General features: G+C 37.2%; 2 protein-coding genes across 3 annotated transcripts in view; both read left to right on the top strand.

Annotated features, from left to right (window-relative positions):
• The window catches only part of LOC117400551 (lysophosphatidylcholine acyltransferase 1-like), a 98711-nt gene extending 83782 nt beyond the window's left edge, over positions 1 to 14929 (top strand). For both annotated transcript variants that reach the window (XM_034000688.3, XM_059022948.1), the window contains exons 12-14: positions 4476 to 4574; positions 8312 to 8453; positions 9143 to 14929. In XM_034000688.3, coding sequence (XP_033856579.1) covers positions 4476 to 4574; positions 8312 to 8453; positions 9143 to 9330 — 429 coding nt within the window. In that variant the 3' untranslated portion in view covers positions 9331 to 14929. The remainder of the gene's footprint in view (positions 1 to 4475; positions 4575 to 8311; positions 8454 to 9142) is intronic.
• A 12207-nt stretch (positions 14930 to 27136) lies between these two features.
• Positions 27137 to 57500, top strand: LOC117400504 (sodium-dependent dopamine transporter-like). Its single transcript, XM_034000573.3, has 14 exons — positions 27137 to 27779; positions 36945 to 37076; positions 41063 to 41285; positions 41933 to 42071; positions 42479 to 42613; positions 45166 to 45269; positions 46071 to 46195; positions 46916 to 47028; positions 48303 to 48431; positions 51630 to 51729; positions 53090 to 53190; positions 53440 to 53607; positions 54391 to 54462; positions 54578 to 57500. Exons 1-14 carry the CDS (start codon positions 27494 to 27496, stop codon positions 54599 to 54601), a joined length of 1851 nt encoding a protein of 616 aa, XP_033856464.1. The 5' UTR covers positions 27137 to 27493; the 3' UTR covers positions 54602 to 57500.
• The last annotated feature ends 14589 nt before the right edge of the window (positions 57501 to 72089 follow it).

Raw genomic sequence — 72089 nt, 5'->3', positions numbered from 1 at the left:
ATAAGGGATCGCAGTCAATGGTTGCTGTGAATCAGTGTTATTGACTCAGTAAATTGCACGCCTGCCATAGGCCAGAAGGTCATACATTTGAATCCTGTTTAATAACATGGCCACTCGGCGTGAAAACAGGAAGTGAGCAATATACATACTTTGAATTGGTGGCAGTGCAAAGTTAAAGCAATTAGCAATCTTCAAATCAAGGTAAATACTTACACAGAACTACAAGAAAGTGGTCAAATGTAAGTTCTAAGCAACTAGCGGAACAATATGCCAAACAATTTCATGACAGTGGAGGTAGCACTGTTAAAGGAGAAACAAACTTTTCAAGTTAACCAAAGCCTTTTGTGTAGAAAATATATCTCTGCATACCCTTGATGATGCAAAACCTAAAGGCAGGGCGTTTTACAGTTTTGAAGAAGCATGAAACCACGATTTGCAGCTCTTGCAGTAGCTGCCCTGCTGTGCTCAACAGTACCTGACAACAGTGTAGCTGCTGAACGATCCTTCAAATCTTTTAACAATGTGCTCAGGGATGACAGACGTTGCATCAAAGTGAACATTTAATGTACATCTTGTAATAACAAAACCACAGCTGTGTTTAAATAGGCATTAACGGAAAGGATAGTGTTGTAAAATTCTCAATTTACAACCAGAACATTTATTTTACAAATTACATTTCAGATTTCAGATTACTTTTTTACATCGATGAGGAATATATGTTAAAATGAAAAGATGAGCTTATTCCTGTACTGTTGTTTGAAAAGGTACTGTTAAAAAAATAAAACAAAAAAAGAGCATGTGTTAAAAGAAAACACATTAAATACATGTTTCTGCTTCTCTCCCTTTGGGAAAAATATTCACACTTCTAGTATATATCATACTTTCACATGTTTTCTGCACCTTTAGCCCTCAGTTCTGGTTACTATCCAAAACAGCCTTGTGCACCGCTGGAAGCTGGTGAGATTCCCCGCTCCTTCCCCGGGATACAGTTCCCCCCTCTGGGCTAACTTCGCACTGTTCCACTCCTTTAGGCGCTCCTTTGGGACCCTTTTCTTTCTATTTCAGAGGTGGCCAAACCGCTGCTCTTTTTGCAGTTCAAGTGCGGCTCCCGGTGAAATGCTGGGTGACAAATGCTTTGAGGCTGAAATGAAATGAAGAAAGAATAATAAACAAATGAAAAGAGAGAAAGTAAAACACAGCGTTTATTATTTGTGTTCTCTGTATTCATTCGTGTTCATTCTTCTCTTTCGTTCTCTTGCCTGAGCCTGCATGTTCACTCAAAGATATTTCATCACTTGTTGACTTTCGACACCGGTCGCTGGCGCATGCTTATTTCGAAATCAGACGTGCAGTTTTCATAATTTGGAATTAAGTGCTTGTTCGTTTGGTGGAGCCAATGGCATTGAGCAAACCATCCACGAGTAATAAATGAAAGTATGAGACTTTAAACCGGACTGAGAGAGAGTTTGCTTTAACTGAAAAGAGTGATAAACCTCTGTCTCATCTGGAACAAATCGCTTACACACTGTAGTCTGTACAAGGCGAGCAACCTCAAACGTCATTGAAACACATTTTCATCTGAATATCCTCCTGTATAAGGCTTAAGGCAGATGCTGCTTTCAGCGTTCAGTAAAGAAGATGATTCAACAACTCAATCGATTTTTGTATGACAAGCATGGAATATCACTCGTGGTAAACGTCCTTATTCAGATGAATGAATCTTTTTTTATAAATTTGGAGTGTTTGGTGCTAAACTAGAGAATGCATGTTTTAAAAGTTGTATTGCAGGTCTAAAATTATTATATTTACATATCTTACATCTCGTCATGAGCAGGTACTGTAGTCCCTTTCAAAATACAGTGCATTTGTCATCCACAAAGCTCAACAGTATTTAATACATGCAGCATTCAGATCTTCAAGGGAAGAGCTTGTCAAAAAGAATCCTTACAAAAATGTGTGTTTTTTTTATGTGGTGTTTTTGGTGAAATCAGGTCAGTTATTGTATTTTACTAAAATACATTTTATTAAACTGTATAATATGTACAGTATAAACAGAAATAATGGAAAAACACCACAGTGCTACATTTAATGTTTAATACTCTGTAGATCTACAGTACAATACAAATTACACAGAAACTGTTGGCAATGTTCTATCCCTTGTTCTTGTGTATTTTGCTGCCATCAAGTGATAGCCTAACAACCACTGTACTGCACAACAATGCTAGTATTTAAAATGTCTTGCTCTCGCAAACTTTTCATGTTTTACAGTACGTATCTTGCGGCTCTTGACTTTTGTTATGCGGCTCATAGGGTCAGGAATTTGGTCACCCCTGTGCTATTTATTTTTCTCTCCATCTAGTGCCAGGCAAGAGAGAGTGATGTTTGTATTACTGACATTTGGAAAGAAAAGTACAAAGAAAAGTACATACATTTCTTTTCCTCCTTTCTTTCTAGATTGTTCCAGCCCACCTCACTGTTGCTAGGCTACAAAGCCTGTGCTCACAGACAGCCTCTAGTTCCAGCTGCCTAACTTTGATCAGCCAGCTTCTCCACGTTTCAGGAACAAGACACTTGCTAGTGTTAAAGGCTGTTTACAGCTACACTGCATGGCTGTGTTGACTGGAGTTGACTACAGATGGAGAGACCGTCTCCCCAGTGTCTTATGCTGCTTTAGTGAGCAGCTGGTCAGCATCACTTTTGCGAAGGTTGCTAGGAGCTAGTCAGCTGACAGATCTCGGCCCCTGCATCAGATCGCTGGTGTAAGCTGTGCATTCTTGCCAAGTGGCCTCCACAGAACATTCACCACCTGCCTCCATGGCTCTATACCGAGCCCGTACTGAATCGGCCCTAGTCCATTTTAAGCACCAAATGCTCCTTTTCTGCCAGCATAGCCTGGCTATTTACCATCGGTACCAGTGTTTTTACACTTGGTACCAAGACCGGCCTTGCTCAATATTAGCGGCATTGCTCAATATTAACCCAGCGCCGGTATTACATATCCAGCTTCGATGGTTGCTCTGTTCTGGTCGGCACAGAGTCCACTGATCGTTGCTGAGTCCTGCATGGGCATTGGGTGATTGCATCTGGTTCCAAGCTGGTACCAGCTTATAAAAAAGACAGAGATTGTTCTTTTAATTGAGTGCCTTGTGTGCTCCTCAGTGTATCTTCAGCACCCGGACAGCTCCACTGTACCATATTTACTATGCACATTGTGGCAAGTTACCTTGTGGCATCCTGACCCAGACTGCAGCTGTGGGTCTGGTCCCTGAGCAGCTGCAATATAGCCAGCTCGGTCTTTCGGATGAGGTTAAAGCAACCCTCTGCCCAGTTAGGGCATTAGCGTACTATGTTGACTGGACTTGGGCTTGGCGTCAAACAGCGCTGCTCTTAATCTGCTATGGGTCTAAGTTCCATGGACAAACCCTGTCCAAACAGAAGCTGTTGAAATGGATTGCTGCCACTGTCCGGGTTGTCTCTGATCTAGCCAACCTGCCCCCACCACTGGTCATTCCACAAGAGGCATTGCAGCCTCTTGGCATACATACTTTCACTAGGTTCTGTAGACTGAATGCCTTTGATCCCCTGGTTTTGGGACCAGAGTGCTAAGGGCAGCCACTTAGTCTACCCTTTTGATACACATTTACCATAGTGTGGGTTTACCCTACACTTTTTCTCTAGTTTTTCTGTGCCTGAAGCAGAGGGGGCTCTCCGAGCAGCTTTGACGTACATGCTCAGGTCATTCGGGCTACACAAAGGTATATCCCAATCCAGTAATGGATAAGATTTCCTACTTCAGGGAACCAAATCTGTGTAGCTGTGATCATTCCATGAAATTGTCTATTTTTAGCCGTGACTGTGCTGCAATTTGTACATATTTTTACAGTGACAAAATTGTATCTTTAGTAGTAGTTCAAATCTTGTTCATAGCGAGTTTGCAGTCTTGGCTGGAGGACTGCAAGGGGTGCTACATTGGCCTTTATGCTCAGCAACCCCAAGTAGAGACTAGCTGGACCTTGTCTCAGTAGCTTGGTTACATCCATTGCTTACGATGGATTGAGTGGCAGTGAAGGTCACTTATTGATCTTCTGGAAATTGGTTGCAGTAGACGACAGACAATATGGGCACAACTTTTCACCTTGCTGTGTCACACTCATTATGAACTATACCAGGGGTGGCCAAAGCTGGCCCTTCCACTCCTAGTCTTTTGTTCCAACCCTATTATAAATTGTTTAAATGAACCAGTCCAACTTCAATCCAGACCTTGAAATAGTTAATTGTATAGTTTTATCAGGACCGTGATTGGACACCCCTGAACTATACTGTAAATTAAAAGGGAAACAGTACCCTTAGGTAAATTGAATGTAAATTGTATTTGAGTGTTTTATTCTCAGTGCAATTTTTAGTATGATATATTGTTGGCAATTCTATATTAAAAATGAAAACTAACTTTCTCAATGGTGTTCAATTTCTTTCAGAACGAGGATGGCACAATGGATGCCCGAGAGTATGTGATTGCCTTATCTGTAGTATGCAAACCTTCTAAAACTCTTGAAACGATAAAACTAGCCTTTAAGGTAGGTGAATTTCCATTGAATAAAACACTTGTTATACTGTAGTAACACCTTGACTTGGGATTATTACTAACTTATTATATTGGTGGACACAGAAAATGAACAGACATTGAATAGTGCTGATATTTCATTTTTTATAGAGTGTGTATCTATCTATCTATCTATCTATCTCTCTATCTATCTATCTATCTATCTATAGACTCCACTTACCATATTACTTCAAATTAACACCACCCTCGAATTAATGCCTCACTCAGATATCAGTTTTTTAATAGACTCCGCCCTCGAATAAACGCTGCTCTCAATAAAGAAACGTAAAGGAATTTTTCTTTTACCCCTTCTCAAAAAATAAAGAAAGAAATGTACATGACACCTATGTACATGACACCCCCGAAGAGACTGCAACCTCAATCCAGCATGTAATACAAACTGATGTACACCCACCTTAGTAAGCAAATGTTATTTTATAGTCCCAACAGACAACCCAAGATGAATTACTTACAGCACAGCAGTCCTTAACTTCCAGCAGAGTTCAGTGCCAACACAGCAGGGAATAAAACAAGGGCTGTCTGTTTACCTCGTCGTCAGCTTGGATGGTGAAAACTTAACTTAGAGCTTTGCCGGTTACTCTAAGTGCTATCCGAAAGCTGGCTGAAGCTATCTTCTTGTGGGGGGTTTAGTTTAGTTGTTTTGTTTTTTATTCAATTGGAATTTTACTCAGCCCTGTACAATTATATATATATATATATATATATATATATATATATATATATATATATATATATATATATATATATATAAACTTGCTTATCTATGAGAAGATTTAGTTTCGGTTTCTCTTACAGAGAAATTACAAACAAGCAGGTAAATTTACAGTGAGAAAAAAAAAAAATAACCGTGTAGGATATATTTTAGTTTTTAACAGAAATCAAACCGATATTCAGAGGTAATATTTTTCATTAAGAAAAACATCTGCATCACACTCAACTACCGTTCTCTCTCCTCTTCTTGTTCCGCCCCATAACAACCAATACACACTCCTGATTCGCTGGTACAGTACTCCCCTGACCTCCCAAATCCCACCTAACACCTAATAGGCTCTCGTTAACTGTCAGTAATTGTACTGTATTCAAGCCCCAAAAACACACAAGAGTATAGTGCTGCAGATCGGAGCCTCCCATGGCGCAGTTTCTAAAATGCCTTAAATCATGTCATAAAATATTGCAGCGTTTTTAAAGCATAGTATTATTAATAAAGGCTGCCCTCGTATAATCGCCACCCTCGTTTAAGGGCCGCAGTCATTTTGATCAATTTAAAATAAACGCCACGGCGCCAAATTGAAGTAATACGGTATTTGCATAAATTGCTTAATTGCATAGCATGCAGCTGGTCCTGTTTTTAGTGCATCATTTTCTGTGATTGTATGATAAGGTTAAATGCATATCGGCTAAATGCATAATTCGCTTAATTGCAGAAGATGCACAGTCCCAAAGTCCATTGTACATTGAATTTTAATTTGGATAATTGCATAATGCAAACAACGTTCAAGTGTTTCAGCAATAGCAGTGACGTAGAGCGGGAAAAGCCATCAAGAAAGACACAGAAAACGGCAAAGCAAATCTCTGAAACTCAAGCCTCAGCACACTACGAGCCTTCATGGAGGCAAATGTTTCAGTCGTGACAGTTTTTTACAGTTGTTTATCAGCTCAATCGGCTTAATACTGTGCCTACTTCCATCAAAGTTTATTTCTTTATTTATTTTTTTGCTACGTTGTAGTCACAAGAGCTATATTAAGGTACTATACACACCTGTTTTACTGTACTGCATTACAATAGCTTAGTTTATGCAGGCTGTTATATACTGTACATTATTTTACATAATTTTACTTTTCATATAGTCCATTGCCAGAGAATAGTGTTGTTTACATTGAGAGTATAATGTATTTCAAATTATTTTATTTTTCTGAACTTATTCAGTATTTTAAGTTACTTGTAATAAAATAAGGGAACAATGAAGTTATGAATCTGATCAAAACGAGTCATATATACATGTACACATACATATAGACCGATATGTCATTGCATCCCATTGTATTTCCTCACTACGGCTGGTTATGTGCATGACCTTGCACCAGTCCCGAGCCCATGCAATTATGCAGAGTCGACTGTATCTATATATATTTTATGATGTTCTGTCTGTAAATGGCCAATAGATGGCACACACGCTACTGTTTTACTGCCTTGTACAGTTCTTTGAGAATGTTACCCTTTTGAAAAAGAACATTGGCACGTTTCACAAAGCAGTTCGAAGTAGCAGTCTGCGCAATCCAATTCAATTCTCTATCTATCTATCTATCTATCTATCTATCTATCTATCTATCTATCTATCTTAGAAACTGTACCACAAGCACCTCGTTATTGAGCGACTAATTTACTGTGTGCTGAGAGACACTGACAGCACCAGATGGGATGACAGAGGAAAAATTCTCTCAGCTTGTATCACCTTGCTGACCACGAAGCTCCGCCTGAAATGTTTATTTTATAGTTCATTACATGTGTTGCTATTTACAAAGATGCTGGCTGGTATATATATATATATATATATATATATATATATATATATATATATATATATAATATAATCAGTCAGTTATTTAGTTATTTACTTATGCTGTATCAGCTATATTTAAACAAAATACTGCAAAGCCATAAATATTTGCGACCAAAATATTTGGCAAATCACACCCATAAAACCTATTTTGTTCCAGAATTGTTGGCGCCCTGTTGCACTGGTAGTAGTATATTACTTCATTATTTGCACAGCACTAAGATAGTCGTGCCAAACTTTTCTTCATACGCGTAAAACGCATAATAAAAGGCTTGCAAATATTTATGGCTTCACTGTATATAAAGTCATATTTACTATCCAACCTTGTGTGTCTCATTATTTTGACTGATTCATATTAAATATGTACTGCAGACTCAGCTCATAGTGGAAAATTAAATGCCCCTTGGGAAGACTATTGTTACCAACAGGGTGCAACGCCCTAAGCTTCGGGCATTATAACCCCCTGTCGGTAACAATAGTCTTCCCGAGGGGCAATAATTTTCCACTATAGCCCTCCGGTCCATATTTACTATATATAAAATATATAATTATTATTTATTTTGTTTAATTAAAGAAAATAAATAATTTATCTTTTAATCATATAGACTTGCAAAGTGGATTTCTACTAAACTTTATTGTTCTATCTTAAAATATTGTTTTTTGAAATAGGTAAAATTAAGATAGCTTGCTTGCTAGCAGCCTGCTAAGTATTAGCAGTGCTTTGTGAAACTGGCCCCAGCTTCTGTACATTCTTCTACAGTTTCTTTATTTTTGCCATCTGTGCATCTCTGTCAACCAGACCTTGTAGTTTTGTCTTGTAGGACACAAGCTTCTGTCCTTTTGTCACTCTGTGATCTTATTAGGCATGCTGCTGGTACTACTTGCAATGGTAGAAGCTTATGAAGTACATAGCCAAGCTCTGTTGCATTAAAGAAATTGGTTTGTGTTTTACGGATTAACATTTTTTTCAGGAAATATCTGTAGAGCTGATATCTCATCAGGTAACAATGTTATAGATCACTACACCTCAATCCAGTTTTAGCTGTTCCCATGCCATGACGAATACAATTTAACAGTAGATACATTTTACTCATGCACAATTTGTTCATTTGTTTGTTTGTTTTTGTAACAGATGTATGAGTCAGAACAAGATCAAACGATTTTAGAAGAACATTTAGCCTGCATTCTGAAGACAGCCTTGGGAGTATCAGAACTGAATGTAACAGATTTGTTCAGAGCAATTGATATTTTGGAGAAAGGAAAAATAACTTTCAGTAAGTATGACGAGATTAAAAGGCCCTGGAATTGTTTATTGATAGGTTTACCTTTGTTTTTTGGTAATGTATTTTGTGTCTTGGTTGAAATGTGTACCTTCACATGATTGTAGGTTATTGCCAACCAGCTACGAATTTATTTTCCAGTACTGTATAAGCAAACAGTACAAAGTCACTTAATGCTTTTACTTTTGGCTGAACCTCACTCTTTGCAAATCTTATCTGTATTTACACATTCACATATCAAAGATATCATTTGGGAAAGTTTGGTTTCCAAAAATGTGACTACATTGGGATATGAGAACATCCAATAAATTGAGCTGTGAGGATTTCTGGTATTAAGTACTGCCCTATCCAGAATTTTCATGTCCTATAGTTAGTGCCAGAGCTAGTGAAAAATTGCTAGTCTCTCATTCCCACTGTCTAAAAATTGCTGAAAGCATATGAATGAATGTTTATTTTAAAACTAGAATAAATTCATAGCAATTGCATAGCTAATTCCACTTGTTTAACAAATGTTCTTTTTGGTAAGTGAGATTTTGGGTTTATCAAGCATCTAGAACGAATTCACCGATTTCAGGAGATATGCAGATATAGGGCTTACAAGCTGTTATGCAAGTAGCATAGCTGTACTTGATTTAATCGATTGTTTATTCCTCATTGGCTTCATCTCTGTTTCCTGATTGCAGACGACTTCAATGACTTTGCAGAACAGAGCCCTGACTTTGCAGAGGAGTACCTCTACCCAGAGCAGACAGGTTTCCTAAGCAGTGCAGAGACCCCGTCAGCCCTGATCGCAAATGGCTTCTGCACAGACTTCAGCCCAGAGGACCAATACGAAGAGGAAAGGAGGCCCCAGCGGAAAAAACTTAACTGAATGGTTACAAAACATGCCTATGTCTCCTCTCCTGGTGAGAGTAAAAAGGCTTATGCCAAGAGTGTGCTACATGGTCGGTCAGACATATGTGGGAATAACTTAACTCTGTGGACATGCTACTCCCCACACCCCCTTATAGTTATCATTTCCAATTGTTTTTCTTGTCGCTTGGAATGTTACAATTTTTTTTTTTTTTTTCAAATGCTATTTAAAAAAAGGAATCTGAAAGCCACAAAATGTGAATGTGATTCATCTGTAAAAGTACACTTGAAGGCAAACCAAGCACATATTTATTTAATTTGTATTTGTTTTGCTTTTCTTTTCATAATTATTTGTTTAGTTTTATGAACAGTGTAACTTACAGACTGCATGTTTTAACACAAAAAATCAAGTGGGGAAAAAAGTGTAGCCCCTGTTGTATTTAGTGCACCTTGTTTAGTGATTTTATAGTGGTGTATTCATTTTGTGAGGTTTATTTTTTTGTTAGCTCAACTAGTTTTTCAAGAAGCTTTTGAAAACAAAAAAGGTGTTTGCATAGGATTGTCTTGAAATGTTTTTTTCAAACATTAAGCTAATATACAGGGGTCTGACAAAATGGCCTTTAGAAACACACTATAGTGTAAGGGAGTAGGGCCTTTTATAACTGATGTTTTTTGGTTACTGACTAGTTCTCTTGATTGATCAGATTTCCATGAGCAAGCAGTCTATGAGCCAGTCTAAAATGGAGCTCAGGGAATCAGACAATGAAAGACAAAGATGGGAGTGGGGAATAGATCAACTATACATTAAAAACACAAATGCAACTAATATCTATACAATATATACACATTTTCCAGGTTGTATGTGATAATTTGAACTGTGAAGCTTCAAAGCTAAACCTACTGGAAGTTATATTTTTCTTAACCTTAAATGTGAACAGAACTTCCATATCTGAAAATCCTCAGTGGACCTAAAAAAAAAAAAAAAACATTCAGTTGCATAATTTATATGCTATGGGCAAAGACCAAAATCTCGCCAATGTTGTGTTTATTTTTCTGGTTTTTTTTATTTGGTCCATGACGTATACTGTTCACATATGTGGACCTTGTTCTGTTGAGATACATACTGATTTCTCAGCCTGAATGTGGTATCTACATTTGTCAACAGCATGACATCACATTGACCTGATCTACTTGCTAAGTTTTTCATGCCTTACAGTAAGAATTAAGATTCCAGTTACAATTTCTCTAAAACACTCACATTCCGCACCCTGTCCAGCTTACTGTACAGTCAGTTTGAAAATGAATGATTACAGTGGCATTTTATTTCCATTACAGAAACACTTCACTTAGCACTGCCATATCAAAACTTTTTTGGAAATGGATGAAGAAGAAAGACAACACCTAAAATCTGCTTTCCAACCGAGCCGTACACAACCAAACCCAGATTTAGAGTCTAGAAAACAGGGAGTTTAATCAAATCGGTAAAATAAAATATAATAAAGAAACAAACTATTGTAAATATAATAGCCTATTTTAATATATATATCTAAAAGAGCGTTCATTTTATTCTCTTATGCTATTATGACACGAAAGAACAAAGAGTTAGCATCCAAACGGTTTCCTAACTTTATAAATAAGATGACCTTTGTGCATCAGTGCTGTTTGGAGCATTGCAAGTTTAGAAAGTACAATGCAAAACCTGTTCAGGGTTGCTGAAAGTTTGACCAAATAATTTGCTTTACCTTTTAGTACTTTTTTTTTTTGTGATCGTACTTTATCAGAATTGTTAAACAGACGTGGCAACAGAATACACTGTTCAGTTAGCTTGTTCAAGCTCTGCTTTAGAATGCTGTGAGGGTGGTGGTGTCGTCGTCCCTCGAGGGAGTGAGGGGTAGTGTTTTGTTTTGTTTTGTTCTTTGTTTTGTTTACTATGGAGAGGGAAAATGCATACCCTTGCTACATTACTGGTAGCTGAGCTTCCGTAGGTAGCTACCTTCCTTTTGCATCTCCTTCCTTGGTTTTCCCTGGAAAAGCAATAAGATCTTAAAAAGTGCAGCAAAGTGATACATTACAGGTCCCAAAAAGCATCAACCATTGACAATTTCAGTTGACCTTGTTTTTTTTTTCTTGCTTTTATTTATAAATCATTGTATATTCCTGTCTGCACATAATTAAGGATTGCACAAAGTTGAACCAAAGCGGGTTACTATGAACACAAACTGGCTTTAGACTTTTACTGTAGAGTGCACTGATCCAATACTTTCCCCTTTTCCCTTACTTTGCTTCTGTTTTGCCTTCTTATAAGATATGACTCCTCCTGAATGTATTTCAAATATTCCATATGCAGGCCATTATGTGAATACTAATATAAATGAATGGTTATACATGTACACTGCCATGATTCCGATCTGTACTTCACGAGCAAGTAGAGCTGTGCTGAGACTTGGTGATTTGTGTATTAGTACGTCTATACACTTCTTTAAAAAAAAAAATTAATTATAAATAGGTGTACTCACTGCATTCCATACCAACACCTTTCACTGAGAGAATGAAGTGTTTGTCTCTGTTTTTCAGTCTCTACAATGACTCGATTTCCATATTTGGTTTCTCAAATCTAACCATGTGCCCTGGTAACCCAGCATTTCCCGTGTAATACAATGGCTGTACTTTTGTGTCCTTGAAAAATAGTAACATCATCAGATTGTGGAGTCAAAACAAGTAAAGATACTCTGTGATTTCCACTTTAGTTCATTATTTTAACCCAGTCCTGAAACATATGGCTGGCATTGGACAGTTTCCGAACTACGTTATGCAAACTTGTTTTTGTGTGGGGTCCTGCAGACCAGTCGCTGGAAAACAACACAACAGCTTCTCACACAAAGGTAAATGTAACCTTTACCCTGGCATCTCAACATTGTGTTGCAGTTTATGAGAAACCTATTCATGGTACATGATGGTCTTAAAATGAGTCCAGCTGTTTTCCAGTGAGATCCAGTAATAACAAATTCCCTTTTCTGTACCTTTTAGTCAAAACCAGCTTTATTAATGCCAGACAGTATTTAGGTTAATGAAATGTAAGGCAGGGGACCAGGGGAAGTTATTGTTTCTGTTTTTTATTTATTTATTTTCCAACTTTTGCCTGACAATAAGAAAAGGTGGATCACAATAACATGTTTTTTTTGCTCAGTGTCAAAAAATGAATAACATTGAAACATAGTCTGCTGTTTTCAGTCAGCCTGTGTCATTGTGTCTGTTGATAACTGACCATATTCATTTAAATCGTTTTATCAAAATGTAAATGTCTTAATACTCACACCTAAAACTGCCGCCGGCAGTCATTATAACGGTTACATTTTAAACAACATCAGTATTAAAATGAAAGAAACTATTGGATACAACTCCAAAAGTTTTATTCAAGCACGTCGTATCAAACATCTGCACAGGGGGGCTCCCGAGTGGCGCATCCGGTAAAGGCGCTCTGTGTGGAGTGCAGGATGTGCCCTATAGTCTGGACGTCTCCGGTTCGAGTCCAGGCTATTCCACTGCCGACTGTGGATGGGAGCTCCCAGGGGGCTGCGCAAAATTGGCCGAGCGCCGCCCGGGGGGGAGGGCTTAGGTCGGCCAGGATGTCCTCGGCGCACCAGCGACCCCTGTAGACTGGCCAGGCACCTGCGGGCTTGCCTATAAGCTGCCCAATGTGTTGCCCTCTGATGCTATAGCTCTGGGCTGGCTGCATGGTGGGCCTGCAGAGTGAAAAGAAGCGGTTGGCCGATGGCATACGCTTCGGAGGACAGTGTGTGTTCATCTTTGCTGCTTCCAAGTAAGCGCAGGGTTTGTAGCGGTGAGCTGAGTCTAAATACAAATTGGACATTTCAAATTTAAATGAACAATTAAACATAAAAGGGTTTATTTCCTAACAACACATATAAAGCACTACTTCAAAAAATGAAAAACTATAATAAAATAAACATTTCAAAAGAAACTAGTGTGTAAACAGGTGTATGCACATACAAAACTGTAAAAATGAAAGTAGTTTTTAATTTAAAACAAAAGTAATATGTTTTCCGTTGCGTGTGTGTCACTCAGTGCAACACAGAATCCAGGTTGAGCTGCTGCAGCCTGCTGCTTTGCAGTGTTATGATCGAAATGTTCCTGCCAAAGCACTGGCTAGCTTCAAGACAAAGTCTCTCCTAGTGATATTTTCCCCAGTGCATTCCTTGTACAAAATGAAAGAATTGATGGCTCCCAGGTCCATTAGAGATAACAACAGGCTTGTATATAAAAAATACAATAGAATATTGTAGATTATATTCAAAATAATAAAAAAAAAACATTTATTGTAGAAGAATCACAATGACTGCTGGCGGTTCTATGTAGAGGGGATTATAACATTTATTTTTGTGATCCTGCCTTTCAAACACCATCAGGGTGTTTTAATACATGTATTTAGTCAGGAACAGACAACCGCTTATCTTTCACACACGCAAAGTAATTTAATTGTCAAAAGTGAAAACTGTCAAAAGGACTGCCGTGGCAGTTGTAATGTTAATACCCGATACCACCTTTTGATTCCCAGGGCAGTGATATGTACTGATTTGTGCTGGCACATTGGTCTCAGTTTGAGCAGTTATGTCATTTCTTGTTTCAAAAGGATATGGATTGGAATTATGCATGTTCAGAAATCCAACAGTAAACTATTTCTTTAAAAAAAAAAAAAATGGATTTAGGGAACTAATTGCATTTTGGCAACGACTTGTGCTTTGTAAATTTTTGCAGCTTATTTTAATTGCACTGAAGATAAATGTTTGCTTTTTATTATAAGACTTTCAGAAATACTAATCTTGAACACAATATTTAGTACCAGTGAGGATGTCCTTGTACATTTTGCATTACAATAAACATAATGCACATAATAGGAGGCAGAAGCTGCTGGGATGCTGTGCTTCTTACTTCATGCACTGATGGGTAAACTACATTGGAGGGCATATTGGAAGGGGTTCTTTCCAATTTGCTGCTCTTGAATAAGTTGTTCTTGTTAGTAAATACCAGAAAAAAGTGGACTAGTGAACTGGCTAACCAGTTAGCAAATGTGAATCACAAGTTTCTATAGAGGCCAGATTGGCACTATAAAAGACTGGTAACCTTAACTTTTTTCTGTATTTCATTCTAGCTGATTTATATTCTTGTGAGAGACTAGGGGCAAAATAAATATCCCAATCTGACATGTAGGTGGCATTCAAATGAAATCAATTTACTTCAGGTGTTTGTATACATCTGTTGTGCCTATTTTCTTTAAATACCTCATGGGAACAAGCTTTCATTCTCTTGCTGTTTTTAAAAGGGTAATAAAAACTGTGAGATCTTCTTTATTCTGCTGTTGCCTGCTCGCTGCTGTGTCCTACACCTGAGCTAAAGAAGAGACGCATTGTAAACTCATCATGACGGAGGGATTACTTGCCTTTCTGATGGTTGTTGTGTGATGGACTGTTATCCAGTAGCTTTTTTTTTTCAATGTATTTAAAAGGAGTCCTTGCTCAAGCTACCTTGAACTGTTTCGTCATGACTGCTATGATTGAACTTGTCAATGTGACTCTAATAAAAAAAGAAGAAAACATGAATGTCCACATTTTACTTTCTTTTGCTTTTTTTTTTATTTCCTACTTTTATTCTGTGATATTATTCTTTTTTTAATAAATCCTTAACAAGAAAGTTCTAGTAAGTACCCATATCCTAAATGCTGTTCACTGTTATCAGTACAACTTGCTCACTACTTCCATTAGGTATGTGGGTTATGATTTTTGTATCAGTTTGACTACAGTACAAACTATCATCCACTGTTCCAAATGTAATATGCTACACATAAGAGAAACAGGAAAGTCCACCAGATGTTCTCAATGGCTGCGTGGTCCAGTGGTTAAAGAAAAGGGCTTGTAACCAGAAGGTCCCCGGTTCAAATCCCGGCTCAGCCACTGACTCACTGTGTGACCCTGAGCAAGTCACTTAACCTCCTTGTGCTCCGTCTTTCGGGTGAGACGTAATTGTAAGTGACTCTGCAGCTGATTGCATAGTTCACACACCCGAGTCTCTGTAAGTCGCCTTGGATAAAGGCGTCTGCTAAATAAACAAATAATAAAATAATAATAATGCAGATGCATTTCAGCTAGCTCAGCCTCCAGACCTATCCCACTACCATTATATTTTCACATGACCTCTCCTTTAGACAGCATGGGTCTGTTTCTATTCTCTGACCCACTAAATCCTCAAAAAAAGCAAGTGTCTCTAAATACCATTTTAAGTTACAGTAAGTTAGTACAAATAAGTATAACAGCAACTGTCCTTTTATGGGCTTTGAGGTGAAAGCACTAAACCTACAGTACAGGGACAGAACAAGAACTGGAACATTTGGTCTTTGTACATTTAGTTGACTGAGTAAATGAGCTTTAATTGAGATATATATATATATATATATATATATATATATATATATATATATATATATAAATATAGATAATATATATATATATATATATATATATATATATATATATATATATATATATATATATATATATATAAATATAGATAATATTAGCACATGTTCATGCTCTGGGAGGTCTGATTATGTGGAAGTATGCAGAGCATCGTATGTATTTTTAAAATGTATTTATTTATTTATTTTTTAATAATCGGCACTATATGAACATGCCCCAGTAACTGAAACATTTATAAAATGAGGAACATTTATATGTAAGTGGTATACAGAGATCTCCAAGTGCCAGATATGCAATCCTTGAAGATATTTTTATATTAACCCTAATCCTAGACCGTTCCCTGAAAGAGAAGACAACCACCAACAAACATTATGTATCGGATATGCCTGCCCATTGGGTACGTATAGCTGAGCTCTCTATACCAGAGCTGCCGGTAGGCCCTTTCCTGTCCTGTCCACCGAGGGAATAAACATAAACTGTCATCCTGAGGAAGCCATTTCTCTTTTTCCATCATACCCGTGAGGGCAACCAATGCGACCTCGTGGTTGGTGGTCGTCTTCTCTTTCAGGGAACCATGGTTACGGTAAGTAACCCAACGTTCCCTTTCAATTCGAAGACGACCACCAATGAACATTATGTATGGGATAACGTATACCAGAGCCGTTGCGAGGGAGAAGGAATGGCAGCATATGGGGGACGCACTAGCACTGTCTAACCCTAGGGTTAGCGGTTTGAACACCCTCAAGGACCCTCGTACCTATCTTACCCTATGCCAGTCATCTTATAGTTACTGCTTGAAGCTGGTAGGTCACCTTCCACTTTGAAAGTATATTTAGCGGCTATCTCTGCATGCCAAAAACGACAACGGCAACGGGAAACGGCAATGAATGTGGGAGGGACAGTAGAGTAAGAGCAGTGCTGCATTCTTGTACTGTATATTTCAAATATACCTTTAAAACACTATTATTGTAGCTGTTTTCTTTATTTGTATATAATTGTATTAATAGTCGTCGTGAAAATTACAAAGCATATTTTACAGTATGCTACATTTTCAAATGAAATATATTTAAAATATTATATTAAGTTACCCTTTCATCACTGAAGACAGGTTAGATAGGTATCAATTGAATTCCAATAACACTCAATGCAAAGAAATTCAGTACCTGAAGTTGAAAAGAATAACTATTAAAAATGGAAGAAATGGTCCAAATATTATATTAAGTTACCCTTTCATCACTGAAGACAGGTTAGATAGGTATCAATTGAATTCCAATAACACTCAATGCAAAGAAATTCAGTACCTGAAGTTGAAAAGAATAACTATTAAAAATGGAAGAAATGGTCCAAACATTTGTATAATTTTATAACTATAACTACTCAATGGTTCTATTTATATGAGTAACTTAGTACAGCTCTTAGTCTAAAGAATTACTGGACTAACTTAACACCTTGTTTTACAATCCTCTAAGGGGCAGAAGACAGATACATTGTGTTCGTGGCAATTAAGAACATCTTAAAACTTAATCTGCAGATTATCTGAAGGTGTTTGATTCGAAGCAATTAAAACGATCCTGCAGACTAACATTAGCACTGTCCTCTGTACTGACCACAGGATCATCCCAAGGCCTTGCCGACAACTATCTGTCTCATTACTTTTTGGATGGTAGTGTCTATCTACAATTGTTTGAAGTTCATCCTGCATTCAGCCAGTAAGAAACAGGTCAAGAGATTGTGGGAGCCAGTCAGGGTATCTTCACATACTGTACCATAACGCTCATTAATCTACAAATAACCTCCGAAATCCCAAAGTGTTGTAGGTCATTGCCCTGCTCCTTCCATTCCAAGCACCCAATGAAGAGGCTTTTGAAGTCTTACAGTCACAGCTGTTTTAGTGTTCTGTGAAGAATTCCGTATATTTACTGATCATTGTTTTTTCCCTTCTGTTCATGTTTGCACTGCACAGTCTGTTTTCCTCTAGCCTTTCTAAACACAAATGCAACTGCCAGGTGAACGTCAAGTATGAATACTTGTCAAATCAATTCTGACATGATTGGTTAATGTCAAGAACATTGACTAAAAGGTATATGGCGACAAAAAGTATTTGGGCAGGTAAAAAATCTAATCTAATTGTTCTGTTGAACGATATAAATTAATGTAGAGATTCAGCTTTATAATAAAACAACACAAATAATTTCATACTTTGACTAGAGTATTTGGACACCCTTACATTAGTATTGTGTGTGCCCACCCTTTGCTTCCTTTACAGCTTGCAGTCTTTTTTTGTATTTTTAAACCAGTTCCTGGCAACTTTCCGGAGATATTTTTGCCCATTCTTCAACACATACAGCTTTGAGTTCTGCTATCAACTTTGGTTTCCTTTTTGCAACAGCAGTCTTCAAGTCAATCCACATCTCGATGGGATTCAAGTCTGGGGACTGAGATGGTCAATCCATAACTGTAACCTTCCTTATTTCAGAAATTCCTTTGTAGACTTTGCAGAATGCTTAGGGTCATTATCCTGCTGGAATACAAACTTCCATCCAGTAAGTCTTCTAGCACTGGGTAACAAATGAGAGTATTCATTGGTCGTTCTACAATACAAATGTCATCAGTGCCTGAAGAAGAAAAACAAGCCCATACCATCACACAACCTCCACCATGTTTAACACTGGGCTTGATGAACTTTTCTTTAAATTCATCTCCTCTCTTCCTCCAAACATATTGTTGCTTTCTTGGTGACAAACGTTATATTTTGGATTAGTCTGACCATAAAATTGTCAGGTTTCTGCCCCACCTTACAAAAAACCCACCAGCTGCCACTGACCAGGAGCTTTATTGTTTTAGATGTAATTGTATTGTAGTAACAAATTTTGTGTTTTGTTTTTTAGGAGTGTGCAGCCACTGTTTCTTATACACCATTTCTGTTCTTAAACATTTTGTCTATCCCATCGATTGTTTTAACTGTAGAAAGGTATTGCGTGTTAGAATATTAACTTGGGTCAGAAACTGGTGTATTGGTGCAATCTAGCTGTTTGTTCCTGTTTCCTCTCCCGGCGCTTTAGGTCAATATCGGGAAGGGGTGAGGGGTAGATTTTTTTACTTTTAGTTTAGTAGATGCACTGTTATTGTGTTTGATTGTATAACTTGTACCAGTTTTGTCACAAGTTAGTTTATTAGTTGATTCACATTTGATTTTCTTATTGTTTTTCACAATATTTTTTTTCTTTTAGTTTACCCCTCCTGTACTGCTTATGCTGTGAGAGGTTCAGGCGTCATTCCACGGTAGAGCCTTTACTTGATGTTTTGACTGAATTCTCCTAGCAAAGAATTCTTGTACTGTAACTACTGTAATGAACCCATATACGGTATGCTGTATGTATAGCAATGTACATGTCATTTCTCATATTAGCATGTTAGAATCTAAGTAACTAAAACACATGTCTGGGAAAAACAAAATGGAAGTCTGGAAAAAGTATGGAATTTTGATGTTGAAAAAGTGTATGAACCCTGTTTTAAGCTTCGTTGTTAATGGCTTTGGGCCATATTTTCATGTAATAAACCTTTTAAACTGCATTCCTGTCTATAGACTCTCATTTATTTGAGGGGACCTGGTAATATTTATTTGTGTTGGGTACGTAGGGTTTCTCTCTGGCTCTATGGAATACAATAAACCTTAGAGAGTGGCATTGTCTAATAGTCAGTAGGGGGCGCAAAGAATACAGGTTCCAAATCACAGCCCCGCTACACTTGTATTTTGCTACATATACCTAATTGTGACTTCTCATGACAGTCTAGGTGGACACCTGCATTATTTGGGCTTGTTGTATAATAATGGAAGACTGTACAAAAAAGTATTATCTACTAAATGTTAGACTCCTCTTGAATGCAAACAAAAATTGTTACAAAATATGAGGAATTATTAGGCATGGATTTACATCATGTCAAACATTTTTTTCTTTTCTTTTCTTTTACACAAACACATCACTGGTAATATGATGACATACGTCTATATTGTGTTTTTTTTTTGTTTTTTTTTAAGACCTACCGACATCATGAAAAATATTTGCTTCTGTTTTTAAGGCTTTTTTCACTTAGTGTCAAACAGATGACAATTTACCCTGTTAAGTTATGATTCCTGAGGAAGAAATAGCCTATCCTGTGTTACCCAAGAACCCCTTGGGAAATATTTCATTGCTACAACATTCAAAATTTGACAGTGACTTCATGACATTAAGCCTGTCTAGCAGCTCCATGCCCTACAACACTCACTGTAATATTATCTGTCATCACATTAAGCATCATGTTTGTTTTGCACAATTCTGTATCAAAAGTTTAACTAGTGATTGCATTACATCACATTACATTGTTTTTTTTGCAGTCAGTTCTTTGCACCCATTAAAACAAATATAAAAGGGGGAGGCACAAATAACTTACAGCAGCCTTCAAAATTCTGTTTTAATGCCTGAATTAATAATATTATTATTATCCATCCATTATCATTAACCTCTTACTCCTTTACAGGGTTGCAGTGAGCCGGAGCCTAACCCGGCATACACAGGGCACAAGGCGAGACTACAACCTGGATGGGACGTCAGTCCATTGCAGGGCACCACACACACACGGCAGTACCCTAGGCCGGATTTGAACCCAGGACCCTGGCGCTGTCAGGCAGCAGCGTTAACCACTACGCCACCGTGCCGCCCATTATAATTATTATTATTATTATTATTATTATTATTATTATTATTATTATTATTATTATTATTATTATTAATAATAATAATAATAATAATAATAATAATAATATCAATATCAATTGCATTTTATTGTAACAAATTATTCTATTAATTGTATACTTTACTGGTCAATAATTAGAATCGACTGAACCTTAAGGCACCAATCACTTTGAGATTTTCTATAGGAAAGACGCTATATAAAAATAAAATTGATTGATTTCAAGACCACTAATGTAGGTGTACAACAGTGAAAAGCTAATGAGACAAACTTCTATTTTTTTTTTTTTTACAGACAGTAACAATAATATTATTGCACTCATTAAAAATCTACCGCGTTATATAACCTCGTTATTGACAAAAGTACTTGTATTACAGTGATGTGTTATTTAAGTCCCAACTCTGCAAATGGACAATGCTCTAAAAACACCTAATGAACTACACAGATTGTCCTGGCATCTACAGATTCCAGACATGAACCCCAGACAGGATAGCTCCATGCCAACCTATGCCTAGCCATGTTTTAAAATCACTTGAAAACTGTTTAATTCTCAAATTAAAAAAGGTACCAGATCTGGGATAAGGTGAGATCTGGCACAAATTAACCCTGGCTATTATGATTTTGGAACCCATTAAATCCATCTTGAACTTGATAGAACTTTTGGTGTTTACATTCATCCCTCGTAACAGTAACTAGAGGAATGGGAAAATCGACCATAGTGTAACATGCACAGACATGTGCCACACTGATATTAAACATACCGTTTGGTCAAGGAAACATGCATTTGAATGTATTATAAGCAATCATAATGTATGTTTTCACAATAACTATTCTTATTTTCAGATAAATGGTTAACTGTTAAGGATTCATCGTTTGTTTCAACAAATGATTTTCTAACATTTACAGCTAACCTCATGTATGGGCTAGAAATACAAACCATAAACTGAATAGTTTTTATGTGCTTAATATTAACAAGTAAATATTCACTGAACACCAACCTTTCACTATGTACCCTGAACACTACAGCTCAGTTTTGGAATGGTGTGTGTGTCCTTCTATGTGTCTGTCTACGTGTGCATGCTCAAGTCTTGTTAATTTCCTCTCTGTCTGCCTGGTTTTTCTTTTCCATTATTCTGAATATAGGTTATTCTGTCTTGTTCAATTACTGGCTGAAAATTTGAGGACCTTTACAATTCTGGCATTGCCATTTATTGAACTCAGAGAAATTACCATCAAAGGTAATGAGATCTTTGGAAAGTGAAGGTAAGGGAGAGAGAGGGTAAGCATCACAGTGCAGGGGCAAGAACAATAATGTTCCATTATAGTGTATACTTCTGTGTTAACATTAACAGATAATTGACAAGATAATTGAAGTCCTGTGTTTCACAGATAAACGTGTACAGTGGTCTGGCTGTAGCTTACCTCTGACTGGGGACAGGCATGTAGCAGGGAAGCACAGACTCATTATTAGTTATCAGCAGGGATCCTAGTTTTCCGCAATAATTAGATATGCAAACAGTACTATTGAATAACAGTTAACAGGAAGTATTTATTGGTACATTTTTTAATTCTAAGGAAGTTACAAGCTCACCAGTTAATCAATAATATAAAAAACATTTTACTTTAAAGATTACAAATACTTCTGTGTAGTGATAATAAACCCCCCAAAATAGTTAAGTATATTAGTTTATCTCCAAGTTAGTCTTTGTCATTTGCCAAACTCTTTAACCTGATCATTAGGGGTGATTTTTAATTGTTTTCTCCATCTTTAAACAGCTTGTTGAGTAGTAACAACGCACTGGATAGTGAGGTAAACTGCAGCTACGTTTCAACATGAATGTGACACTGACAGTGCGCCTCGTTCAACCTTGACCTCTGTACACCAGAAGCAGTTTTATTGAACAAGTATGTTTACGTAAATTGAAAGCAAAATTGTCTGTTGATGATTATATATGATAAGTGTATTAATTTGGTTATCAAACAAACAAAAAAAGCCTCAAGTGTAAATCAAAAAATTCTCCAACATAGAAAATCTGTGTTTTTCTGCGTTATTCTGCAGCAAACGGATCCCTGGTTATCAGGGAGGGACCCTTGCTAAATTATACTCTACTTTTATGTTCTGATATGGGCTTGCTTTATTGGTATGGGCTTCTGATGTAGCACATTGCAGGGCCATATACTGTATAACAGAAATGCTTTGAGCAGTACAAGACAAACTTTTCAGAAACAGGACTTCAGGAGGCTCAGGACTAGGGTGTGCTCGATCTGTACGTTCTATTAGGGAGTGCTGTCCGTAGATAACATATTTTAAAGTATCTATCACACTTTTACAATATAATCAGCCATTCGGTGGCTAAATAATACAATGTAAACTTTCACTTAATTTCTATATGTTGTATAAAAATGTCTACAACCACACTTCAATTACACTGCAATGGCATGTGTAGTTGCATAGGTATTACACTGGAAATACACAACAATGTATCAGAACACAGTGTAATCCCTTACATGTAATTAAGCATATAGGTGCACTGTAATTACAGTTTAATGACAGTGTAGTTAGCAACACTCACTGCAGTGCTACCAAATATATTAATCTCATAGACTCATCTCGTACCACAAACAAGCTGCTCAAAAAACAACCCCTGTACAGCAGGTTATTCCACGATAAACCACTCTAAACAACCAATCAAAAATAAAAACCCTAAGCAGAAAAAAAAATCATTGGTCAACAGCTGTAATTTGCTTGGCAATCCATTCTAACGGCAGAAATCCAACATGGAAGCCTCCACTGAAGGGGTTGCTGTGTTTCAAGTGAATGTTATCAACTGCAAAAGGCTCCAGTACTTCAGGTGTATCTATAGACAAATTGAATGTCATGGCCAACGCTTCTCTGAATATTTTTTTGTTGCTCCTGGAATATTTTCCATTTAAGCAAAACCATTTTACAAATGCACTTTACAGGATGCTCCTGGAATAAGTTTTGTTTAAATATTTATTTAATTTAATCATAACTTTTTTTTTTTATAACTACCATTTGCCTTTCTCTAAATGTTGTCCAAACAGAATTATAAATATTTAGCTTTCCTCAGCCCTGATGGTAATCAATATAACCCCAGCCAAACTATCAGAAAAAAATGTTAATGTCAGTTTCATTTTATACCTCCGAGTTCATTTTTAATTAATGAGTCGTAAGATAAATTAGTTGAAACAGTATTCACTACTAACGACATGACACCCCACTAATGACATTTGAAAAACATTTAGGCAAGAACAGTAAAACACATTATTAATCAACCAGGCACAAAGTATTTTGCTTTATTACAGCAGCTTAGATTCACTCGTGTACCAGTTCTCTGTGCATGGAAACCACATTTTCACAATATTTCACTAGAAATCTTCAAAAACAGCACGAGCACTTTACGCATAGCTAATTTACATATCAACCCCCACCTTTCCTATTCATTTTCATGACTTCGGGTGAAAAGCCCGGTTTACCTTAGTAAAATAAACGGAGCGAATGGAAACCCAAAATAGCATTTTACACAAGACATTTTTCTCGAGCAAATGTCTTGAGCTAAAAAAAACACACACACATGGAAACCCCATGAATGTCAACAGTTTTTGGAAACAATGTGCTGTTTGTTTGTTTGTTTGTTTGTTTGTTTGTTTGTTTGTTTTCCATAATATTTTCACTATATGATTTTATATAGTATTTCTATTCACGCAGTTAAGAGCTGAGAAACACCCACATTGAAAAACAAGTATGATGTTTTGATGGAATCATCACAAGTTTAAGAACAACATTGGTAAACCAAAAAAAACCACAAAGATGTCTTGGTTTATATGCAAACTCATTGAAATTCATAATAGGCAATACAACATTATGTTAACAATACATGTATTGTGTCTGTTTGTTTTTTTTTTGTTTTTTTTTTTGTTTTTTTTACTGTTTAGGTCAAAACCTTTCATATATATCCATACACAAGATTTAGTTAAAATACTTTATAGTTGAATATAATACCCAGAGTAACAGTCCAACAACCAGCACTGCACTGACTTTGTCATGTTTCTCCATATCAGCTTTGTGAGTGTGGCCAATCTTGGTAGTCAACCATAACAGATACACATTTGGACTCTTCTCCATTCAGCAATACCAAGATATTTGGTGAAAACAAGGGGTTAGATAATAGGTAATAAGCGCTCCACTCCCTGTTGTTCTTAGAAACTGATACATTTTGGGATGCCACTGCACCTGTGAGAAGGCTGTGTGCATATATTTGAATAGTAGAAAAACATGCATTCCACCAGCACCAAAAAAAAAAAAACAGTGGCCAGTGTATGTACATTATTATTATTTTTGTTTATAGACCTAATGTACTGACCTTGATTATTATTATTATTATTATAATTATTATTATTATTATTATTATTGACCAGTAAAATATACAATTCATAGAACAAGTAATTACAATAAAGTAGTAGCTGTATTATTAGTAGCAGTAATAATAATAATAATAATAATAATAATAATAATAATAATGTGGTAGTTCCTTGAAAAGTTTACCATGTAGATTTGTTACCTACCGACAGTATTATTATTATTTATTTCTTAGCAGACGCCCTTATCCAGGGCGACTTACAATTGTTACAAGATATCACATTATACATTATTTCACATTATACAGATATCACATTATTTTTACATACAATTACCCATTTATACAGTTGGGTTTTTACTGGAGCAATCTAGGTAAAGTACCTTGCTCAAGGGTACAACAGCAGTGTCCCCCACTGGGGATTGAACCCACAACCCTCCGGTCAAGAGTCCAGAGCTCTAACCACTACTGCACACTGCTGCAGTAGATAGATCTTTTTCTTGTAACCCAGAATATGAAAGATGCAATGACAAGTGTCAGGATGCAATTTAACCTCAATCAATATTCCTCACACCAAATGTGCAGTAGAAAGCCATAAATGTTCACTTATATCCAAATCATGGCCCATAGAGCTTGTTTTGTTTCAGGCTGAGCTGCAGCAATTTGCTTTAAAAGCTAAAACAATAGCCTGTGGCTCGATCTCTAATTGCCTGTGCATTTCACCTGTTTAACTCTTCCTAGCTACAAAATGCATGGTGAGTACTGCAGCCTTAAACAAGCCTACTTATAGTATTTCACCTAAAGTGCATCTGAAATGGTGCAGAGGACAGGAAGTGTAAGATAAAGAAGTGAATTCCAAAAAAATGTGGTCAAACTCTAACTTGTATATGTACAGTATGTATCCATTTACAGGTACATATCTTGATTTATCAGTGTGAATCCTTGTGTGACTTTTGAAAATTGCCAGTGCCTTGGTCCCTACAGTGATAAAGAAAGCAAAACAAGTAAACAAAAGACAAAACACTTACATACTTATTTTAATAACATGGCCACATTGGAGGTGCCCAGAAGAGGGGGCAGGTTGTTTCTGATATTGTTATTGTTTATTGAAAACATGGTGGATTGATGTAGCGAGGGAGGGGGGTGTGATAGCTTCCAGATGCTAAGTGAGTCGGGGGGTGGGCAGAAGCAAGTGATTTATGTGTGTGTGAGAGAGAGGGAAAGAGAGGGAGTGTGTTTATGCCTTGCTTATATATCTACTGTGGCACCTCTGAATCTTTTAACAGACTATTGCAGTGGCCCCCAAAGGAACTGCTGGGCACCCAAAAGAGTTTATCCATTTCTAATGAATCTGACAACCGTTAACTGGAAAATTCTGGTGAACAACTCATTTTACTAAACTGAGGCTTTTTAAAGCAACTTTCAGAGCAGACGTTACAGTGCTTTGAGGCAAGTTCAGAAGCTCCTAGATATAAGGTATTACATTTCAGCTTCAACAAGGACAAACCAATCCTTACCGGAAATCCTAGAAAACTGTTTCAAGAAAAACAGATTCTCTTCACATCTAAGGTAAGAAACATATCATTTTTTTTATTGTAAAAACAAACTCCAATATAAATGATTAACGTATTTCTAAAAATAAAAAAGAAAATAGGGCTAACATTTTTGTGCTCAACAAGTGTCAGATGGTTTGCTGATGGAGCATTTTTTCACAGTAAGTTGTTAGAAATTAATAATTGGATATTGCAAATATAACCATTTATATTATTTAATTACATGTTGTGTTTTCACACTTTGTTTAAATATTTACCAAACTACATTCACTATTTTTAATCAAATAAATAATGTAATATGTATGTGTCTATATTTAATACAAGGGATCTAATAATTTTCTTAGAACTTTTTCCCCAACAGTGATAAGATAATGTGTATGAAAATGTTAAACAATGTATATGCAATAATAAAAAAAGGCTTATTCAAGCACTGCATTCTATAGCAATATAAACCATAATAGTACAACTGCGAAAGGTTACACATTTAGAATGTTGTAGATTTTTAGATTTTTGTTATTTTTTGTTGCAGAGGTTGGAGATAGTTTTCAGTCCATGTCTGTGATGCAACTATTATTTTTAGACGTCGATATACATTCTTCAATTGATTTCTCTTTTTTTAAAATGTTATTTTGAAAATAATGGCTTCTTTCCAGATCCAGGGATATGAATATCACAAAGCCTTTTAAAAGCATAATTATTTGTACAATAGATGGTTATGAAATAATGTAAATATGAAAAGAACAAATATACAAGTACTATGATTCTCCATAATATAATTCTGAACTAAGCTCATTAGTCGACAGCACAGAACAAAATACGTACAGCATGCATCTGTGACCATGTATGGCTACATTGCCAACAATATTCACTGTAGAAGGATGCAAAGTGTTTGCACTACTGCAAGAGTGGGTAGGTGAAACTGAGTCTGGCCATGGGGGAGTTATTTTATTAAATTCTAGGTTAAAGGCGTGACTGTGGGTGCTGTCAGGACTGTGAATCTTCACTCAGGGTGCTAAGATCTCCCCATGATCAAAGGCAGACTACCAGTTGGACAGATGTCTTCAGTGGTTGCTCCCGCCAAGCAGTCAAACGACATGGGTCCCAAGGAGGTGGAGCTGATTCTGGTGAAGGAGCAGAATGGGGTCCAGTTCACCAATTCCACCCTGATCAACCCAGCTCAGACCACCACTGGCACAGAGGAGAGGGAGACCTGGGCGAAGAAGATTGATTTCCTCCTCTCTGTGATCGGATTTGCAGTGGACCTAGCCAACGTCTGGAGGTTCCCTTATCTGTGCTACAAAAATGGAGGAGGTAAGGCTAAGTGTGAGCCAGTCTTATCTGTTTGTGCAGGTGGTGGAGTAAACACAGCAAAATGGATGGCAGTCTTGTTTACGGGAGATATTATAATGATGTAGCTTCCCCTGCAGAACTGAATGCCACTCGTAAAGGGTATTCCCGTTAATCAATTTCTCTGTAAACACCTGTTATGTAAACACCTGTTAAACATTGTTTACTACTTTTTTCCAAATACCGAATCTTGCAGGATTTCTTTTAAAAGGAATCCTTATTGTAATTATTTATATTGAGCGGACAGAGATACAAAATATTTAAAAAAATAAATAAATAAAAAAAAGGTGATTGTTGTGTGCCTATCTGGACTAAAATAATTTATTTAAAATGATGTTGCTGTTATATTGGGGCAGATTTAATGGACAAAGCTTATTTAGTAAACAGAGTAATGGTCATTTAAAAACTTCAAGCAGTTTTCTTAAGAATGGTTTATGTGACCATGTAGAACAAACTAATACAGACTAAGCCCACAATCTGTGTGATTCATCTTAGGCATTCCTCCTTTTTGAACTTTTGTAAAAAATATTTTTTTTATTTTTTGACTAATCACTAGCAATCCTCCTCTAAAATGTTAGATCTTTTTTGCCCCCTTAATTTACATAAAAAGAAAATCACACCAATTGGCTTGCATTGATGTTGATTTTTGGGAGGGGGTAGAGAAATAAATATGTAATAAATGTATAAATAAAAATATAGTAGTGTAAATAAATATGTATTTTATATCTTTGTATTTCACATATATATGATATTGCATCAGCTATGGCCAAATGTTTTGCATCAGAAAGATCAAAATTATGTTCATATTATTATTTGTTTTTTAAATTATGCCTCAATCCTAAAATTCAAGGGTTTGAAATTTCCCAACCTGCTAGAAACTGTACAGACATTGTTTTTCTTAGAATAAAAACACTGTAGGCGTCGTAGAGAGTTTAGGAAATACAGACCTCAAAATACTAACCTAATGTAAGAAAGATATTACTGTATAAACTGATAGGACTGAAAGAATTACAGTACATAGCCCAAATGTTTACTACAGATTTAAGTGTCCTGTCAAATGTATACTAAACATCAGAGAGACTACTTTTAGAAAGCATGTAAAAAATAAGAAGCCTTGTAAATCCTACTAATTTCAAGGAATGGCCCATATAGTTCCAAGTTACTATTCATCACATTTCATTCGGCCACTTGTATGTGTAGTTCTTTAAAATGAAAAAAGCCGCCTTCTTTTTCTGAGCACATTTTATTTAACCTTTCTTTCCCTCCACAAAAACAAAGGATGTAGGTCCCTATTCAATGAGCGAGACCTACCAAAATGTTTAACTTACTTGATGATCTCATATTTTGAATAGAGCTTTTCATGAGGAAAGTAGTTCTTCCCAATTATATCCCTGAAGTGATGTTTAAAATTGGAAATTGACAGCATGTTCCTCGATGTAGCTCGAGAGAAAGTATAACATCTATCCATGATTTTTTATTTATTTTTATTTTATTTAATTGGGATATGAATAAAATATACATGTTTTCATATTATATTAACTGTGTACTATAAAGGTGTATGTGTTAAACAGAGAGAGGTTGGTGGTATTGTGCTATACCTGGCTATACATTTGTTCACTCAATATTGTAAGTTAACAAAATGATTTAGTTGTTGCCAAGTTACATTAAAAATACCAGCCACTTCATATTCTGTGGTGCTTGCAAATACAAAATGTTGTTGCTAGCAATGAAGTGCATTGTCACTCCTGTTAATAACAAAACAATATCCATAGGGTCATGCCAGATCAAATTTGTTACTGAAGAATAATCTTGTTTTAAGAAAAAAAAAATTAACAATGTTTTCTTTTTTTCACCAGATAAATTGAGTTTGATAAATCATTGAAACTTTTACTATTGCTATTATTTCGAATTATGTTTATTTAATGATACATTTTTAAGTGGTTTATTAAAGGATATTTGATGATTATTGACAAAGAATATCAGTATATTAAAATACAATTTTAATGATACATTACCAGTGTGAAGCTGTTTTAAGATTTTCTTATAAATGCCTTAATTATATTTTGTTATAACACTATGTTGGTCCAGTGGTTAAAGAAAAGGGCTTGATACCAGGAGGTCCCCAGTCTTAATCCCCACTCAGCCACTGACTAACTGTGTGTGACCCTGAGCAAGTCACTTAACCTCCTTGTGTTCCATCCTTCGGATAAGATGTAAAACCAAGGTCCTATTGTAAGTGACTCTGCAGCAGTTGTTGATGCATAGTTTACCCCCTACACTGTAAGTCGCTTTGGATAAAAGCATCTGTTAAATGACTAATTAATAATAATAATAATAATAATAATAATAATAATAATAATAATAATAATAATAATAATAACAAACATACTTATTTATAAAAACATTACTTGTTATGGTTATTAATAATAACTGTATATTATTGTCTAAAACACCCTGTAAGCATATTTACAGATGCCATTTTTTACTATTTGTTCTTAACTCAGGTGTTACCATTTAATTAAAAAGCGCCTGCTAACTTATCTACAGGTTTTCCTACTAGTTATACAATGACACACATTTATATTAATGACAAAGGTTATGTTGTACTTATGTTAGATATCAATAAAATAAAGAAAACATATTACACTCCCCTAAATACTACCTTGTGAAATCCCTGGATGCACAGAGGTTCGTTCATTTTCTGTGGTTCCCTGTCTTGTGAATGAAGTTATTAGGAAGGTTTGTGTGCTGCAGCTCGAGACCAGAAGGGTTATTATCTTAATGTGAACAATGGTGAAGAGGGATTGCAGTTTAACCTATTTGAGCAGAAAATGGCATGCATCAGGTGTTCATTATTTTCATTCCAGCAATTGACAATGGAGGTTCCACAAATGAATACACTTGCATTTTACATATAACCATGACATACGAATGAATGAATACATAAATATTTAAGTACATAAATAAATTAATAAATTAATATATTGTTTTACTACTTGTACTAGTAGTAGTAGTAGTCATAGTCGTAGTAGTGATTATCTTTAGCAAGACTACAAGCTTATCTTAATGTGACACCTTTTGGAAATTTCAGGTTTAAATTCAAAATTATATCAATAATCATACAATAGTGTTATGTAGACACCATACTGTAGTTCCTTTGTCATTTTATCAAATAAAATGACTGGGGACTGGGTACTTGAGTTTTTATGTCATGTTCAGTGACTTGAGTAAGCTCAGTTGCTAGTTAATGGATACAAGATGCAGAGGTACTAGCCCAATTAAATATCACCACTCAAAGTGAAGTCTTTTCTCAGGCAAGACTGATTTTAGAGAAAACAAACTGACGACAACTGAAGTGACTCCAGTCTAAAAAATATGTTTTCAGAAATGTTGATTGACATTATTATCATTTTTAAAACAAAAACGCTGCTAATATTCAGAACAATAGGAATCAAGGGCAAAATTAAATAAATAAAGATTGTGCAAGTCTTTTAAATTAATTTTATTAAGTTCGCCCCTATATTATTGTTCTTTTAAGAATAAGTGGACTAGTTGTAGCTGAAATAACTTTCAAGAGTTTCTACCTTACTGTAATTGTACAAAATTGGATCACGTCTGTCATGACCAACTTCTGTTTCTCCAATTTACAAAATCCAGCGACAGGAAGCAAACCACAGTTCACAGGATATCAGCACCCCTGTCATAGATGAGAGGAGGACTTACATAAACACAACTAGTGATGAACCTAATTATCCTTGTGAATCCGGTCAGATGAACCAGCATAAGAGAGAAAAGAACCTCAACGGGCACAAGCCTGGAGTCAAATGGCCAAGAGCTTCTGAGAAACAGTGTGGGACACAGTAAACACAGATCTCTGTTTTGCATTGGAAAGGTTCGGTGGAACAGTTGAAAAGAAGCTGGGTAAATTTGGGGATACCATCTATGCATATTATTATTATTATTATTTATTTCTTAGCAGACGCCCTTATCCAGGGCGACTTACAATCGCAAGCAAATACAAATACATTCAAGTGTTACAATATAAGTCATACAATAAGAACAAGAAATACAATAATTCTCAGGTGTGACAAACCACAATTCAATAATACAGCAGATAATAGTGAAAGTTACATCAGGATATGATTAAGTAGTGATAGTTACATCAGGATATGATTAAGTACAAAATACTACAGATTAAACACTTGGGAGATTACAATATTCTGAGGTACAGGATTAAATGCAGTAAAATAGGGGGCAGATAAGAGCAAAATAAAGCATATTTAAATGAAGGGTGATAGTGTCCCAGGATACAACAGAGGAGTTCTACAGGTGCTGTTTGAAGAGGTGAGTCTTAAGGAGGCGCCGGAATGTGGTCAGGGACTGGGCAGTCCTGACATCTGTAGGAAGGTCGTTCCACCACTGCGGAGCAAGGGTGGAGAAGGAGCGGGCTCGGGAGGCAGGGGAGCGTAGCGGAGGTAGAGCCAGTCTTCTAGTGCAGGCGGAGCGGAGAGGTCGAGTGGGGGTGTAGGGAGAGATGAGGGTCTGGAGGTAGCTGGGTGCAGTCTGATCAAGGCATCTGTAGGCTAGTACAAGAGTCTTGAACTGGATGCGAGCGGTGATCGGGAGCCAGTGGAGCGAGCGGAGTAGTGGAGTAGCGTGGGCGAAGCGAGGTAGAGAGAACACCAGGCGAGCAGCAGAGTTCTGGATGAGCTGGAGCGGACGGGTGGCGGACGCAGGGAGGCCAGCCAGGAGGGAGTTGCAGTAGTCTAGGCGGGAGAGTACCAGGGCCTGGACCAGGAGCTGGGTAGCATAGTTGGTGAGGAAGGGTCGGATTCTTCGGATGTTGCTCAGGAAGAATCTGCAAGTGCGTGCCAGAGTGGAGATGTGCTGGGAATAAGAGAGGCAGGGGTCCAGGGTGACTCCAAGGTTTTTAGCTGAGGAAGAGGGAGAGAGTGTGGTAGATTCCAGAGGAACAGAGATAGAGAGATCAGGGGAGGGGGAGGAGGAGGGAAAGAAAAGGAGGTCAGATTTAGAGAGGTTGAGTTTGAGGTGATGCGAGTGCATCCAGGAGGAAATAGCAGACAGACAGGTAGAGATACGGGAGGAGATGGTGGAGTCAGAGGTGGGGAAGGAGAGGAAAATCTGAGCATCATCAGCATAGAAATGGTATGAGAAACCATAGGATGCGATGAGGGGGCCCAGGGAGCGGGTGTAGAGAGAGAACAGGAGAGGACCCAAGACTGACCCTTGGGGGACTCCAGTCAAGAGAGGGTGAGGTGTGGAGGTTGCTCCACGCCAGGTTACCTGGTAAGTGCGGTTGGAGAGGTAGGAGGAGAACCAGGCCAGAGCAGTGCCAGAGATCCCCAGGTCAGCAAGAGATGATAGTAGAATAGAGTGATCAACAGTGTCAAAGGCAGCAGAGAGGTCGAGGAGAATTAGGACAGAGGAGAGAGAGGCAGCTCGGGCACACTTAAGTGAGTTGGTGACAGACAGAAGGGCGGTTTCAGTGGAGTGAGCAGAGCGGAAGCCAGATTGGAGAGGGTCAAGCAGAGAGTGGTTGGACAGGAAAGCAGAGAGCTGGCATATGGAAGCGAGAGGTTTGGAGTTGAAAAAAAAAGAAAGAATACACACTATTCTTGTAAAGTCTAGACGGCAGCAGGAGATTGAGCGCTTAGTTAGAGAAAGGAGGCAGCTGAGGAAGCAATGGAGGAGAGCAGAACAAAGTCAGAAGGAGGCACTCAGTCTTACAAAGGGTCATAAAAGATAAGCTTGCAACATTGCGCAGAGCTGAGTGCCTACGGAAACGCTGCAAAAAGAAGGAGCGTGCAAGAACAAACTTTTATAAAGACCCATTCAAATTTGCAAAGAAGTTGTTCACCAGGGAGAAAAATGGCACACTAAAAGCAACTAAGTCTGAGCTAGAGAGATATCTCGAGGAAACACACACAGATTCAAAAAGGCAGGAGCCTATGTCAATTCCTTCAGACATCCCACCCATCAATCCACCAGAATACCAAATGGAGGACTGCACACCTAAGTGGAAAGAAGTAGAGCAAGATGTGAAAAAGGCAAGGGCATCATCATTTCCTGGGTCTAATGGAGTTCCATACAGAGTGTACAAGAGTACCCCTGGTGTTCTACAAATCCTGCGAAATTGATGAAATTAGCATGGGAAAAACAGGCTGTACCACGAGCATGGCACCGAGCGGGTGGGGTCTTTATACCCAAAGTAAAAGATTCTACGAGTATCGGTCAGTTTCACCCTATTTCCCTGTTAAACGTGGAAGGCAAGATGTTCTTCAGATTGTCAGCGTACCTATTGGAGAACTGCTTCATTGACACTTCAGTACAGAAAGCCAGTATTCCAGGTTTCCAAGGATGCTTAGAGCACATCAGTGTGATCTGGCAGCAAATTCAAACAGCTAAAAAGGATTTAGTCAATGCCTACGGTTCACTACCACATGAACTTCTTTTTTCAGTGTACCGAGGACAATAACAAACTTAGTGAAAGTCTACTTCTTTGGAGATTTGCAATTTTGTTTTTCAACGTCAGCATTCACCACTACATGGCAATGTCTAAAAATTGGAATAATGGCAGGAAGCACCATTTCTCCACTGGCTTTTACCATTGCAATGGAAGTAATTATTAGGGAGTCAAAATGGGTATTGGGAGGAGAACACTTAGCTTCTGGAATGCGACTGCCACCAATTAGAGCATACATGGATGACATGACAATCATGACTACAACAGCAGCCTGCACTAATCGGTTATTGAGTTATTAACTATTCAGTAACATTGAATGGGCATCAATGCAATTTAAGCCCACTAAGTTAAGGAGCATCTCTATAATTAAAAGAAAAGTAGTGGATAAGAGGTTCTACATTAATGGTGAGGCAATACCAACAGTGTCTGAGAAGCCTGTGAAGACTCTTTGGAGATGGTATGATGGGGACCTAAAGGACACAGTTCATGTGGGAGAAGAGAGACAACAAGCAGTGCAGGGGTTGAAGAGCATAGACAGCAGCACTTTACCGGGCAAACTTAAACTCTGCTGCTTTCAGTTTGGTCTACTGCCAAGACTTCTGTGGCCACCTGTGTATGAGGTTTCCTTGACAACAGTAGAGAAGCTGGAAGCGTTATCAGTTCATATGTCAGGAAATGTTTAGGCATTCCACACTGCCTCAGCAGAGTGGGACTTTATGGTAAAGAGATACTGAAGCTGCCAGTCTCAGCTCTAACTAATGAGTTTAAGTGCGCCAAGGTTCGATTGGAAAATACATTGGTAGAGTCACACGACAAATGTGTGAGGCAGGCAGCACCTGTGTTGAAAACTGGAAGAAAGTGAGCGGCAAAGGAAGCTATGGAAGATGCAAAGGCTGCCCTTCATATCAGTGGTATCATGGGACAAGTACAGCATGGAAGAGGAGGCCTTGGTCTCAGTTCAGCTCCTCCTACATGGCACAAAGCAGCCCCAGCTCAATGGAGGAAGCTGGTAGTCAATGAGGTGCAAAAGCAGGGAGAATGGACGAGATTGGACAGTGTTGAACAATGCAAGATCGGCTAGTGAGATCTATGGACAATAGAACAGAACAGGATCAGTTTCGTCATCAGGTGAACATATGATGTTCTCCAATCACCACAGAACCTTAATCTACAGGTCGGAGAGGATCCATGGTGTCCTTTGTGTTCATCGCCAGCTACATTAAGACACATTTTGACAGGATGTTAGGTGGGTATTAGCCATAGATGGTTTACTTGGCGTCATGACCAGGTGCTGTGATGTTTGGCCTTAGCAAGACAAGCGCAGCATGACCAACCGTTTGCCACCAATTCCATCAATATATGACACACGAAGAAAAATATTCCTCCATCCAGGGGAGCAACCACCAAGAAAAGGTATTAAAACCAAAACTCGTCTAGGGCAACTGGAAGCTGCTAGAGACTGGAAAATGCTAGCAGATGTTGGACAACTGCTTATTTTCCCACCTGAGATTGCCACCACTAACCTTTCGATCTGATATTGACTTGTGGTCTGGATCAGCACGCCTTGTTCACCTGGTAGTGTTAACAGTGCCATGGGAGGATGCTGTGGATGAGGTGTATGAAAGGAAGAAACTTTGGTATGCTCAGCTAGCTGCTGGAGTGGAACAGTGAGGACAGAGAGTCCAGGTTTACCCAGTGGAGGTGGGTTGTCAAGGATTTGTGGCACACTCCACAACCCAGTTTCTCAGAGACATTGGATTCAGTGATCAAGAGTTGTGACGCATAGTGAAGAACTTATCTGAAGTAGCAGAGAGGAGCAGCAACTGGTTCTGGTTGAGACGAAAAGATTCTGGTTGGGGACCTCAAGCACAGTAGACAGAAAGCAACGTCAATGGAAAGGAAGGTAAGTAAGCTGGGCTTAGCTGAGTGGGGGACGGAGGGGGGGTGATGCTGGGACACCAGAATCACTGTTGAGCTCTCTTAAGGTGTCGTGGGCTAGTCAAAGAAAGACCAAGATGGAAGGTGCCCACTTGAAGACCCCAGAGAAGTACCCTACTCAGCTCAGTCCAGACTGTTGTCATGCTCATGCGCTAGGGAGGCAAAATAGACTGATCCCTGCAGCCAGCATTACACTTCAACCATCAACACCAGGCAGAAAGATATCTACATCGTCAGATGGGAGGAAACAAAGATGGATCACATTAGTTCACAGTAAAAGAAGCTATGTCTTAGTTGGTGCTTATCTTGGCGAGAGCTGAGTCCAATATCAGCATGAAGTTTTAATGACCTTGACCTTGACCTCAAAGGTTTGCCCATAATATCACCCAATTTTATCTGTGAGGAAATCAGAAAGCTTTATTTAGTATACTGTACTTCACTTTGCTACAGAAAATGACTAAAGGATTTTTTTTGCAAGGGGACAGTGATGGTAATATTTATGTTTATAGTTATTTGTGTTTTTAACTTACTTAGAACGTTTCCACCATATTATAATATACCAGTCATTACAAATGTAGTTGTGTTTACAATATCCATGATATCAGTTTTAATCACTAATTTAATAAATAAATTATGATTGGTTGGTCATTATTGTAATTTACATGCTTTTTATGATTTTTTTTTTTTTGTGCTGTTTTTTCCCCCAGGAGCGTTTCTTGTCCCCTACCTGTTCTTCATGGTTATTGCTGGAATGCCTCTCTTCTACATGGAGCTGGCATTGGGGCAGTACAACCGCGAAGGAGCTGCTGGTGTCTGGAAGATATGCCCCTTGTTCAAAGGTGGTGCAGCTCGTGTAATGCATAATACCTTGCCAATTTTACCTTTACTTTACATTGCTTGAATTAACAGCCTATTCGTGATATTCTTACTTTTAACCAGATCAGACTTTCTAGTTGTCTAATTTGTTATAGTCATCAACAATTCCAGGGATTTTTTTTTTAAAGGAAAAGGATGCAAATTAACAGACCCTTAAAAAAAAAACCTTATGGAATGTTTTGTTAAAGGCTTTTTTTTTAAAGCCCATTTTGATTCATTCATTCAGGTTTGCCATTAAGAAATCTTTTTTTCAGCTACTTTTGTGAGCCTTTATTAGTTTATTCTCATTTTTAAAAGTACTGTTAAACCTAAGCCAATGTTTTTAAACAAACCTTTCTTAAAGTTGTACTTAAACACATGCATTTAATGATGCTTTTATTTTTGGTAGTCATTATTCTTAAATGTACCTGGATTTGGTTAGAAGCAGGCTGCACTAAATTCTGAAGTTCAGTCGATCAGGGACATTGCTTTCAGTGCCAATTTCAACACCTTTCTTTCATACTCTCACTTCCTCTATACTGACTGTGTTTGCTGCAGTTGTGGAATGCTACTGCAGACTTTTCCTAACTTTTTGTTTGGCTTGTATTAGTGTAACAACAGTACTGTGAGCTTTCTGTTTATATATTCTTCATCTTTTGGCCTTATGACCAACCCACATGGGGAACAAACCTGGAAGTCTTCAACTTGAAATTACTTTGACTAACTGTCATAATTTAAAGTGCACAGTATGAACGAGGGTCATGTTTCAGTTGAGTTTTAGACTGCTTTTAAGGTTGGCTTTGAGATCCTTATGGTGTCAAAAGAAAAACAGAAAAGGCAGCCAATGTCTGTAAAGACAAAGCTTGTAGAGAAAATATCAACAGTGAGAAAACAGATGTTGCAGCTGCAGCCAAGACCCACATTCAGTGGAGCACAAGAGCAGAGTTCTCACCCAATCGATCTGAAACCTAGTGATCTTGAAGTCAGCACCACTAACACATCTGAAAATGGTGTTTTTCCAGGCTAAATTACTTCTTTGATGTGTCTGAGAATCAAGAGAAAGGAATATCTTCAAGAAAATTCACAGTTTTGCACCTCTGACAAAGGGATAACAGTATATTGGGAAGGCGGTTTGCTGATCATTGATCAATGATGTAAAATGTGAAAGGCAGGGATGAAAACAAAACAAAAAAAAGCATTCTGTGTAAAAACTACATTTCTAAATTTGATCAATTTTTCTAAATTGGATCAATTACTGCTTTTGCCTATATTCATATGGTTGTCAAAGTGATATCAGTTAAACATGTGAACTTTAGTTGAGCTGGCTAGGGAAATAAGAAAAGGATCATATGTTATGTCTCACACTAAAGCAAATATTTAAAAGGACATATCTTTAAGATAACATTGTCTTGAATGGACCAGGAAAATACCCCCAGGCCCATAATCCGGATATTTGTTGTTATTCTTAACTATTTAATTTTCCATCTTTCTTCCGGCAACAAAATTCATGTATCCATTTCAAACCTACATTTGATGAAACCCTACTGTTCAACATTGAAATATGTGGAATGAGCTATCTGTAAATTTGGTTCAATAGCAGCAAACTAGCAAACTGTTTACTATAATGTGTAAGCCTCTTATATAGAAAATTGATAGACCTTCAAAACATTGGTAATTCTTAAGATAAGTAAGATAAGTATACTGGATTTTTTTTTTTTAACTGCAGAGAATGCATTTGAAAATTGGTATAGCTATACTATAATTAAACTGTAAAAACACAGTAATTACAAATATTTCTGTGTAATTGCAAGTCAGCAAAATGCTTAATTATAGAATGACACATGTGTAGTTATAGATGTTTAATGTAGTGTTGCCAAAATGGGGTTTAAGCATACATGTTTATATAAGATATACAGACGTGCTCAAATTTGTTGGTACCCCTCCACAAAAAACGAAGAATGCACAATTTTCTCTGAAATAACTTGAAACTGACAAAAGTAATTGGCATCCACCATTGTTTATTCCATATTTAATAGAAATCAGACTTTGCTTTTGATTTTTTATTCAACATAATATTGTAAATAATAAAACAAATGAAAATGGCATGGACAAAAATGATGGGACCGCTAACCTAATATTTTGTTGCACAACCTTTAGAGGCAATCACTGCAATCAAACATTTTCTGAAGCTCTCAATGAGACTTCTGCACCTGTTAACAGGTAGTTTGGCCCACTCTTCCTGAGCAAACTGCTCCAGCTGTCTCAGGTTTGATGGGTGCCTTCTCCAGACTGCAAGTTTCAGCTCTTTCCATAGATGTTCGATAGGATTCAGATCAGGACTCATAGAAGGCCACTTCAGAATAGTCCAATGTTTTGTTCTTATCCATTCTTGGGTGATTTTAGCTGTGTGTTTTGGGTCATTATCCTGTTGGAGGACCCATGACCTGCGACTGAGACAGAGCTTTCTGACACTGGGCAGTACGTTTCGCTCCAGAATGCCTTGATAGTCTTGAGATTTCATTGTGCCCTGCACAGATTCAAGGCACCCTGTGCCAGGCGCAGCAAAGCAGCCCCAAAACATAACCGAGCCTCCTCCATGTTTCACTGTAGGTATGGTGTTCTATTCTTTGAAAGCTTCATTTTTAAGTCTGTGAACATAGAGCTGATGTGACTTGCCAAAAAACTCCAGTTTTGACTCACCTGTCCAAAGAACATTCTCCCAGAAGGATTGTGGCTTGTCAATATGCATTTTAGCAAATTCCAGTCTGGCTTTTTTATGTTTTTCTTTCAAAAGTGGAGTCCTCCTGGGTCTTCTTCCATGGAGCCCACTTTCGCTCAAAAAGCGACGGATGGTGCGATCAGAAACTGACGTACCTTCACCTTGGAGTTCAGCTTGTATCTCTTTGGCAGTTATCCTTGGTTCTTTTTCTACCATTCGCACTATCCTTCTGTTCAATCTGGGGTCGATTTTCCTCTTGCGGCCGCGCCCAGGGAGGTTGGCTACAGTTCCATGGACCTTAAACTTCTTAATAATATTTGCAACTGTTGTCACAGGAACATCAAGCTGCTTGGAGATGGTCTTGTAGCCTTTACCTTTACCGTGCTTGTCTATTATTTTCTTTCTGATCTCCTCAGACAACTCTCTCCTTTGCTTTCTCTGGTCCATGTTCAGTGTGGTGCACACAATGATACCAAACAGCACAGTGACTACTTTTCTCCATTTAAATAGGCTGAATGACTGATTACAAGATTGGAGACATGTGTGATACTAATTAAAGAAACAAATTAGTTTGAAATATCACTATAATCCAGTTATTTATTATCTTTTCTAAGAGGTACCAACAAATGTGTCCAGGCCATTTTAGAATATCTTTGTAGAATAAGCAATAATTCATCTCTTTTCACAGCTTCTTTGCTTTATTCTATGACATACCAAAGGCATGCAAGTATACATGATAAAATAGCTTTTAATTTCATCACTTTTCAGGAGGAATGAAGCATTATTTCAATGAGCTGTAAGGGTACCAACAAATTTGAGCACGTCTGTATGTATCTATGTATCCTGAAGTCTGTATTTATTCCTAGCTTTATGAGTCAGAGCAGCATAGCTAATTTGGTAGATTAATACAAGGATATAATGTGCGCCTTATTGTAAATTGAGTCATTATTTTAAGAATGATGTTTACATTTAATGTTATGTTTATAGTGAGACTTCTCCCGGCAGCCACTAAGCTTTCTTTAAATTCACTTTCAGGAAAAACTACCCCTGAGAAATAGTCTCAATGTAAATTAGTGTATTTGTTATTCAAAAAGAATGGTGAAAATCTTCTGCTGAAGCAGTCATTTTTTTCTCAAGTCATTGAAGACCCTTTTTACAAGGGCAACCAAACCGATGATTGTTTGTTAGGATCTGATATTTTTGGCTATCATTAGATCGCCAATTGGGTAATTTGGCTTGTCTTTCATTCAGGTGTTGGGTTTACCGTGATCTTGATCTCCTTGTACGTGGGCTTCTACTACAATGTGATCATAGCCTGGGCCCTCTACTATTTGTTCTCTTCCTTCACTGGGAACCTCCCATGGGTGAACTGCAACAACACCTGGAACAGTTTGAACTGCTCGGACATCTGGACTTTCAACAGGTCGTCCCACAACGTGACACACAGGTCTACCCCAGCAGCAGAGTACTTTGAGTAAGTCAATAAATCACAGTGTAACACCTTAAACTGAAGGGATACTGCATATGTACATAAGTGTTTTTCATGTGGCTTTAATTGGTGTAGGGGCTCAGGAGCAAAAATATAATAATAATAATAATAATAATAATAATAATAATAATAATAATAATAATAATAATAATAATAATAATTAAAGAGGTACATTTTTAAAGGTAAAAGTTGATTCACTTAATTCTTATACTACAAAACCTTTCTCCGATAACCTTTCTATACAACAATCATCTCTTTCTCAGGTTTCTTTCACCATTAACTTTTTAGATCCTAATGTTCCTGTTATGGAAAGTTTTTTGAACTTGTGCAAATGACTAAGTGCAAACTCTTCATATGATTTGTATAAATCATACATAGATTAAAATAAAAAGTGGCACATTTAGGATTGTTACAAACCATAATAAGTTGGCAACCTTACCTAAGTGGAAAATAAAATTGGGAAATTGTCTCTCTTATGTATCACCAGGGGCCCTATTTTAAAATGGTTTCTTGCTATCTGTTATTCATCTTTAAAAAAATATCCCTTTGCACTTGTATTGTTTTAAAATAGGACCCAGGTGCTGTAGTCATTTATAATAGTGAGTAATGCTAGCAACCGTATATCTTCCTAGGAGAGGCGTGCTGCACCTTCATGAGAGTGAAGGAATCAATGACTTGGGCTTGCCCAGGTGGCAGCTGACTTCCTGTTTGACTGTGGTGATTGTGGTCCTCTACTTCAGCCTGTGGAAAGGAGTGAGGACTTCGGGGAAGGTCAGTATTTGATACATTTGCAAGCCGTCATAAGATTTACTTTCTGAAAAGTTGTTTCTGCCTTCTTTGGAGTCCATAAAAACCCCAACAAGGCCATTACCACCATCAGATGGTTTACCACCATTGTGGAAAGGTGCACAAGCATAAAGCTAGCAACTTAATGTAGCAACCCATGACATACTTGCCCATTAGACTCTGCTCATTTAAATACAGTATTAAAACCATTGGAACTCTAATTAATCTTTTTTTTTGGAAATGTTAGATTGGCCATACTATTGATCTGAACAGGCATCAGGTGGTTATCAAAGCTAAATAAAATTAAACCGATTGGCTAATATCAGTATACTTCCTCTAAGAATCTAGCCTAACTGGAAATGAAATAGACTGAGGTGACGACTGTATTGTAGGTTGTCTGGATCACTGCTACCATGCCATATGTGGTCCTGATCGGGCTACTACTTCGTGGAGTTACCCTCCCCGGAGCCATTGATGGCATAAAGGCTTACTTGAGTGTCGATTTCCACCGGCTTTGGGAGACTTCGGTGAGTCCTCACTGTTTTCACAATCCCCTGTTTCAAAAGGCTCCAGCCACTTCATAATTACATGCATCACAAAAAGCCAAATTCCACTTAAAACATTTAATCAGGCTACTTCTAAGGAGAGGCACAGTCCTCCATGGCTTTCAAATTGGAGAAGGCTGAGACTGAGCCCCCTTAACCATCTGGGGCACCTCTTGTGAGTGAATAAAATGTATATTGACAAAAAAGCCTTTTTTTCCTGCGGTACAGTAATTTCTGTTCCTTTATTGGTCTATTTATCTTGTTCGTAGGCAGATGGGTTTCAAAGAAAATAAAAACCTACTGCATTTTGTTAGTTAATAGCTGCAGAAAAAAAAGAAGGAAATCATATTAACATTTTTTTTCTCAGTTTACAATGTGTAGTCGTCAAGTGCTCAAATAAACCTGTTACAACCAGCGAATGAGCCTAGTTTTTGTCAAATTAAAATGACACCTACAGGAAAGTTTTTTAAATTGTATCAATACCTTGTGACATTTACTATATTGCGGTTTTCATTACACTTTAAAATAATGGTCGGAAATTCTAATATATTTTATCAAATTGAAATGACTGTTACATTTTTCAGTCTGTGAATCTGGCTTTTGTAAGTCTATATAATATTCTATTGGCAATGCTTATAAACTTGGGAATATTATTTCAAAGCATTTTGACTAGTCCTTTATCCCAACATTGATCTGTTAGAAACCTGGTATGCTGGAATATACCTAACTAACAAACTAACTTAGTTTAGTCTTTCATTATATCAATAATAAAAAGAGAATAAGATGAGCTGAATGATGTCTTCGAGGTTTAATGACCCCCTACCCCCCTCCCAACCCCCTAAATTCTAATGTCTCTAGGTAGGAGTCTATAATAACAGCTATTGACATTCTACTAATCATCAAGTAATTATGATTCCGGATGCTTTTATGGAACAGACCCAATGTTCTGTGTAAGCTCTTTTTGCTTGCAGTCATATATGCCTGTAACCATCGTTTCGTCCAATACTGGTCAAATTCACTTTCATACATGTTTGCTTTAATTAGAAGTATAGGGGTAATTTCAATACAAACTCCTGATGGTCATCCACCAGTATAAAACATTAAAAAAAAAAAAAAAAAAAAAAACAGCCCTATTTTAAAGTGCAAAAGCAAAGCCACAATTTCTAACAGAAATAAAACCATTCTAACAATATAAAGCTCGCAAGGAATAACATTTATACAGAATTAAATGATTGATTATTAACTTCAGTACCACTTAACTGTTTACATAATAATAATTACAAATAATTTTAGCAAATTGATTGATAGTAGTGGATATATATATATATATATATATATATATATATATATATATATATATATATATATATAAACAACAAACACACATTTTTACCCAGTAAGCTGACATTTGATTGTGAAAGCAGGATAATATTCTTTGAAGTATGCAGTTATACGACAGAATGATATCTCTGAAATGTACCTAATAAATATTTTTGACTTAAAAAATGATACATATATCAAAAAGATATATTCTATTGCATACATTAGCAATAATGTTGTATAGTAATTTTATATAAAAATAATTTGGAATAGTAATTTGAATAGTAATTTTTTATTCTGTAATACCTTGTATGGAATATTACATATTTTATTAAATATAACAAATTATATTTTATTATATTTCAAATACCTTTAGAATGCATTTTTGTTTCTGCAATATATTTAATAAATATGAGCTATATCCTGCAATATAAATAATATATTTAATAAATATGAGCTATATCCTGCAATATAAATAATATATTTAGGCACTAGTTTACACAGACATTAGTATATACTCAAATTTAAAAAATATATAAGTTAATACAAAAATTACAAATACAGTTTGTTTTCAATGTGGTGCCTACAAAGTCTTTGGAAATTTTGTTGTCTCAAATTAAAAGTGGCTTGTTAGTTTAACATGTTTGTTCATATTGTTCCAAAGCTGCTACAATTGTGTTTTAATCAAAACTCTTGACAATGTTAAAGAATATAGATAAAGCAGCAGCCAATATAGAATGAAAGCACATAAATGTCCTGATAAATTTGAGATATTCAGCTGCTATAATTCTATTAGGATAATTATGATTTATGTTTCTTTTATAACTAAAGTATTTAAAAAAAAAAAAAAAAAACATGACCAAGCCCAGAAATATCCTGGCAAAATGGAGGCCACGTATTCATTTGCTACTATTATTAGGCTTTATAAAAAAGGGGCATGTTTTATTATCAAAATCCTTGTTCCCCAGCTGATGAAGTTGTACAAATACTGCATTTACAATAAGTAAGGAGAAATTCAGATGCAATTTCCCCGAGTACTCACGACCAAATTCAGGAATTAGATGAGACACTTGCGTACAGGAGCAATTTACAAAATGACCCTGTATTCAGAAGTGTCTTTCATCTTTGTGCTGAATGAGTTTCCTGCAATTATCTCTAATAACAGATTTTTTTTCTCCTTCTTTTGTGTCGATCTCTGTCCATTTGTTTTGCAGGTCTGGATAGACGCTGCCACTCAGATCTGCTTCTCGCTAGGAGTTGGGTTTGGTGTGCTAATAGCGTTCTCAAGCTATAACAAATTTAGCAACAACTGCTATAGGTAAGACATGACCCATATCAGATTTTTAATTGCGTGGCCATCAGAAGAACTGTAAAATTATAATATCAATTATAATATCTTTGAAGCCCTCCTGGCAGTGCTTTTGACACCAGATTTAAATATGAAGAATACACCTGTAAACATCAGGCTTGCACTCATAAATCATACGGTCACACAGATGGAAAATACACACGCTTTATTATAGTTCACACTGTGGGGCTTTATTTTTCTTCAATTTGTCAGGGGAAAAGCCCATTAATAATTCCCACCCTTCCTTTTAAAATGTTCATCCATAACTTTAAATATTAAAATATAGTCTGAACTGAGGTACAACTTGTAGGGACTGATGGGAGAAGCCAAATTGTTTGTCTTAAGTCAATAAAAAAAGGGTTATTGGTTGTTATTTGTTGCTTGATTTAGCGTGATGTCTGAAAAAAACACAACATTTGGTAAAATAGTTTTAAGAAGCATGTCCTTGCTCTCCTTTTAATCAAAAGGTGATTTACAAGTTAATCAGTAGAATATGTTGGTAGAGTGTGTTGCATACTCAAAGTGCTCAGAAAGGTTTTGCAGCATACAAAAAGATATAGTCAACAGTGCATATAACTTTACATCGAAGAACTTTACCCACATTGCAAAATAAGAAACTGACAAGTGGAAAAAAAACCACAGCAAGGAAACACTACAGTAAAGCCCACTATTCAGGGCCTGAAATATTCAGTGTGTAAATAGGAGGCTAAATCAAGAAAAAAGCAGTTACTAATCCGATGATGTGTTGTTGTTGTTGTTGGTTTTTTTCAGAGATGCGATCATTACCAGCTCAGTTAACTCCTTAACAAGCTTTTTCTCTGGATTTGTCGTCTTCTCATTCCTGGGCTACATGGCACAAAAGCACAACGTGGCTCTTGAGGATGTAGCCACTGATGGTAAGTTTTCCAACACTTAGCAATGTCAAATCAGGCCCCATTCCTGAGCAAAGGGCTTCTTTGCATCAGAGTGCTAAATTAATAAAGTCTTCAGAAAGAGATGGCGATATGCTTTTGAAGGTTGACCCTGCACTTCATTGCAAGCTTAAAGGCAACCCCAATATGGTCCTTTTAAGCTGTGCTTAGTCCTTTACACAAATAAGACTAATTGGAAATGATTTTTTTTTTTAAACACGCGCATAATCTTAGTAGATCTTCTGTGTAGATTGGAATTACAGGTCTTTTTTATTTGCAAAAGCAATTTGAGACATGAGTCTCCTACTGTAGGTTCTTGTTAGATAATTGTGTCAACAAGGCATGTCGTCATGTGATTTAAATCCAATTTGTGTGCGTGCACTAAACAATGTTAATCCACTCAGTGATGCAGTATTTAAAACTGATTTGTAAGAATACAATGAAAGTTATCATAGCCTCCAAAACTTGTTGCAATTAAGAGGATCCATGATGTTCCATTGAAGAACCTGAGTCCACTCATAACAAATCTTCTAAAAGGTGCGTGATTTCACTTCTTTTTGGGCACTCATGAAAAATAATGAAATAACTGAAAAGTTACAGCCCTATATATAATCAATTAATCTATATTTTGTGGGAATGTATGAATACTGTGTGTGTATATATATAAAAATATAAAAGTATCTGAAAATGTGTATTTTGTTGTAGGACCTGGACTTGTGTTTATCATATATCCTGAAGCTATTGCTACATTGCCATGGTCCTCTGTCTGGTCAGTGATCTTCTTCATAATGTTGCTGACCCTAGGTATTGACAGCGCTGTAAGTAGATTTTAAACTTGCTTTGTGTTGTGTGAAATTTTAATTACTTTAAATTTAAAAGGAAGTTGATGTGGAGGCAAATAAGACAATTACTACACAGAGTAATTCCAAATAAGGTCCGCTTTATTTCACACCCTTGATACAATAATAGACAAACACACATACAAGAATATATTAATCAGAGATATAATATACTCATAGAGACGCAACTGAACTAATCCTTACCCTTCCAAGCTGATCGGGAGAGCCCCTCGACCCTGGTAAGAGAAAGCAGCTGTCTCCAAAACTACCGAGCAGGACTGCGCAAATCCTCACGGCCGACTCTCCTCAACAAAGGTTATATTAATCACAGATCAATACAACCCATGAGACGCAACTGAACTAATTCTTACCCTTGCAAGCAGATCGGGAGAGCCCCTCGACCCTAGTAAGAGAAAGCAGCTGTCTCCAAAAATACCGAGCAGGACTGCGCATATCCCCACGGCTGACTCTCACCAGAGCAGGGGGGGAACCCGTCCTTTATAGCTTACCAAGTTAGGCTTCCGCGTGCGAGAGAGTAATTGGCCAGATCACTTTCTCGAGGCTCGCCCTGTGAATCATTTCTGTAAGCTATCCCTTTTCCCATAACATTCTGAGACAAACAAGATAGATAAGCGGTACAAAAACAAGTTAGATAAACAGTACAGAAACAAATTATACAAGCAGTACAGGTTATTACAGGGCAAGGGCACAGATGGACTCGAACGCATTTCTATAACTTTCTAGAACATTTTTTTTATTTCACTTTGTTTTTATTTATATTTTAATATACGTATATATGTTTAGCTAAAGGTAATTTAATTGAAGCCCACCACATGGCGGGTTTAACTTCAGCATTTACCTTCACACACTTGACAAGGACATAGGGGTGCCTTTACATGAAAGGCGTTATATTGACTGAATTGGTATTCTAAAAATACCTTTTAAAGTGAAGAAAATGTATTACAAATTAAAAAGTCAACTGCACAATAATAATTGGTTAGAAACTGATTTTAAAGCTTCTTGCTGTCATTGTAACACTCCCTTTTAGAGTTTGAATGGTCCAAGGACAATAAAGATTCATGCCTACAGTGGATATACAGTTCATGTGTATGAGTGAGTGTGTGGTTCAGCTAATCTGAGTTTTGATGTGCCTTTCACTGATTGTATAGCATATATGGGTCCAACACCCTCTTTAACCTTAAATAGCTTCATAGTTACAAAACAAATAGTTGTTTTTCCTCATTTGTTTCTAGATGGGTGGGATGGAGTCAGTTATCACTGGTTTGATTGATGAGTTCAAGTTCCTGCGCAAACACAGGGAGCTCTTCACCCTCTTCATAGTTCTGTCGACATTCTTGATATCTCTCTTCTGCGTCACAAATGTAAGTTACTTGTTGGCAATTATAAAACAATTCAAAGAGAAAGGGGCCGCTACATCCAGATAGTTGTTTTGTTTCACATGGAGGTGCCGGGTGGGGAGGGCTTAGGTCTGCCAGGGTGTCCTTGGCTCACCGTGCACTAGTGACCCCTGTAGACGGGCTTGCCTGTAAGCTGCCCAGAGCTGCGTTGTCCTCCAACGCTCTAGCTCTGAGGGGCTGCATGGCGGACCTGCAGAGTGAGAAAAAGCGGTTGGCTGACGGCACACGTTTCGGAGGACAGCGTGTGTTCGTCTTCGCTGCTCCCGAGTCAGCACGGGCGTGGTAGTGGTTAGCTGAGCCTAAAATAATACAACTGGCTATTTCAAATTGGGAGAAAAAAAGGGGTAAAAATCAATTGACGACTACTAAATAAAAAATAAAAATTAGTGGCTAATTGCTGATCCTTTTTCTAAACAAGGGATTTTGTTTCAGTTTGTATCTTTAAAAGAGGCTCTTCATAGGAAACTAATGGTAACCTCTTCAAAACAAAGAGAGCACCCCACTCATGTTGATGTCAACCACTATAAGGGAAGTACACTGCACCCACTTTAGCAGAAGCAGGGTTTTGTAACTGTGCCATTAGGTGAGGTTAATTTCAATGGTGACATCTAATAAATCTCAGAGCTCACAGTTAACCTTTTAAAGATACATAGATACATAGAGATCAAGGTCTGACGGCATTATGTTTTTTTTTTGTTTTTTTTATATAGTAATGGCAGTTATACTGTTTTGAGTTTCATAAAGTTTTCTTTGACTCTCATCAGAGTTTACACATTTTGAAGTACTGAATCTTGTGAGAGCTTAATACAGTATATTTAAGTAATTCGATGAACTACCAATTATTATTATTTATTTCTTAGCAGATGCCCTTATCCAGGGCGACTTACAATTGTTACAAGATATCACATTATTTCACATTGTACATTATTTCACATAATTTTTTTTACATACAATTACCCATTTGTACAGTTGGGTTTTTACTGGAGCAATCTAGGTAAAGTACCTTGCTCAAGGGTACAGCAGCAATGTCCCCCACCTGGGATTGAACCCACGACCCTCCGGTCAAGAGTCCAGTGCCCTAACCACTACTCCACACTGAATTATCCTGTTCATAATTGTCACCATCTATCATGGTTTCAAATAAAGGAGAATCATGATTTATAATTATACAATTGTCCTGAAAAAACATAAAACAACATCATGAGTTATAATTTAAATGGTGCTGTACATGTTAGGCGATCATTTAACAACCAGTATTAATCATAATAAAATATGGTACTTTGGATGGGGTTTATTGAGTTTTGGTCATTGAATGCGCTGGGTTGGGCAGCAGTGTGGAGTAGTGGTTAGGGCGCTGGACTCTTGACTGGAGAGTTGTGGGTTCAATCCCAGGTGGGGAACACTGTGGCTGTACCCCTGAGCAAGGTACTTTACCTAGATTGCTCCAGTAAAAAACCCAACTGTATAAATGGGTAATTGTATGTAAAAATAATAGTGATATCTTGTAACAATTGTAAGTCGCCCTGGATAAGGGCGTCTGCTAAGAAATAAATAATAATAATAATAATAATAATAATAATAATAATAATAATAATAATAATAGCTGTTCCGGTACTATTTTCTATAGGCAGCAGTGGTGTAGAGCCAGAACTCGCATAATGGGCAAGCTAAGTCACATGACTCAAATCTCCCGCACAACTATCTGATTCAGTCAGTAGTGCTCTTGATGCAATGAAGAGTATTAGGAACTTCTTCTATTGCAAACTACTTCTTAAGACTGTATACACATAGACACATCAAGTAAAGGATGGAGAAAGACACTTTATGGAAATACTTGTAGAAATTAGATAAATGCATTAACTATTTTATGTGTTACTAGAAGTTCAGTATACAAATAAAATATTAATTAATGTAATAATTATTGTGTAAGAAAATCTATATTTTAGTGGTGTTCCAGTACCCTCAAATTTAGGACTACACCACTGTTTTTTTTTTATTATAAATTATTATAAAGCCATCACCATCATTTAATTTGTTTGCACAATCACAGTTTGCTATGATGGATCAATCTACGCAAATTTAATTCACTCACATGAAACTTCAGTTCTATGCCTATCATATAACTAATCTGGATGTAAGACAAAATACACTTGATGGCTTCTAATACTTGTCCATAGTGGCAAGGATCATGTGTTGAGGCTTTTCTTTGTTTCTTACACTATTATTACACTTAGACTTACCCTTAGAGATTACGTTTAAACACTACTTAAAGGGAACAATATTAATAAGGATTGTGCTACCTGACCTCTGAGTCTGGAGATCATTAGATTAATCACATTTAGTGCTTTCATGGAGAAAAGCATGTGAAGTAAAGGCAGATTTATTTTAAATGACCTGACCTTAAGTTAGCTAAGTAGTTTCCTGAAGTAAAAATATTACCAAGCAAGTATGTCAATAACATATATCCCCTGCCACGACTGTAAATTCAGAATTACCTTTAGTAGGAAAACATTGATGACCAAGGACAGAGACAGCCCCATATACCCCCATAATCTAATTTTCTCAATAACTTAATACCAAGGTTGATTACAATTGGATAAATGCAGAAATGTGAGGTGTTACGACCACCTCCCCTATATCCTCTTTGCAGGGGATTTCATCCCCAGCAGGAGATAATAAGTATTACCATCACCCTTATCACCTATGGCAAGTGTAGGTCTCTTTAGTGTACTTTTGTCTTTAAATGTGAGCAAAAGTATTTGTTTTTAGATCCACCACTGTTTAGATTAATTAAATAGACCTTCCTGTTATTGTCGTTGGCTCCACTAATTTTGAACCAAAATCATTTTAAATCCCATATTCTGATTGTCGCCCCCCTCTCCTGATTTGATCAATGTTCAATTTATGGCCTGGAAGCTTTGAGAAATGTGCTTCTGGTAGAGTCTGTTTTTATTTAAACTTATTTAAGAATGCCATGTGCCAATGCAAATGTTGAAAATGACTTAGTTCAAAATGCACTTCTCTGTCTTAGACCATTTGCTACAACCTGAATTCAGTTGAGACTTTTCTTCCAGGGACAGCTGCTCTGTTGCTATAATAGCAGAGGACTCAGCGACCCTGCTGTGTGTTCAACTCAATGTCAAATCTAATTTTCTTTTCCAGGGTGGTATTTATGTTTTTACTCTGCTAGACCATTTCGCTGCAGGAACATCAATTCTTTTTGGAGTGCTTATTGAGGCTATTGGCATTGCCTGGTTCTATGGTAAGGCGGTGTTCACTTTTCATGTGCTGAAATGCTGATCCTATATTAGTAGCACAATATCATATTGACAGTAGATAAGTAGGTTCGGTGCTTCACTGCAATGTAATTAGAGAGGCACTTTTTATTCAAACTGAACTGTTGGTCATAATTTCGCCAGTCTTAGCTCATTTTAACCATTGTTTGTGTTTAACCAAATTTTTGTTCATGTTTTTTTAATAATTAATTGTCGATTATTAAGTAAGTCAGTAATTAAATTATTCAGTAATTTCAATGTCCCATTGAACTCCCCTGAGCAGAGAATAAATCTCAGCTAATGCATTCATCAGAATAGTTAAATTAAGATGCATTTTTAATAAAACACAATTCAGTCATCTACAGCTCCTTCTGTGGTATTATTCTTGGTTATTACGTTCTGTTGTTAGTTCATTGTGTTACAAAGTCACACTTTGCTGCATCTGGAGAAGAGCAATATCCTGTACAATACATATAGCATCACTTCAGGGCTTTGCTGGCCTTTTTGAGACCTCGGTTATAAAAGAACTTGAAGCACTTTACCCTACTCAGTGACTATCATCTGCTTCCCCTGGCTTATAGTCTGTCCAATTTAACCTTCTCCTTTTGAAAAGTTCCTCTGGGGGACTGGGAGACCAGGGTGAGACATCTAAGAGGAAGCAACAAGTCATTAAACCCAGAAACTTGTGTTGAACTCCAACTTTATATACAGCACACAACATACCCCCATTAGGATAGCTGTTTCATAGTCATAGACAATCCTATTACTAACACTTCTAGCATGTTACTGTGTAATTATGCTCTCTAACCCATGGTTTTACCATGTCTGTATTCTATACCATGATTTCACTACATTTTATTCCTTAGCTTTACATGGATAAACCAAAATAGAGCATTGAAAGAGCATAATCTAAATTGCTTAAAGCTTTCTTTGGCATCAAGGACAGATGATTTTACTGCACCCACATGGTGTATACTTCTGAATATGGATTTGTCAGATAAACCAACCTCTGTGTTTTCAACAATGTGTATATTATTGCTGCCTGCCAAATGGTTGTTTTAATTACACTCTTTTTTATTGATTGTGGAAATGGAAACTGCTTTAAGAATTACGAGCAACACTATACATACCCTGGAAAATGTGTTGAATGACCTTGACTTGAAGGTTTGTCTTAATAATGGCAAAAAGGCTGAATGAAGGTCCAACAACATTAAAGTATTGTAGCTTAGACAACTTTCAAGTCATTCTGAAATTATACTTTCTCATTTGAATGTCTTAAAAATATCCCGTATGTGGATTCAACTTTTATGTTTTGTAAAGCTTAATTTTGCATCTGTTTTATTTTAGGAGTTGGGCGGTTTAGTGATGACATAGAGGAAATGATAGGCCATAGGCCTGGCCTGTACTGGAGGTTGTGCTGGAAGTATGTGAGTCCTCTCTTCCTCTTGGTAAGTTGATACCCTCTTTCCTGTATGAGATGGATTTACCAAGACAATATTGGCATTAATCCTGACTATAATGTATCTGATAGCTCCTAAGCACCAATAAATCCAAATTCATATTTTTGGCCATTGCCATGAATTGAAAGACAGACGAAAACTGTGCTGAGAACATATAAAAAACATAGTACCGTGTGTATTAAATATGTGTTGAACATGCTGTAATCTTACTGTCATCTGTTAATTTGTATCTTGCAGTGCATGGTGGTCATCAGCTTTGGAACATTTAAACCTCCCTATTATGGAACCTATGTGTTTCCAGTCTGGGCCAACATAATAGGCTGGTGTGTTGCCATATCCTCAATGGCAATGGTACCCATATACGCCATCTACAAATTATGTGTCCTGCCAGGAACTTTTCGAAATGTGAGTAAACTGTGAACCTTCTGTACAGTAGCTCTTTATTTTTGAATAACAAAGTTATATAAATGTAAGAGTCATCATTGGTTTCCCTGGTGTGTCACCACTTTAAGTAACATAGTTATTTGTTTATTCTTCAGGACTCAACACTGCTGTTCAAACACAGATTACTATTTTTTGCATTTTATTTTGCATTAAGTAACTGAGCGGCTGACATTTAAGATTTTCATAAAAGGTTAAGGCTAAGGGTCAGGATAGGGTTTGGGTTCAGGTTAGGATTGAGGAGCGCTAACCAATTCCTCATCCACTCATTTCAATTCCTTACCTATAAGCTTTCTTGACATTATTTCTAGTCCCATTTTTATTATGCTAAGAATCTTTTTGTTCTCCACTTGTTTTATATTAATTCAGGATATGCAAATCGTTCGATTCGATACTAGACAATTTGAGTTTGTTTCAACAAAACACATCGTTAGGTATCAGGAAGCTGCATTAACGTTTAACCTATAATGTTGTCTATGAAGTATACAATACAAGCAATAAACCAAAAGATATTCAATAGAAGGAGTAAAAGGAACCATGATAATAAAGCTAGTACTAATACCAGGAAGCATTGGTTAGCAATCTTTTAACCTACATTCTCAGCATAAAAGAGCTTTTTGTTAGTTAGACCCGGGATTTGGAATCCTTTACCCCTGGAAACTCTGTATCAGCTATTTTAGTTTTCAATTTTAAAACAGATTTGTGTGTGTGTATTAAAATCAACCTCTACTTTTTTTCTCATTCAAGAAACTAGCCTATGCAATCACACCAGAGAGAGAGCATCATCTAGTGGAAAATGGGGAAGTTCGTCAGTTTAAGGCAAGCTTTTATTGTGTTTTCGATTGTGTATCAACCAACTTGTAAAACCAGAAGTGTACTTTTACGTTTTTCTGATGGTAGTCTCTGTAATGGGTCTTAATGCCTGTCTTTGCAGCTTCGCCACTGGCTGATGATGTAAGATGTCTGAAACTCAAAAGTCCAACTTTTAAAATATGGAAACCAGAACCCAAGGAACTCCTCTACACATTGGAGAGTTTGAGTGTTGTTGTGCCAATGGAACAGTAAAAATCATTCATACGTTTTCTGTAATTGGAAATGTGCCTGTCAAGTAGATCATTTACATGGCATTAATCTCTATGCTGTTGATTTATGCCAATATCAATCTAATTCTAAAGCTATAAAACGGTTGGATATTCTGGCAAGCCAGTATTGTTTTGTGACCTGAGTGTTACTAGAGGTCTCAGATTTTTATGGATTAATGTTGCTGGTACTTAAGGGTAGTGTTACGTGGAAAAAAAATACAATTGAGAAATATATATATAAAACGGGGTGCCAAACATGAAGATATATCTGTTTTTGGTATATATATATATATATATATATAAAATGAATAAAATAATTAAAATTAATATTATTATTTTTAGTTAGGCACTCCATTGGAGTACTGAGGTCCTTTCAAATATACGGCATTAAGAAATGTTATTAACAGCAAGAGGCGTCTCAGTTACCTAGCGATCGACAATCGGGAATCAGAAACCAGAAGAGAGGACCAGTGATTTTAAAAAATCTGATAAAACAGATTTTCAGTATCAGAGAATGATGGTTTTATTGTATTTGTCTGGATTATTAATTTACAGGAAATAAAATAATAATACTTTACCAATATTTCTGTTTCTTTTTTCTTTTCTTTTTTCCCCCTTCGAGAGGTCAGCTGACTGCAGAGTGTGTTCAACTGTACCTTAAGGAGTGTAATAGCAGTGCCGGTCAAATTATTAATATTGTGAAGGCGGCACTGTTTACACTGTTATAACAATTTTACCTGAACACACATGCCAGCAGCATGGTTAAAATGCTACTGTATGTGCTTCATTCATGACAAAGTAACCGTTTTTATATCTGTGTCTCCAAGTGCAGATCATTATATTGTGTCAACATATACAGGTGTCAGAACGCATTTAACGGTATGCTCAGTTCCGCTCACCCTAAGCAGCTCAGAGCGCTGCAGAGCAGATTTCATCAGTGATTCGAGTGAGCGGAAGAATTCTTGCTCAGAGCCGCTCAGTTACTTCACAGACCCATTATAGAAGCTGTATTTGTTGACACAGATGCTGTGTCACAATATAAACACCTGTTCCTGTTGACAGAGAAGCTGTGATAATAATCACAAAGTTAAACAGTTAGTTTCACATATCATATAGCATTGTAACCATGCTGCTTGCAGGTGTGTTCAGGCAAAATTGTTGCACCAGTGTGAACAGTGCCGCTTTGACAGTATTAACAGTATTTGACCTGCACTGCTATTATTGTACAGTTGAATGCCCACTGCAGTCAACTGATCTCTCCAAGAAAAAAAAGAAAAAAAAAAAAATCGGTAAAGAATGCTTATTTTATTTCATGTACATTTATAATCAGGACAAATACAGTAACAATGTAATTCCCTGATACTGAAAATCTATTTTACCAGGTTTTTAAACCTCCCCGATCCCTGCTTCTGGTTTCCGATTCCCAGTTTATGAATGCATGGTTCTAACTTCCATGTGTACGCAAAACTATGAGGCGCCACTCGCCAATAACAATATTTCTTGATGGCATATATTTGAAAGGACCTCGTACTCCAATGGATTACCTAATTAAAAATGATAATATTTATTATAATAATTTTATTTATTTGTTAAACTTTTAGTTTTGACTAATTTTTTTCATATTAGACTCCTTCCTACGTCATCACCTTCAGAGTGTGCAGTGCCCCTTAATGTCAACACCCACATGTCGAAATGATCAAGAATTTAAACAAACATGTTAAAAAGAAATGAAAATACAATTAGAAAAAAAATGTATTGACATTGCTCGTTTTCAAAGGAACGCCCTTCTCCCCTGCCCTCCTCACATAAAGAGAAAATGGCTTAATGTAAAAAAAACTGCTGTTTGTGTGTGTGTGTGTGTGTGTGTAATAAAAGACAACAACCTAGTATAACTGAAGACTTACATGGTTAAAATAAAACCATGTTTGGTGGATATTAATCTTGAGTTTCTAGAACAGATACTGATTTATCCATGTGTACATTTTCAATATATCCACATGTTTATTTTTTACGCAAACTGGTAGCCAACCTGCGTTGATGATGTAGATGTTATGAATTTGTTATCAAACAAATATATAAATATCCACCAAATGTCTGTTTCCATTTAAAATTAAACCACAATGTTAATATACAAGACAATAACCAAAAGTAATGCATTTTTTACATTATTTTTTAAAATACATGTTCAGTGTGTTTATGGAATAGTTCTTTATAGCATCGAATATACATGGAATACTATAGTAAAATAAAATGTTTTGGCGAGCACTAGAGTTGCAGACAAAAGTATTGGTACCTCATATTATACCATAATTCAAGGTAACATAAACTTTATAAACTTTCACAACTTTATAATACAACAAAAAGCAAAATATACAATTTCTAGTAATAATCTTGATAAAAAAAAACTAACTAAATTGTTTAATTTATAGTATTTGTTCATGAAAAAAGTATTGGCACCCCTGCTTTAGTATTGTGTGGGTCCTCCTTTTACAGCTTTCAAAAATTTATGATCATGTTGTTGGTGAAATCTGGGCCCATTCTGTCTTGCATATTTCCTTCAGCTCAGACAGATTGGATACACAATGCTTGGCTACAGCTTTTTTCAGATCAGTCCAAAGCATTTCTATTGGATTGAGATCTGGTGCTTGTAAAGGCCATTCCAGAACTTTTATCTTCGATTTCTTCAAAAATTCCAGTTGACTTAACCATATGCTTTGGGTTATTGTCGTATTAGAAGTTGCCAATCAGTTGACAAGCAGGTGGTATCATTGTACTTTGTAGAATGTTTTTTTGTTTTATTGTTTATATATATATATATATATATATATATATATATATATATATATATATATATATATTCATGGCTGCATTCATTTGATCTTCAAGCACATGAATGTCTCCAGTCCCTGAACTGCTAAAACACCCCTGTATTCTGATCAAACCATCTCCATGTTTAACTGTAGGTACAAGGTTTTCGTCATTGTAGGCTTTCCCTTTTTTTCTCCAAACACACTGCGGTAGATTTTTGATGAAAAGTTCTAGTTTAGTCTCATTGGTCCAGATAATTTTGTTGCATTTTCTTTAAGTGTTTTTCAGCAGGGTCTATGTGCATACAACTCTTCTGTGTTCAGGTGCCTTTGTACAGTTCTTTCATGCACTATTATGCCTGATGCTTCTAAATGTTTCTTTAAGTTCGTGGCTGTTATTCTTGGATTTTTTTTTTGCTGCTCAGACGATTCTCTTACATTCTGTACCTGTAATTTTCTTTGGACATCCACTTCTTTCAAGCGTTTCAGTTACATTTGTTCTGTGGTACTTGCTGATTGTGTATTTTGGTATTCCATATTTCTTTGATATTGTTCCATAGCAATTTCCTTTGTTGTAGTTTGTTACGAGTGCTTTTTATCAAAAGTGAATCCAACTCCTTTGTCTTGACCATCAACTGCTGTGCTGGCAAAACATTCTTCTTCGACAGGTGCTGGAAATAATGACCTCTTTTTCTGGCTATTGACTTTATAATGCAGCTTAGTTGGCGTGTAATGGTTTTCAATCGATAAATATATTTTTTAATTTGTTCTATTCGATTTTTTATAGACTTTTAATGTAAAGGTGCGAATACATTTGTCATGAAAAAATATTTGAAATTGCTTAAGTGCTTTTTTTGATTTTTATTTTTTTGTAAAGATTGTCTGTTAAACTACCAGACATTTTGTATTTTGGTCTTTCATATTAATTATTGGCTTATGTTCACTAAATGCTTGTATGTGTGGCAGCTTTAATTTATCTCACCCAATAATGGTCAAATCATAACTATAGCTTATTGTGACAAGAAGTCAATACTTTCAATTGACACTTGAAAATATGTTAACCACTGTATTGTTATGGGTCAGAGATCATGGGTGATAAATCAATAGGAAATGGCAGTAGGATCACTTGGGCCTGGATAGAAAATACTTACTATTTAAAGCTAATGGCTGGATAGCTTCCATTTTTACTTGACATCTTAAACAACAGTTTATCACCCATGTGCATCGTCCCCCAACTTCTCTTATAAAATATACTTTTTTTTTATTAATTTGGGGAAATGGAATGTGGAAAAATATTTTACATACATGTCCCATTTTCACACATAAATCATGTATTTGGTAAAAGTATAGTCTGACAAGCTATTTTTCTAACTGACTTTGCCATGAATTTAAACTGGTATGAATATGTTCCCATTTCTAGTGATACAAGATAAAATACAGGAATCCATCATCATTGACTATCCCATCGGTGCAGTTCTTAGAAGCAGGTGGCATAAAACATACAAACAGCAAACTATCACTGTCTTTAAAATATATTTCGATTTGGGTACCTTGCTGTGCTCTATAAACAACCCCCAAAGGAGAATTTCAAAAGAAGCATGACATAATTACAACCATGTCAGCCTCACAATCACACTGCAATTGACATTAGCGATGGCTTATTATGCAGAGCAGAAAGCGGACAACTGATGTTTTTTGTTTTTTATGTGAACAGATGGTTGTTCTGGGGAAGGCCGGTTTCTTGAAGTATTTTTTAAGGTTGGAAGGGTTAAATTCCATTTAATTCCATGTTTTGTTTTGTTTTTTCTTTTTAAAGCAGCAATCTTACACTTCAAATTGTTTTGAATAAAAAGGATGTGCTTCCCTGTTCAGACTTCCTCAGAATTTTTGTGCTTAAGAGTCTCACCATAGTCCATCAGTGTCCAGGAAAGACAATCCTCAGCAATAAAGTACTCATCTTCTTTTGAATGGTGATTTTGATGTCATGCATATAGCAGTGTCATCTAGCCAATGTAGTTAAGGTGGCTTCATGTTAACTATATTGATGTTGCTGTTCTGCTGTGTTTAATTATATCGACTGAAAAAAGACTATTAGACAAAAGGAGCTTTCTTCATTCCCTAAATCCACATGTTAATTTCCAAAATTCAGTTTTTGCGTGCATTTTACTATGTGAGCTATTTTGTCATTTAGGGAATAATTTAAAAATCAAAATGATTCATTGCACTTGTATAGGAATAAGTTCAGATTCAAAGTGGATAGTTATCCTTTTTTCAGTAAGCAAATGTGATCGGTAATTCATTATTGTGCACCAATAAAAAGATGCTATAAAAGCCCACTCATTCAGGCTAGTTTGCATATACCACTTTCCTGGTATTTTGACATTTACGAAATCCAGTTTGAATACAAACTATGAGAAATAGTGAGTGTTTATTAACAAGTATTTGCGGGGCTCCTGGATATTTTATTTTAATTTTAAATACATATACATTTATTGTCAGAAGTCAAAATCTTGTAAAAAAATAAATAATAACATTAGTTCAACTTTGCCCTTGTCAACCCAATGAAAATGCATTTATTATTATTATTAATTTATTATTATTATTAATTTCTTAGCAGACACCCTTATCCAGGGCGACTTACAATTGGTACAAGATATCACATTATTTTTACATACAATTACCCATTTATACAGTTGGGTTTTTACTGGAGCAATCTAGGTAAAGTACCTTGCTCAAGGGTACAGCAGCAGTGTCCCCCCTCGGGGACTGAACCCACGACCCTCCAGTCAAGAGTCCAGAGCCCTAACCACTACTCCACACTGCTGCATATTTAATAATGAAACCTGATTTCTTTTAAGGCTATTTTTAGTTGTGAGGTGTAATGTGTTAAGTTTGTATTACGTTTTCTTAAAATGTTGTTTTATCTTGTAATTTTGTTTACATTCATCTTCTAGAAGTCCTGTTAAAAAGTCTACCTTTTGCTTTCACTAGTGAAATATTTCTACCTCATAGCATGGAAGGAGTTTAATTTGCATACAAAATATGAACAGGTGTGTATTTTTCTTAAAATCTCAAGCAGTGCTATAAAAAGAAAAACATCAAATAGGTTATCCAGAAAATATTTAAAAAAAAAAAAAAAAAAAAAAAAACATATTGTTCCACATTTGTTCCATTATTTTTTCCTAAAATATTACCTTTAGCACCATTTTCACTGCTCCCCTTTGTGCAGTACCCTATTTTGGTGGCTTAATTCAGGTATTCTTTACAAAACTGGTATCAAAACCTTCTTGCCCTAGAGCCACAAATCAGTGCATTTGTATATTATTACAAATAATAATTATAATATATACTTTCCTTTTTTCTAAATGCCTAATTCAAAAGGGAGATTTAATTTTTGTAACTATTTTTAAATCAAAAAGTGGTACCTCTGTTATTTTTAGTTATTATAACAAAAGGGCTCCAAATTATTAACAGATATGCTGGCTGCAAATAAATAACGTTTTTTATTTGTATTTGCCAAACTGTGTTTTGTGCACCAAGAAGTGGATTCATAATCCACCAAACAATGGATATTAAAATCCATTGTATGTATATTATGGTTAGTTAATATTACTTTAAATATTAAAAATACAGTGGTTATGTGTGTGTACCAAGAAAAGAGAGTCTGCTTCAAGAAATACTATATACAGTACCCTCTGAATTTGCAGAATGCTTTATTTCGTATGTGTTTAGTATCCCATGATATGGGTTTTAAATCTTCATGTATTACTGTTTCTGAACGAATGGATAGTTGGCATGTTCAATTAAGTCGCCAGCATATTTTACCTTTGGGGTTGTCTCTGAGCAAGGTGGAATTTCTGTAAAGATTGTGTTTCAAAATGCATCTGAATGACTTACCTGTGAAACACTGTCAAAGATTTTCCACAATTACAAGTGCACATCCCTAGTGGTCATTTCATTGCCTCATAACAGAAATCCCACCAGACTCATGCTTGATAATCACAAAGCATGCTGATGACTTTATTAAGTAAGCCAAATATCCATGTTTGCAGAAATAGTAATAACGATTATTCAATCACTGGATAACAAACACATAACAAAATTAAAATTATGCAGACCTAAAGGATATAAGGTGTTCCTTTAAATTGTGGGATATTCCACTGCATGCCTTGTATGAAAATGTATGCTTGTTGGTTGAAATTGAAGTAATTCAGTAACAATTCTACAGTAAATGAAGTCCCACCTAAGCAAGCAGTTTTTAACCACTGTTGATGTAAAATTGTGTATTCTTTAAGAAATAGTGAACATTGTTAAAATAAAACAAAACACAAATGTCAATTAAAACATGGAGAAATGTAATTACAGAAATGCTGAAATGTAAACGCTTTGCTGCTCTATGAAAATATATCTGTCTTGTGTGTTTCAAAATGACTGCAGTGCTGTCTTTGTATAATTAAAGAGGTTGCAATACAAATGTTTTGGGAAAACGAACAATCTTTAATTGTGTGTGCTTGGCTAATATTTATGTATAGTCTGTGCAATCATAACACTGATTTCCTTTTTGCGTGTTCACAATGAAGTGCAATTTTCTAGTAGGTTCTGAACTGTTCCGAATTTTAGCTCCTTTTATTATGTACTGTGCACATTGTTCGTTGGATGATCTTGTTTGTATGAACCAAGTAAATGTCCAGTTGTATTTTAGGTAACTGTTCGTGTACTATACTTTTTAATTTTTTTGTATTATTGACACTAAATGTTTTGTATTATTTGACTACGTAACATATATTGTAAACATAAATAATAATAAATAAGTTGAATTAAACTTTATAAAACAGATTCCTAAATCACTCAGACTTCTAACTCAAAACACAGAGGCATTACAATAGCAGCTGGAATGGAATTGACCGTAATGTCGTCACACCTTCATAGAACTCTTGCTTGGGTTGCACACACTATTCGAGGAATACACACAGTGTTCCCAAGAACTACTTTTCTAGTTATCACAACACACTGTTGAAGGTGTTTCATGAAATATTTAATTTCTTGTCTATACTTTATCTCACTATTTACTGAATTACTACATTATACATTGACTATTGGGAATCCAAAGTAATAAAACACAGAGAGATTATTCACAAATTGCAGACTGCTTTCAATGTCTGAATCAAATTTCCTTCTGTTGGGATATGAGTGATTTTGATTTTGACCACAGGACACCCTTCTCAAGTGGAGAAGGAAGCCACAACTCTGATAATGAAAGGGTGTTAGGCTTGCCACCTTTTCCACAGACCAAACCTAGACATATTTCTCAGTCAGCCTTGGTCTATTAAACATGCAGTACACTGTAATACAATTTAATACCACCAGATCTTGGTACAAATCAATAATCGTGCAGTATATACAGTATTGTTCTCTTGATATTTCTAGCAATCAAACTCGATAACGATTTCTTGTTCAGTTTTCAAAATTACTTCTAGATATTGATGCAGTTTTCATTATTGTGCTTTTAAATATGCTATAAAATGATGGTTCCATGATTTCATATAAATATTCCTGAAAAATCAGTTATACAATTAAGCGTGTTACAAATAATAATAATAATAATAATAATAATAATAATAATAATAATAATAATAATAATAATAATAACCAATTTTTCAGAAATGTTTATACACTTAAGCGGGTTGGTGATTCCTAGTCCTTACATATAATATTACTTTACTGTTAACAGAACCGTAATAGAACCGACCAACTTCATCAAGGAACTTTCAAAGCCATCATGTCATCAACATGAGCCGCCAGTCAGATACGGAAACCATGTCCTACGATTATCAACGTTTGAGTCCTCCTACCCTGCATGGGACAATACACTCATAGACTGCTCCTGACCAAATCAATAGGTTTTGCAGCGGCCTCAGAACAACGCAGTCTCCATCCTCTCAGGTTCTGCAGCCACCTCAGATCTATGCATTCTTCATCTCTGCCCAAAGGCAGCCCCATCTCCAGCTCCATCTAAACCACCTTAACACTCAAGACCAATATCCACCACATTCAGCAGATCTCTGCTCTCTACAGCAGACCACCGCACACTACTGACAGCACTCCATCGTTTACTTCCTTAGATCTCTGCACTATTCAGCAGTCAAGGCTAACGCTAATCCCCATCTAATCAAAATACGGGGCGCTTGACTTCCTCAGCAATCTATTCATATGTCTGCTTATCCTCTCAAATATTACAGCATTAATACATGGTGAGAGACATGGTACGAGACTGGAAATCTGTCTTGATTATGAATTAAGGAGTTCAACTATTAGGGGGATAATTGGAGTTGTGAAACCCAAATTTCTGAATGACAGGGATATGGCAATTTCAGCTGAATCGGACAGGAGCGCGATGTTCCTCCTGTCTGCCGAACCGGTCTTACCCCCTCCTCCAGCTGCCTGGTCCCGCTCATCTAGGCGTCCAAGTGCAGCAGCAGCTTTGGCCATCTGCTACAGAGACCCAGGGCAGAATCTCACTGGTACCAGTGGCTGCATCCACCAGGGCCGTCAGTATCCATGAAGAGATATTTGCCAACATCAAGGGCTTCCTACAGCTTCTGGTGGATTCATTGTCGACCATCAATGCCAGGCTTGATGCTTTAAAGAAGCGGCCCCGCTCCAGCCAGTGGAAGCTGAGGCTCCTGTACAATCTAGCCTCAGCTTCTGCTGCAGCTCGGCCCACAACAGCCATCAGACGCCACTCCGTATCACCCCAACCAGATTCCACCATCTCATGCCAGCGCAACCCCTCACCCGCTGCAACCTCCTCTGTTCTACCTCCTCTGTTCTAAATGCATCTCTTTCTAGACTGCTACAATCAGTACAGGATTATATGTCTGCAGCCCTGGCTCCTGCTACCAATTCATCACATCGTACTGCATGGAATGCGTACTCTCGATTCTGTGCACAACATCAGATAATCCCAGTGCAGTTCAACCACACCAAGATCCTGACATTCATTGTTCACCTCAGAGACAATAACCATCTTTCTCCTTCCTCTATTCGTTCCTATCTATCCGGAATACAGCACCACTACCATCTTCAGTGCATCCCGGCGCCCACCCTCCTCTCCTTGCCTACTGTCTGTCTGACTCTCTGAGGAATGGAGAAATCCCTCCCTCCTGTATCTCCCAACAGGTTGCTAATCACGATGGACATACTCTTCAAAGTGGTCTCCATCCTTCAACGAGGATGCTTTAATCCCTCGGACGACAAAGTGATGGAAGCTATCTGCATAACAGCATTCTTCGGATACCTGAGATGTGATGAATTCATGGTATCGTCCCCCTCCAACTTCCCATTATTAGGAGTTAGGACTGTGCAAAGACCATCATTACAAGAAACTGGTTCTCCTCCCATCTGTCCTCCCTCATAGCTACAGCAGGCCTGCCACAGCAATTCTTCACTCCACACTCCTTCAGAATCGGAGAAGCAACTTCCGCTGCAAGAGCAGGCCTTAACCAGCATACTATAAAATTTCTAGTTCGCTGGACATCATCAGCAGTTGAATCATATATTCAAACTGTTCCCTCATACATTGTTGCTGCCCAACAATCCCTTGCTAGCTTGCCTGGAGTGGGGGCGCCCTCTCCTCCGAGACCACGAGAGGTTTCCACCTAAAGAAAGAAAAAAGGAAGGCTTTCCTTTAGCTTGTCTAAAGTTATTCTGCTATGTCTTGTTTGTGTTTCATCCTAGAATGTCTTCAGGGTGCAGTCTTCTTTCCCCTCACAGGTGCGGGCTGTCTAGCGGGGGGCTGGGGGGCCAACTTTGGGGGGGGGGGGGGGGGGGGGGTTAGTGATCACACTTCCTCTAGCCTCCTGTGGCATCCGGCCATAAATAATCCTGTCCTGTAGCAGCTCATGTGCTATAATGCTTTTATTCAATCTGTCGTTACCTGTCTTTCCAGTCTTATTTATATAACTGTATACTAACCATATATATTTCCTATTCAGGGTAACCCTAAAGCCGATGCCAACCTAAACGTTGTGGTCTCTCTATATCTATTCTTTTCCTTTTCAAGGGCACAATTGCGAGTCCATTCTGCCCTCCGACACGGGTCATCTATCCTCTTCCCCCTATGGGTTTGCATCCGCATCAGTAGGGGACAAACATTTTATGTTTTCCAGGTTTCAGGGTCATCAAGTCCAGCCTTCAGTCACCAAGGTTCCTGATCGCGAGACTGAGACTTGCTTTCTTGTCATTCTTTCCTCCTTCAAAGTAAATCAAGCTGCTATAAATAATTTTCTCTCACTACTAACCAATCCACTGTGTAACTTGTTACTAATTAATGTATCTATTATTCAGGCCTTTTCTTCATAATAGACTATTGTAAATCTGCTTCACGATAACAAGAATATCAATTTAACAAAGGTTTTCCACTCAAAATACATTATTACTTTCACTAAGGGGCAACTAAAACACCTGTCCTACTCAGTTTCCCAGGACAATTTTCAACACAAACTTAAACGGTAACCACTGATCGGACACTACACCTCTAAATAAAAACACATTTTAACTTTCATGTGAAAAAGGCTTTCGCTTTTTATTTAAAATACAGGATAGTACATTGTGGCAAATTGGTAATTAGTGAGCAGGTGAAGTGCAGGTGCAGTATTCCAATGATACAAACAGACAACAAAGTATGGGTGAGATGGTTTGTTTTATTTATATAATCCAATGGTCTGATGACCATGCAGCAAATAATAAAGAGCTTGCAATACACAGCAATGTGTATTGCACAGTAATGATAAAGGGTTGCAGTCCTGTAAATAATAAACACAGTAATAAACACAATTAGACACAAACATGGTCACAAGTCCAAAGTGAGTGTGGTAGTGCTTGTGGTGAAGTACAATTTATTACGTGCAACAATGGTGAACAAGTAGTGCAGTGTTGTCTGGGTTTAGTGCTGGCTGTGGGCGACAGCTCCGGATCATGTTAGCCATGTAGTCTAGTGAACAAACAAAACACTCAAGCTTCTCTATAACAATACACATGTCCTTTCAGTTTCAGCGTAACCATAAATATAGGACCAGATCACATCACTATGGCCCCTTATATAGTGTCAACCATGACTTCGGACTTGTTAATTCCTGACACCCGGACACAGATGCTAATTCCTGGACTGTCCTGGTCAAACCCTGACAGGCAACCCTAATGGGTGTACCATGTATCCTAATAACAGGCTGTCTATCTAGAGAACCCCTTATGAAGAAATATGCTTAGGACATTCTTTAGATTAACTGAAGCAGTTTACAATTAGGGATCAAAAAAAAAAAAAAAGCATACCATCATGGCAGCCACAGACTATGTTGATATATATAAGATTGTGTAACATGAATACATGGAAAATGTCATTAAATTCATAGCAACAGCTTCCAAGATATAGCTTTGGATTGATCAGCCAATTAGATGTTAGTACAGTGAAAAAGCAAAGATTACAACAATAATAATAATAATAATAATAATAATAATAATAATAATAATAATAATAATAATAATAAATACATATAAAGTTCACAAAATTAAATAGACTAAAAGGCAAACTATATATGTACTTCAAGGAAGCTAAGTTTCTTTCTATATTTAAAACCATTACCATAAAAATATCAAACATTTAGAGGCTGTTTTTTAATCATCAACCAATGGCAATACAATGGCAATTATTATTACCTAAACCAAAAACACCTGGTAATCCAACCTTAAATCTGTGAAGGTTATAGTGATGAAAATGTCATGCATTATACTACATGCACTGCTATACTGCAGCTTCAACATTGATGCTGCTGATCCCCACAGTAAATAAATTAAAATAAATATGAAGTGCTGAGTAGAGTTTACATTGCAAGTATTTATTTTTATGGTAAGTCTGGGGCAGTAATAGTCATAGCAGAAATGCTGTTACTTAACTGTTTACATGGACTAAACAAATCCATCTTCAGAAATGTCCAACTTTCTCTGCAGGAATATTCTCCATCACATAAAATCTGTTGAAATCTCTCCTTAATTCATCTGATTGTGAATAGACTGATGTTTTATATATTTTTTTTGTTTAACTCCAATTTTTGTCCCTAAAACTATAGAAAATAATTATTTAATATTATAACTATTTTTCATGTTTAGCGTAGCAATACATAGCTACAATACATTTTTTTTTTTCATTCCACAACAGTTAATAATCACAATAAAATGTGTCCCTATTAAGAAAACTTTAACTGATGAGTTATTTAAAGAATCTGAATTTATAAATTAAATAGTTATTAAACTGTTCTAGCCATTTGCTGGCTTTTTAAACTTCAGCCTCAGAAAACTGCATGAATGTCATACTTGATTTTATTCTTAAGAAAAGTCTTTTAAAAGCATACTTTAAATAACTAATCTGTTAAAGCTTTTGAGTAGTTAAAACAGTGCAATGAATCAGAATAATTCAGATATAAAATAACAGTAACTGCACATCCACTGAACCACTCAAATAACTACCACCGACAATGGCCGGGTTTCCACACAGCTTAAAAAGAGGTCGCTCTCTCTCCACAATCACTATTATGTGACGTATTACACACATTATAGGAAGTGCCCGTCTAAAACATTGTTTGACTTTAAAAAGTGGGTAAATCGCTTTCTCATGCTAAAAAGCTGTACAATTGTTTGTTTGTTTTTTGCATGGAAACATGTCCAAAAACCATACTGTAAAACCATAAATATTTGGTGAATCACACCCATAAAACCTATTTTGCTCCAGAAATGTTGGCGACCTGTTGCAATATACGAAATATGTATTGTTAGTGGAATTTGATATTCGTGCCAAAAATGTTTTTTTTTTTCATACACAAAAAACGCATAATAAAAGGCTCACAAATATTATGGCTTTACAGTAAGTTATGCTTCTGAGACTTCAGCAGTGAAAATCCTGTTTGTGACGTAACCTCACGCAACCTTATACTATAATTCAGGCCGTGCCAAGCAATGCTTTATTATTTGAGTTCTGCTGGAAGTAGTCATCTCAAGGTTTCTATGTCCAAATAGGAAAAAATAAGCATAGAGCACAAGGGGTTTAGAGACCTTCATTGTGTTTATTTTTTATGTGATACCAAGCCGATTGGTCATTGGTTAGCTGATTGCTTTAAGCCTAGGCTTTTCTGTCCCTTGGCAATAAGATGCAATACATTGTACAATAGCCTTGCAGCATTTATCATGGGTACCCAAGTACAAAGAAAAGTCACGTTTGTACCAAAATATGTATTAAATTAGCAGAGCTGTGTTATTGCTGTGGGCTAGCGACAATATCAGACCTGAGCCTAATTCATTGAGCAAGATTTATTTTAAAAGTATGAAAACATGAAAAAGAAAAAAAAAGTGAGTTAAAAAAGTTAGTTAAGAAAGACAACAACTCAAGTCGCTCAAGGCCAAATTGGAATTCAGACATGAATGTACTTTAATATTAATTATGTTATTGGCATTTGGAACGAGAATTTCTCTGGCTAAAAGAACTGTCAGATTTCGCATGTACTCTTTATATATATATATATATATATATATATATATATATATATATATATATATGCTCTGAGCACACTCTTAAACTCAGGGGTGAGGTTTAAGGAGGACAGAGATGTTCAAAACTCCTGTAAGTGGTTTTGTTCGTGCACTGGGCATGCTATATGTCCAGGCAACGTTTTAATCATCAAGAAAATGACACAGACTAATTTAGTTTGAAGTTTAAACGAATCAGAGCAGTAGTAGTGCACTTTTTGGTTTATTAAATGCTTTAAAAATTGATCAAGTGGTTGCAAGCCACTTTGGATCCCTGCTAATAGGCAGTTTGGGCGTTTCCAGTGCCTTTACAGGTTTAACAGCATTAGTACTTCAATACAGTAATACTCATGGTAATCATATGCTTAGTCTTCAGCCTATAAAATGCAAAAAGCTAAAGCGCACACCGCTACGTTCTAGAACATTCAATATATCACTCTCAACAGCTAAAATATAAATCCTATACCTTATAGCAATGCATCCAATATAAAAGAGATATTAAATTTAAATATACAGTAGGCTTACCTTCCAGTATATGGAAGAGTACAGTAGGATATACAGTAGGATATATGAAAAATAAGAACTGTCTTCAAAAGTAACTGTCTTTACTTAACATTACAATGTTGCAATAAATATATTTCTGTTTTGTTGAATGAGAATAATATTGTATAGTATAAAAATGTGTGGAATTATTTATTTGTTTTATTGTTTACTTCCTTGTTTATGAAATGATCGTGGATGACGTCGTTAGGAGCTGGGCACGCACGACTGCAGGGCTGGAGCTACACGGCTGGAGCTTCCAGTCTGTGGCAACTATTAATAAGGGGGAAGGGGGTATATTTCATGGCATAGCCTGTGAATGCCTGCTTGTGCCACTCTGCAATCTACTTTATTTGGAAGATAAATGTTCAATGTTTAAAATGAAACCCTACTTGAGGTGGTACAACCAGGCTATCAATGTGATTTCCCCCTTAGAATGTGAACTAATATTCAATACGTAACTGCGAATAAGTAACTAACTTCAGCCTTTAATGGGGAATTGTGGCAATGTGCCCCGCCCCTGTGTGCATCTGTGTGTATTTTGCTTGTTCTGTGTGTATGTATGCGTGCGTATGTAAATGTTGGTGTATAGTCATTGGTACACGGGATATAAACGGGTCTGTGTTTCACGTGTATTTAAATTGTGTATTTGTATTTAGGCACGGGGATGGCACATCACATCACGTGCAAGTAAAAAGTAATATGCGAGCACGGGGAATTGCACTTTAATTAATTCACGTGCAGTTGTACCGAGATTCCAATTGAATGATTGACTAGCAATCGAATCTCGGTACAACTGCATAAAAGCTGCATGTTTTCACTCACTGGGGGTTGGGTGTTCGGAAGAGGAGAACGGGTGAGAGAGAGAGAGGAATAAGTAGTAGTAAAATCGTAAACGTAAAGTGTTTTCACTCACCGTGTTTGTTTGTCTCTCCGTGCACCGTTTGTTTAGTGTTAGTCCGTTTTGTTTGTCTATTTATTTTGGCGCAAGTGCCGTGTCCAGTGTTTTTGTCTGTTCCAACCTTTTATTTTCTGTGCTGTTAATTATTAAATGCTGAGCGCGATCACGCGCTCAGCTTAAACAAACCACATCTCTCTGTTTATTTACTTCCTGCTTCTGGTCTGACGCCACCCACTCTGGCCGTCTTTGTGACACGTGGTGTCATCGTGGGATAACCGCGCCTCCAAGCGTCAGACCAGGAGGGGTTTTGTTTAGAAAAAAAAAAAAAAAAAAAAAAAAAAAAAGAGGCAATGGCAGAAGACGCCATCAAACTGCGGGGCTGGTTCCTGGAGAATGCTGGGCTGGAGGCCCAGTCTCTGCCCATGGTCGTCCGGGCTCTGTGGATGATGGACTGTGAGAGATGGGAGGCATATCAGGAGGAACACACCCCAAACACCTTGGAGGAAGGTGTGGAGTTTGTCCTCAGCTACCTGGAGGCAACCATAAATGGAACAGCAGCCCAGGTAGCAGGACCACCAGCAGAGGGTGAGTACCTGCTGTCCCCATCTCCACCAGCAGAGGGTGAGTACCTGCTGTCCCCATCTCCACCAGCAGAGGGTGAATGCCTGCTGGTTTTGCCTCCACAGCCCAAATGGGAGGAGCCTGAGCATCCACAGCCCAAATGGGAGGACCCCAAGCGGAAGGAGCCCGAATGTCCTACGCCTGAGTGGGAGGAGCCCGAACGTCCTACGCCTGAGTGGGAGGAGCCCGAACGTCCTACGCCTGAGTGGGAGGAGCCCGAACGTCCTACGCCTGAGTGGGAGGAGCCCGAACGTCCTACGCCTGAGTGGGGGGAGCCCGAACGTCCACAGCCCAAAAGGGAGGAGTCGGTGCGTCCACAGCCCAACAGGGAGGAGTCGGTGCGTCCACAGCCCAACAGGGAGGAGTCGGTGCGTCCACAGCCCAACAGGGAGGAGTCGGGGCGTCCAGAGCCCAACAGGGAGGAGTCGGGGCGTCCACAGCCCAACAGGGAGGAGTCGGGGCGTCCACAGCCCAACAGGGAGGAGTCGGGGCGTCCACAGCCCAACAGGGAGGAGTCGGGGCGTCCACAGCCCAAAAGGGAGGAGTCGGTGCGTCCACAGCCCGAAGAGAGGGAAGTCGGTGCGTCCACAGCCCTAGGACCCAAGCTGCCAGCAGAGGGAGAATGCCTGCTGGTCCCACCTCCACCAGCAGAGGGTGAATACCTGCTGGTGCCATCCCAAGAGCCAGAAGGGGAGGGGTTACAGGCTCAACCCCCTGAAAATTTTTTGGGGGGAGAAGGGCAGGATGCTGGTGTCCCCCAGCAGCCTCTAGCTATGCTGCTGAAGGCAGCACGGCGCGCACATGCCCAGCCGCCACAGCAGAGGGAGCCAGCACCGCCACAGCCTCCCTCTGAGTGGCCAGCATCAGCCCCATCGCCTCTACCTCCGCCACCTCCACCAGCAGAGGGTGAATACCTGCTGG

Source organism: Acipenser ruthenus, chromosome 4 (assembly GCF_902713425.1).
Source record: "Acipenser ruthenus chromosome 4, fAciRut3.2 maternal haplotype, whole genome shotgun sequence".
In the NCBI taxonomy this organism is placed as follows: domain Eukaryota; kingdom Metazoa; phylum Chordata; class Actinopteri; order Acipenseriformes; family Acipenseridae; genus Acipenser; species Acipenser ruthenus.
This window is presented reverse-complemented; position numbering and strand designations above follow the sequence as displayed.

Excerpts from the sequence above, each read along its gene's own strand:
- LOC117400504 (XM_034000573.3), top strand. The coding sequence starts at position 27,494 with ATGATCAAAGGCAGACTACCAGTTGGACAGATGTCTTCAGTGGTTGCT. Across the intron at positions 51,730-53,089 it reads TGGCATTGCCTGGTTCTATG|GAGTTGGGCGGTTTAGTGAT; the intron begins GTAAGGCGGTGT and ends GTTTTATTTTAG. Across the intron at positions 53,608-54,390 it reads TGCCAGGAACTTTTCGAAAT|AAACTAGCCTATGCAATCAC; the intron begins GTGAGTAAACTG and ends TTCTCATTCAAG.